Source organism: Neolamprologus brichardi, chromosome 18 (genome assembly GCF_056152115.1).
Source record: "Neolamprologus brichardi isolate AB-2024 chromosome 18, ASM5615211v1, whole genome shotgun sequence".
Lineage (NCBI taxonomy): Eukaryota > Metazoa > Chordata > Actinopteri > Cichliformes > Cichlidae > Neolamprologus > Neolamprologus brichardi.
Genome location: NC_142121.1, coordinates 6685557 through 6757645, shown reverse-complemented (window position 1 = coordinate 6757645; position 72089 = coordinate 6685557). Strand labels below are relative to the sequence as shown.

General features: G+C 40.5%; 4 protein-coding genes and 1 pseudogene across 6 annotated transcripts; all 5 read left to right on the top strand.

Moving 5' to 3' along the window:
* Positions 1 to 19899: 19899 nt before the first annotated feature.
* On the top strand, positions 19900 to 21960 carry LOC148097524 (tripartite motif-containing protein 16-like). Its single transcript, XM_087832005.1, has one exon. It carries the CDS (start codon positions 20009 to 20011, stop codon positions 21668 to 21670), a length of 1662 nt encoding a protein of 553 aa, XP_087688131.1. The 5' UTR covers positions 19900 to 20008; the 3' UTR covers positions 21671 to 21960.
* Positions 21961 to 37066: 15106 nt separating this feature from the next.
* LOC148097523 (zinc finger BED domain-containing protein 4-like) lies at positions 37067 to 39140 on the top strand. Its single transcript, XM_087832417.1, has 3 exons — positions 37067 to 37649; positions 37711 to 37929; positions 39136 to 39140. The coding sequence occupies exons 1-3, from the start codon at positions 37088 to 37090 to the stop codon at positions 39138 to 39140; spliced, it is 786 nt and encodes a 261-aa protein (XP_087688543.1). The 5' UTR covers positions 37067 to 37087.
* A 672-nt stretch (positions 39141 to 39812) lies between these two features.
* LOC148097522 (tripartite motif-containing protein 16-like) lies at positions 39813 to 41885 on the top strand. Of its 2 annotated transcripts, XM_087832004.1 has the most exons (2): positions 39865 to 39892; positions 40382 to 41885. In XM_087832004.1, the coding sequence occupies exons 1-2, from the start codon at positions 39865 to 39867 to the stop codon at positions 41527 to 41529; spliced, it is 1176 nt and encodes a 391-aa protein (XP_087688130.1). In that variant the 3' UTR covers positions 41530 to 41885. The 2 variants fall into 2 exon arrangements, with proteins under 2 accessions (XP_087688129.1, XP_087688130.1); XM_087832003.1 differs by having other exon boundaries at positions 39813 to 41885.
* Positions 41886 to 49841: 7956 nt separating this feature from the next.
* LOC148097521 (tripartite motif-containing protein 16-like) lies at positions 49842 to 51561 on the top strand (annotated as a pseudogene).
* Positions 51562 to 58921: 7360 nt separating this feature from the next.
* On the top strand, positions 58922 to 61424 carry LOC148097520 (tripartite motif-containing protein 16-like). 2 transcript variants are annotated; one of them, XM_087832008.1, is made up of 2 exons: positions 58925 to 59209; positions 59426 to 61424. In XM_087832008.1, exons 1-2 carry the CDS (start codon positions 58925 to 58927, stop codon positions 60584 to 60586), a joined length of 1446 nt encoding a protein of 481 aa, XP_087688134.1. In that variant the 3' UTR covers positions 60587 to 61424. The 2 variants fall into 2 exon arrangements, with proteins under 2 accessions (XP_087688135.1, XP_087688134.1); XM_087832009.1 differs by having other exon boundaries at positions 58922 to 61424.
* The last annotated feature ends 10665 nt before the right edge of the window (positions 61425 to 72089 follow it).

Genomic DNA, 72089 nt, shown 5'->3' with positions numbered 1-72089 from the left:
ACCCATCGGGACTCTACATGCAGACGGAAACAGCGACAAGACAACGCACGGAAAGTTTCCGAAGAGTCGGGTAGCAAAGACTACGCATTCCGGGTGAGCAGCAAGGATGCAGTGTTCCAGTCAGAGCATGGCATCAACAAAAAGGGTCTGATGGTGGACACGGGCAACTTCGCACATTGTTACAGATATAACGAAGTTCAGGAGATTCGACGACAGTTTCCAGCCCAAGTCACACTACGTAGAGTTGTCTGACGGCACTAAGTGCACTGGAGTTGCAGAGCAAAGAGGGGAGGCAGAGTTTTGTTTGATGGACAGCAGGGGACAGTGCCACAAAACAACCTTGAAACAGGCACTGTACATCCCATCGTATCCACAAGACATCTTCTCTGTGAAAGCAGCTACCTCAAATGGAGCAACTATGATCTTCAAGCAAGGAAAAGACACTCTGCGGCACAAAGACGGTACAAGGTTCCCAATATATGAGTACAACAGACTGTACTACCTGCAAACAGTAAACACTGAAGGTAAAGACCAGTGTAAGGGTTGCTATGACATGCAAACATGGCATGAAATTCTTGGTCACTGTAATTATGATGACATTCAGAGATTACAAGGTGTTGTTGATGGTATGGCAATCAAAGGAAAAACAGATAAATCTGTCCTGCATTGTGAAGTGTGTACACAGGGAAAGTTTGTTCAAACTAGAAACAGGGAGCCTGATGCACGGGCCAAAACCGCCTTAGAGTTGGTACACACAGATGTAGCTGGTCCAGTAGACCCAGAGTTCAGAGATGGATATAGATTTGCACTATCATTCACTGATGACTATTCTAGTGCAGTGTTTGTGTATTTTCTGAAAAATAAGAGTGACACAGCAAAAGCGACACAGAAGTTTTTGGCTGATACAGCCAAAAAAGGGCAAGTTAAATGTATCAGGTCTGACAATGGAACAGAGTTTATGGGAAATGAGTATCAGGCACTCCTTAGCAAAAATGGAATCAGGCATGAGACCTCAGCACCATACTCACCACACCAAAATGGTACTGCAGAACGCAATTGGCGCACTCTTTTTGATATGGCCAGGTGTATGTTAATAGAGAAACAGTTACCTAAAGAGTTGTGGACTTACGCAGTGCAAACAGCAGCTGTAGTGAGGAATAGATGTTTTAACAGACGCACAGAACAGACACCATATGCTGACAGGAAGAAGGCCAAACCTTTCCAGGATGCAGACATTTGGGTCAGTGTGTTATGCCTACAGGCAGAACAAGAGAAAACTAGACTCAAGGTGTGAGAAAGGAATTTTTGTTGGATATGACAAGAACAGTCCAGCTTATATGGTCTACTACCCAGACAGTGGGAAAGTACAGAAGCATAGACTGGTGAAGTTTGAGACTAAAACAAGAGTAGAGAGACAAACACAGACTGACAAGGTGCCAGATGATGAGGGTGACTTTGAGACACCGAACAGGTTCACCAAGACCAGAGAACAGACTGATGTGAGTACAGAACACACAGATACTCAGGAACAGATCCCAGTAAGCATGTCTGAGATGAGCAGCCAGTCACAGGAGAACGAACTCGACTGCGAGGCTGCAAGGTATCCTTCCAGAGTGAGAAAGAGGCCTGGGTACTTAAGTAAATATGTTACTGATAAGGAGGATTGTGATCAAGTACAAGTATTGTGATCTACCTGTGAAGCTGAGTACATGGCTTTAGCTGCAACCCTACAAGAAGTTTTGTACCTAATGCAACTGTTACAAGGTATCGATGGACAAAAATATCCACCGCCAAAAGTTCATGAAGATAATCAGGGTGCAATTGCGTTGGCGAAGAATCCTGTGACGAGACAGAGATGTAAACATGTTGACATAAAGTACCACTTTGTGAGGTCAACTGTGAGTGCAGGAAAAATAACTCTGGATTATTGTTCAACAGAAGAGATGGTTGCAGATGTAATGACAAAACCTGCAACAAAAGTTAAGCTGTTCAAGTTTGAGAAGTTTATGTTTGGGCATTAACATGGTATACAGACATGTATACAGTACTGAGGAAGAAACCCTTTGTTTGTTTTTTGTTTACTTAAGAACATCATAATATGAGAGCAAGTGGGGATGTTGACATAAGAAGAGAAAATGCTCTCAATTATGGAGACAGTCAAATGGTTCATTTATGTTTGATGTGTGGTTTACATTTGTGTGGCTGTTAATAAAGTTAGCGCGCTCTAGGGGGCGTATGCGTTCATCAAAATGGCCAAAGGCTGATGTGTGTTTATTCCTCCCTAAATATCGTCGACGAAGTTTGCCATGCACGTCAGATTTTCCTGCGCATTTTCATACCTCTGCCAACATTGTGTCACCAACATTTTAACGTTAGACATATAATTTTAACAGCCTCTGTAAACTAATATCCTGGCTCGCTCGAGGCTCCATTTTCTCTGACAGTTTCAATCAAAATTAGAAATGCTGCTCTGAGACTGAGAGAACTGATAGTGCTGCCTGCTGTGCAGTTAGTTTACAAAACACGTTATTCATGGTTACATACAATTTTAGACTGATGTGGGCCAAAGCCTAGCATAGCCTGTAACGCTATTGTGTCGAAGCTCCGAATCGTGCGTCGGGTAATCTCGGGGGCGTTTTTCTGAAGCGCGTATCGAGGCTTGCTTTGATTACGTATGCAGTGACGTTCGAGGCCTCGCGGGCAGTCCATACCACGTGACTGGTTCGGGAACTGGTTCACCGGTTCGCGCCAAATTCGAAATAAAATGGGCAGCAAAACACAGCTGATTCCCCCATCACATTGTGTTGTGGAATTGGATTACGTACGTGTTACATAGTTACTTGAGCATTTCTTCCCTCGATGGAACCAGCAAGGAAAAGAAAAATTTCCCCTGTCTGGCAGCATTTTGATGTCATCTCTCCTAATAAGGTATACACACTGTAATAAAGAAATGATAAGTACCATAATATAAATAAACCACACCACAGATCCTATAATCAGATTTCTGTCTTTTTGTTTATTAAAAGGTGAAGTGTTTGCTGTGCTCTAAAGAACTTGGATACAGCAACAACACCTCATCTATGCTGAGGCATTACAGAGCCCTGCATGAGAACAAGGAGACTAACCAAGGTGGACCAAGCTCAGGTGAGTTTTTGTAGGTTTTAAGGATACAGTCATTTGATACATTTATATTCCCCATGTAATTCATTAATATTTGGGTTCTATTTACTGAAATATGTAATTTCTTAATGTTTTTTTGTTGTATCAGGGGAGAGGAATGATGTGGATGAGGCCTGTCCTCTGAACAGTATGACCTTATGGCAGAATGTCTTAAAATACTCTCCCCATTTAATGATGCCACCACTGAGCTGTCAGAGGAAAAGCGCGTGTCTGGATCCAAAGTAATTCCACTTCTAACAATGTTGCACCATGCACTAAATGAAGAGGAAATGGGAGTTGTCCTAACTCCAGAGAGCTCCACCATGGTTGAGTGTCTAAGGAGACAATTAAAGGAGAAGCTCTACACATTGCAGTCAATGAGCATCATGTCACTGGCAACATTGCTGGATCCAAGGTTCAAAAAAATAGGCTTCTTTAGCCCAAATAAAGCAATGGATGCTGAGAAGAGACTTATTTTTGAATGTGCTGCTATTTTGCGGCACGTGGCCTTCTCATCAGCAGCCTCATCATCAAAAGCTTCTCAGCCTGTGACTCAAGGTATATGAGCACATTTCGATTATTATATTGTATTTAGTTACTTACATTCTGTTTGTTTTAGGTAGCAAACTGTGGCATCGTTTGGACACCACTGTTCTGGAGACAAAGACCCCAAATGCTACTGCTGATGCAACAGCTGAAGTACAGAAATACCTCCATGAACCAAATATGGGCAGACTGGAGAATCCGCTGGAGTACTGGGCTGGACACAAATTTCTTTATCCAAACTTGTATAAACTTGCTGTGGTTTTTCTTGCAACCCCTGCTTCATCTGTGCCCTGTGAGAGGATATTTTCAAAAGCAGGAGAAATCCTCTCAAAAAAGAGGAACCGTCTTAAGCCCAGCACTGTGGAAAAGCTGCTATTTTTGAATAAAAACAAATGAAAACTTTTCCCTAGTGTCATGAGCACTGTTATAAAGTCGCAAGCACATTCACATCACAACTCCCTCCCTTTTTGTTTCCATGTACATTCCTGTGTTAAGCTGCCAATTTATTATACACAAACATTAATTAAATTAATATAATATAAAATTAGTATAATATTAAATATAACTAATATTTAGAGTTTAGTTATTGGTGTCATGAACAAAAGTAATTTCTTTATTCATTCAACTTGAAGCGCCACACACTAGTTTGTGTCATTATTGAGATGTACATAAGCATGATTACACAGTTACACAATCATCCCAAAAACTCTGTACTGATAGTTTCCACTTTCTCTTTTGTATCAGACATACTGAGACAATATTCGGGATAAATAACCATAAAAACAATTTATTTATTCAGTTTAGAGGTTTACACATCACATCATTATAATCATTGAGCCTGTTTCATTTGAATCGTCCACTTGATGGCGCAGTAGAGCAAATGAATCATCACAATGCTTCGAACCATGAGTCGACCAGTTGGATGGAAAGCTTCATTTCATCACGAGGCTTCATCTCACCATCACTACATTTTATGAGTGAGCTTGACTTTAAGTGACTTACAGGTTTCTTTGAAAAATACTTTCTTATATCCAGGTTCTTCCTTGTTGCTGCCGTCCTCCTCTCCTCCTCGCAGCGCAGGCTTGCTGCTGCTGAAACTAAACAGAGCTCCAATCACATTGGCCATATTTGTCACGTGACGTAGGACTCCAGTAGAGAACGTAATTTAACTCTTTCTGCACCGCTGGGTGAATGAGACGCTGACAGATCGTTTTTTTTTCTATCGGTTTTGTTTTTCTTTCTAATTATTGGTGGGTCCCTTCCGTCCATGCCAAATCTACGCCCTTGGACTGAACAGTCGTTTAGCTTCTAGTTTAATCGGCTTTGCTGTGTAATCTTTGCTGCCAACAGTGTAGTGAAACATTTAAGCTGCACATGAAAGTTAATGGGTGTTACGCCCCTAGTCTAGGCGTGTAGAGACGCACATAAGGTTGGAGGAGAGAGAGACAAATACCCGCCCTGGTTCCCAAGCCAAACATCCGAAACCTGTCTGAATGTTTGGCGAGTAAAAAAAGGTGATTTTATTGAAGGTAATGAAGCACAGCTACAGGGTGAACCCAGGCCAAAATAATAAACAAAACCAACTAAGTCCCACCAGAGAAAACTAACTAAACCCTACGAAAGAAAACAGAACAAACAAATGACAATACTAGCCCTCGCTCCCTAACCCGGAAAACAGGAGAAAACTGTTCCCAAAGAAAAAGGCGGCTCACCCCTTCCGCTTCAGCCTAAGGGTGCCTAAGCACTAAGTTAACACAGCCGGAGCGGCTCTCACAGATCACGCTCACACAAATATACAGCAAAAGTATAGGTTGGTAACCAGGGTCAGGACCGCGTCGGCTGTCAAGCTACTCGCTCGCTCCACTCTTTCTCTCTCTCCGGCGGGAGCTGTCAGAGCGGCATTTTGAACACTGTCACGTGTTCCACGGTCCAATCAGCTGCTCACTACTCTTCATTAGGGGAGGGACCTGCAAAGAGTCTGAAGCACAGTAAAGAGACACAGAACAGGACAGCCCACACAGTGTTCCTATGGCCACAGCCGTAACAATGGGTAATTATGATGATCTTTACCACAAAGATTTTAAATGAAAGAATAAACAAAGGGCATGAAAACTGATTCTTATGTCTACTGTGTATCTTCAGTGTGAATGTTGAGTTATATTTGAGTGTCTGCATTTAAAGCACATATTAATGTATTGTTTGGAAATCCATGGTGGTACACAGGAAAAATTACTAAAGAATGTAGAATTAGAACACTATCTGTATTTGTTTTTTAAATAGTTTTACATATATTTTACTATTTAAAAAAATAATCAAGAAATCAAGCTTGCTGCCTGTCTTGTACAGTAATTTCATTTGAACATAGGTTTGATTTAGTGGAGTCAGTTGTTCCCATGCATCATTCTGTAAGTGTGAGAATGAACTAAGATTAGAAAATGTCAAAATATAAAGTTTGATTTATTTTTATTCATCACAGCATCCTAAACTTTGCTGAACTTTCTAAAATATAAAATAAACTCACTGAGTGTTGACTGTCACATTTCAAAGCACCAAGTAAAGATAAACTATTAAACTTTAACTGGGTCAGACTTGTTACTGCATGTTGTAACCAAACATAACACACCCTGCATCATGTGATTGGCTCTTGGTTGCTCTGTAACAATATTTCTTTAGTGCCTCCCTTCACAGATGTGTCTGTATCAGGATGGGTCTAAACAACATGGTGTAAATGCAGTTGCTGGTGAGCCTCATTTCCTGTAGGAGGTGAAAAAGAGCAGAGATCTGTTTCCCTTCAGAGCACAGAGGTTGTTTCTGTTCAGAGGAAGTGAAACTGTCTGACAGTCACTGAGAGACGGTGAAACGGCACAGCACACGAATCAAATGGATCAAACAAAAATCTGCTGTTCAGTCTGTTTGGATCTACTGAAGGATCCGGTGACTATTCCCTGTGGACACAGCTACTGCATGAACTGTATTAAAAGCTTCTGGGATGAAGAGGAAAAGAAGAAAATCTACAGCTGCCCTCAGTGCAGACAGACTTTCACAGCGAGGCCTGTCCTGGTGAAAAACACCATGTTCGCAGATTTAGTGGAGGAGCTGAAGAAGACTGGACTCCAAGCTGCTCCTGCTGATCACTGCTATGCTGGACCTGAAGATGTGGCCTGTGATGTCTGCACTGGGAGAAAAATGAAAGCCTTCAAGTCCTGTTTAGTTTTCTGGCATCTTACTGTGAGAAACACCTTCAGCCTCATCATGATTCACCTACATTCATGAAACACAAGCTGGTGGAGCCCTCCAAGAAGCTCCAGGAGAACATCTGCTCTCGTCATGATGAGGTGATGAAGATGTTCTGCCGTACTGATCAGCAGAGTATCTGTTATCTCTGCTCTATGGATGAACATAAAGGCCACGACACAGTCTCAGCTGCAGCAGAAAGGACTGAGAGGCAGAGAGAGCTGGAGGTGAGTCGACAAAACATCCAGCAGAGAATCCAGGACAGAGAGAAAGATGTGAAGCTGCTTCAACAGGAGGTGGAGGCCATCAATCAGTCTGCTGATCAAACAGTGGAGCACAGTGAGAAGATCTTCACTGAGCTGATCCATCTCATCCAGAAAAGAAGATCTGATGTGAAGCAGCAGATCAGATCCCAGCAGGAAACTGAAGTGAGTCGAGTCAAAGAGCTTCAGGAGAAGCTGGAGCAGGAGATCACTGAGCTGAAGAGGAAAGATGCTGAGCTGAAGCAGCTCTCACACACAGAGGATCACATCCAGTTTCTACACAACTACCCCTCACTGTCAGCACTCAGTGAGTCTACAGACTCATCCAGCATCAATATCCGTCCTCTGAGCTACTTTGAGGATGTGACAGCAGCTGTGTCAGAGGTCAGAGATAAACTACAGGACATTCTGAGAGAGGAATGGACAAACATCTCACTGACAGTCACTGAAGTGGATGTTTTACTGTCAGATCCACCAGAGCCAAAGACCAGAGCTGGATTCTTAAAATATTCACGTGAAATCACACTGGATCCAAACACAGCAAACAAACATCTGTTATTATCAGAGGGGAACAGAAAAGTAACATTAATGGAACAACAACAGTCTTATTCTGATCATCCAGACAGATTCACTGGATGGTGGCAGGTCCTGAGTAGAGAGAGTCTGACTGGACGTTGTTACTGGGAGGTGGAGTCGACAGGGAGAGTTTATGTAGCAGTCGCATACAAGAATATCAGCAGAAAAGGAGGTTATGAATGTGGATTTGGATGTAATGACAAATCTTGGTCATTAGATTGTGACAACAACAGTTATACATTTTGGTACAACGACATCCAAACTTCTGTCTCAGGTCCTCGTTCCTCCAGAGTAGGAGTGTACCTGGATCACAGAGCAGGTATTTTGTCCTTCTACAGCGTCTCTGAAACCATGACTCTCCTCCACAGAGTCCAGACCACATTCACTCAGCCGCTCTATGCTGGACTGATGTTTTATAATTATGGAGACACAGCTGAGTTGATTAAAGTGAAATAGACTGAAGTCTTTCATATTGTGGGTTTAAATCTGTATTTTAGTTTCATTTTATTTTCTCTCCATCATTTCTGCACAGAGATCAGCTGTCAGTCAAACATTATGGGTGGTACCTCCACATCTTCTAGTTGTTCTCTTGATGTTTCTGAGTTTTTAAAGGAGATCTTTCCTGTGACTGTTTATGGAGGCTATCACTGCTCATCATCATTTTGATTTACTAAAATATTTCTCCACATGAAAATGTAAACTTCTCTATCCTCTAAATGTTTCTGGAATATTTGTATTGAAAAATGTCGACATTTCTCTTTATGAGTATGGCAGACCATGTGTGTGTGTTTGTGTTTGTTTTTGTCAAAATCATCAAACAAATGAGGAAAAACTGTGATTTTAATGAATGAATTCATATATTGTGTTGATGTTTTATTGTGTGAATAAACTGGAAGGTTTGACTATAAATCAAACTTTGAACAAAGTCTTTTCTTCTGTCTTCATTCCAGGATCTCACTCAAATCTGATGCAGAAAATATGAAACTAATCTGAGAGAATAACTGAAGCAGTTTTCCTCCTGAAGCATCACAAAGTTCAGAGTTCATGTTTAGAGCAGAAGATTCAGCAGTCGCTCTGTGACCTTTCAACTTTCTTCACTAAAACAGCTTCATTACAGAGAAACAAGTCACATTTTCTTCATGTTCTTAAGTCCTTTCAGATGTTTGTAATGGTCCTTGAATGCAGCATCAGTGTCACAGGTTGTGACTCCTGTGAACAAACTGACACAGTGTGATATTACACATATTTAAATCTGTCTTTACTGATGATGTTGAAGCTGCTGAAGGCTCAGTGAAGTTTTGTCTTCCTGCAGGTTAACAAGTGAAATCTGAAAGTGATGCACAACACAAGAGGGCGCCTTCATCCTGCTAACAGGGATGTAGAGGAGGTTAAAGCACCTCAGCTCAGTTTGTCCACATGTTTTACATTCTGCCATGTTTTTAGGCTGAATAAAGCCTTTATCATAAAGTGCATTGTGTCATAGATCATTTTGTGTTATAAAAATGATAAGAATTAAGAATTATTACAATATTAATATAGCACCAGGTTCAGTTACCTTTACATAAAAATTGATGGCAGAATTTTCCTTTAAGGAGCAACTTTTTACTTTTTTACTTTAAGTACATTTCAATAAGGAGAGATCGTCAGAAAGAATGAAGATGATTTATTGATGAACAGAATGTACAAAGGTGTTTGGTGGTCTGTCTCTCTGCAGAACGGAGCTCCAGCTGTGAAGCAGATTAGAGCAGGACCCCCCAGAGCCTAGATGCTGGTGATGGAGATGAAGGTGACTTGAATGAAGCTCGAGTGATGAGAGGTGGAACTGGGCAGGAGGTGCTTTGCACAAAGGCGTCTATGAAGGAGAATGACAGATGCACAGTAAGGTTTAAAGTACGCAGCATGAATGGTGATTGGCCTGGAGAAGGCCGGGAGAATGTGATTGGACCAGACCAGTGATGACACAAACAGCTTGACAGTGGAAGTGATAAAGCTTAGATTCAGCCGGCAGCACCTGGGAGCGGACAGATGTGAGACCATAGATCTTTCTTATTGAACTCACACAGAAGCTTTATTTCAGAGCCTGAACTTTTTTACTCTTAGTTGAGTAACACGAGTATCTGTACTTCTACTTAAATACAGAACGTCTGCACTTTTGCCACCTCTGCTTTTTGGTAGCTCCAGGAATGAGAACAGAAAAACAAACATTGACAAAAAGTGTAGTGGATTTATGAACTTTACATTTAACAGATCTCACAAAGAAGCTCAACACAACAGTCAGCTGTTACTGTCGGGTATGGAGGATTGAAGACAGCAGGTGACGTTGTAGCAGAAGAGAAGATTCACACTGATGGGCTTCATCCATCAGTGTGAATCTTCTGTTGCCTCGACTGTTGTTAACAGAAAATGCAAATCAAAGTTACTATTCTGTTAAATATGGGAAATGTTACCAACTCTGTAGAGAATAATGGTGAGATGCAGTTGCACATCGTCATCATGAGAACTGATTCCTGAACCGCTCGTCCTGCATCATCTTCAATTATCAAGCTCTGTCAGCATGATCTCCATGATTCCTGGGATGTATTCCTCATAGACCACCCTCAGGTGTTTCTGCAGTGTGTTTAGCTTCTGACTCAATATACACCACAGACCTGAATCAGACCCTTTAGGTTACACACAACAGAGCAGGTCAGTCAGGAATCTTTCTGATTACTTTTTAAATGGCAGCACTGCCACAGAGAAGCTTTTAAAAACCTGAAGAATGCTGCTGAAACTAGAGGGTTTATATATCAATAAGATTAAGATTAATAAAGATTATGGCTCCTTACAGCCATCACATCAAAAGACTTATTTTTGGAGACAATGCCAACCATACCTTAAATTATCTTTAATGATTCTTAATGATAACACACTTACCTAAAACAAAGGTAATGTAAAGCATATCATCAAAGAGTAACTGCCACAGGAAAACATGACTGTCAGTGAAGACATCCATCTGTCTGCTGCTTCTACCATGGCACCATATTCAGCAGAGAAGACCACTTTGGTTTAGTCTCTCTAATTATGCGAGCTGGGACCACATCCTCACTTTAGGTTTGACAGCATTTCTAGTAGATAATGGCAGATGGCTTCAGCATGAACTGAGGCGGCGGTTTGAGGAAGGCCTCACATTATTAAACAACCCACAAACATAAAGCCCTGCTGCTGTCAAACTTTGTCATATAAACAAGTGCAGAGAACTGTGCTGAAATCTGGAGTGACAAAGCAAGGCAGGTACAATTACAAATACAGATATCAGTGTGACAGTAAAAAGCTTCATTTGAACATGAATTTAGTTGTGATGACGAGCTGAGACAAAAAGGTAATCACTTATTCCACTTCCTCACCCAAAGTGGAACCTGCTCCCATCTGGTTCCCCCTCTCCACCTGCTCTAAAACAGAATAAATGTAAAGCACCTGAATCAGCACATGAAACCTAGAGTTGACTTAATGATGCTCACAGAAAAATATGTTTACCTCACAGATGTCTGTGCAGGTTCTCAGTCATCCAGCTCATGGTAGTCTAAGGAGCTGCTTAGGTTTACCTCACATGTGAGATCATGTGCCTTGGAGAGCATTATGGACAGGAAAGTTTCAGGTCCATGAGCTATTTTTGCATCTGTAGATAAGAATTTATGTGTACGTAAAAAAAGATTTGTGTGTGTAAAAATATTTACACAAGTTACAAATTCTGTTTGTTAAGGTCTGGTTACAGATACAAAGAAAAAAACACATGTGAAACTCTGCACTCAAGTTTCAACTTACAAGTACGAATTTTGACCAGATTTTTCTTCCTTTCAGCTGATTGGTCAATGTCATGTCAATCACAAACTTAACTATCCAATCAGATAACAGATGGGTGTGGCTGTCGGAGGGACGTTTTACTGAGCTGCAGGTTCTTTCTCCCCTTTCTTTCTCCCAGTCAAGTCTGTCCCGTATTCAGCAAGTGAAAATAAAATAAACAGTAAAAGGTGAATCAAATGGACCATTGCAAGGCTGGGATGGTCCATTTGGTAAAGTAAATCCGTTGGACATCTTTCTTCGCCTTTAGACAATAATTCTGATGGCAAAAGAGCCAAACGGGACAGGCAAAAAAAAAAAAAAAAAAAAGAGAGAAAATAAAACAGGCGGGAATTTCAGCTCTGACTCGATCTTTTTTCTACTTTCTACAGAAAATGTTATTTTCAGTATTAAGTGACGTCATCCTCACTATAATCTGTTACTCACTGTGTCACCGTGAAGAATATATTTATACTGTAAAAAAGAAAAGCTAGAAAAACACTTTCATTAATTACACGTGATCTGTTTCTTCTTTTCACGACAGAGTTTTTTCCTGTTTTTTTCTCACTGATGCTTCTTTGTGAATAACTCAAAAACAACTGAAGTAATGCAGGTTCATTGTAACCAAAACTCCAGACTGACAGCAAAACATGTTAGAAAATGGAAAATCCACAGCAGTGGAAAGTTCAGGAAGGTTTCTTCATGCTTCACAGGCTGCTCAGCAGAGGATGATTTAAAGATGTGTGTGAAATGGAGTGTTACGATTGGTCAGAAAATGTGATGAATGTTAACTTTTTATAAAGAAAGACAACACATTTAGTCTTTTCATTTAAATATATAAATATTAAGTTGATTAAAAATCAAAGCTAACACTATGCCAACTTCTAGCTTTGCTTGACAGGTGTAGAAAAAACCTGATGACAGACACGAACTCCCAGAAAACTGAAAAGTCAACCTAACACATCCAAACTTTGAGCCCAAAAACAGCCGTAAACCTGTGTGGTTATTATAGTAAACACTGCAGTCTTTTCTCTGTATGTGTTACTTTATAAATCGATTTATTGTGAGCAACACGAATGTTAACAGATGGAGATCTTTGCTGAAGCACACTGATCACTACATTCACAGATTGCTGTCTTTAACAGTCTCATCATTTTTCTTTCCTTCGTTCTGTGAGAATTTCTCCAAAATAATGTGTTGATCGCAGTTATTGACTGTCTGATATAATAAGTAGCTTTGTTTTAATTGTGCACGGCTCGTCTGTGTCACTGTTTCACAGAACAGCATCATCAAGATGTGGCGATAACCAAATTGTCCAGCAGGTGTCGCTGTGGAGATGGTGTCAGATTGTTTTGAAGCCTCGCTTTGCCCATCACTACTCTTTAGCCTTTGGGCATATTTAACATAAAGAGCAGAGTCCATCTTCATCTACATACAGCGCCCCACCATCATGGTGAGAGCCCATAACAAACATAGTAATGATGTCACAACAAGTTGTACCGTAAAGTCTCAACCAAAGTTCTCCCTGTGACATTAAGAGTAAGGGCTTCAACACGTATAATAATTTCACTTAACAAAAACTGAAGCTTTCAAGTCCTGTTATGATGAGGTGATGAAGATGTTCTGCTGTACTGATCAGCAGAGTATCAGTTATCTCTGCTCTGTGGATGAACATAAAGGCCACGACTGACGTTTACATGAAACTGTAAACTTCTGTGAGCTCGAAATGTTTGTTAAAGATTTGTTTTGATGTATTTGTGTGTTGTTGTTTCTCTTACACTTCACAGACCTTCCTTTATCACACAGACTTTATTTATCATTTTGCTAAGAAAATGTCTGCACTTATATTTCCATTTATATGTCAAAAAGGATTTTTTAGAAGATTTCTTACACACTTACAAAAACGTTAGTAATTTAAATGGACTGTTTGTTTGGTTTTGATGATGTTATCTTTTAAATTCTTAAATTGGAGTCTTCATTATGAATAAGTTACTTGGTAATTAGTCTGATTTATTGGAGACAGTTGTTCCCATGTCTTATTCCAAAAGTGTCAGAAGGAAGTAAGATTACAAAATATTGTGACATTAAGTACAAAGTTATTCATTATAACTCCATATATTTTGATAGTAAGCGTGAAAACATGGAGTAGCCAGCAGTCTAAAACTTTAGAGCAGTAGTGTGTGTATTTTATACAGTCAGATTTTCTTTTTAAGACAGCAGATTGAACTCCTGCCAGTAATTAGAGAGAACGTACTGGCCTCACATTTCAACCTGCTATCTTGCTGCTTTTTGAACAATAACATCTGCCCATAGATGTTTCTGATTGAGAAAGACTATTTAAGATGGACTTTAAGAATTTGAACCTTCTCTTTAATGAATGCTCTGTCCCAGTTTAATGTCATACTTTTTTTTACTTTCAGAGAAAGTGTGTACCATGAAAATAGACTGAATTAATGGTGTTAAGAAAAAGGCTAACCAAAAACACAGCTAGAACAAAAGCAAAACTATGCATGCTCATTCTGTTTACATCTACACATTCCTGTCTAACCTGTCAGACAAAATAAAAACACCTGTGTAATTGCTCCACAGCTAAAGTATGCTCTTGCAGTGACTTCAGTCTCTGTCTAACAGAAACTCGAGACAAAGAAAGCGACTGAGACACCTGATAAGCAGGATTATTGGCATGTGCTTTTCTATTGCTACATAACAAGGAACTAAACAGTCAGTTTAAAACTGTACAGACAAATCAAACAGACATATAAATGAAAGGCAACTTAAGATCATTTATTCATTTAGGAATATGATCAAAAGTATGGCAATCTTTAGGATTACCCGTTCGTTTAAAACTGAAATGGCAGCTGGGTGTTTGTAATCAATGGGATGACAGTCAAGTGTTTCATAAATCTCTGTTTATAGTGGAGAGATATATAAACACATATCACAGGAATGGAACCATAGCATGAATGCTTAAAAAAATAAGGTATTGATCATCATTATTTTGAGAAAGTAAAAAAAAACTTCTCTGTAAGAGAAACTCTACCGAGAGAAGGAAACTGAGACACACGATAATCAGGGTCATCTGCATGTGCATCGCTGCATAACAAGGAACTAAACAGTCAGATTCCTTTAGTCCTAAAACTATACAGATGGGTCAAATAGACATATAAATGAAAGACAACTCTAGGTAAGTCGTTCAGAGTGATTAACACCACAGAAAATATAATTATACACTTCAAGTGTTTCCATTTTGACTAGTAACATACGGTAGCGCCTGGGTGGAGCGCGATTTTTAAACTCATGCACAGGTTTATGATGAGAAAACACTGAATTTACATCTTTATGATACTATATCTAAAACAACTACAAACGGTAACGGTCAGAAAACTGTTGATCCACGTCCTGCTTGCTTGCTCACCCTTTCATCAACACATTGTTGTGGAAGTTTGCCATTTAAATAAAGCCTGCAGACGAGCGGTGAGCGGTAGCTAACATTCTTTAATCCAAACACACAAAGAACAGACAACCAAGCTTGATGGAGAGCCTACATGACCACGGGGCAGGGTCAGCAGAGTCTCACTGAGCCTAGCATGGCTCTCAGTTAAATAGCTTCTCCAGGAACAAAAGGCAGTACACAGCTGGTTCACACCTTAAGGTTCACACTCCCTTGCTACTTCCCAGAGTCCTAGAAGAGACAAAAGGCTCTTCCTGTGGAGTTCCTGTTTCCCCCAACATCCTTACTACACCCCCTCTTAACGTATGAGTGTCAGACATGTTAAAATCCAGTGGCACCAAGGCATCATACAATAATGTGATTAATACATAAGTGAAAGAAATTCCTATACAATCCCACCCTTTGATTCTTAAATCAAGAATCACATTAAAACCAGAATTTCTTTCCTGACATTCTGTATATCACATCAACATTATTGTACACTTAGCATAACATTAGCACAGTGAAGCTGGAGGATGAACGCCAACTTTTTTTCCACTCGATAAAAGTTAACGTGACGGATTTTGGTGGTTTGGGACAAATGCAATCGCATAGCAGGATGCTATACACGGGCCAAACTTCAGTCAGGAGAACAACTGAGATCATTCATCCACAATACGAGGTTAGTTATTAATATACTGCAACAACATGGGAATAGAGCAGCTGCGAGAGAATTCAGCATTAATGAATCAATGTTACAGAAGTGGAGGAAGCAGTTTTTGGCTTTCCCCATATTTCAAAAGTGCTTCATCTCTTTGCTGTGACTGTCGGCATAATTTGCAGATGATAATGGTTTATAATGGTTTATCAGCGGCTACCGCTGCGACGCTTTCGACCAAAACAGGCGCAGCTTGATGACATCATCAACATGCGCTATCGCGATAGAGCGGTATAGTCAAAATCTCTATCGTTGGCCAAATTTATATCGTTTCTATGGTATATCGTTTCTATCGCCCACCCCTACGGTGGAGGCCAGCAGGTGGATGGGGGAAAGGGGAGGCGGAGGTGGAGAGACCGAAGACGGCCGCCGGTCCGACTGTCAGGTGAAATGAGCTTCAGGTAAGAAGTTATGACCTGCAGTCTATCTGGGTCAGATATAAACCAAGTTTAGGTGGAGTTTATTTTCATTGTGCTAACTTTTTACAGTCAGTTACAATAACTCGTACTGTGTACTAGCTAGCATGACGGAGTTTCTATACAGTTGGGTGGGTGCTATGATGTTACTGGTGAACTTTATTTTATTCATATGGTTAGTTAATAGAGTTGCATACCGTCCCGTAAAAAACAGAATCCTCTGGTATTCAGAGTTAATATTACGCATTTCGTATTGAGCTGAAAATAAACGCGATTTGTCCCGTACTTCAGCTACAATAAAAAAAAGACAAAAAGCTGGAGTTATTCTGTCTTTACGCTGTCAGCTGCCTCTTCTTCTCTCATTCTCCCCCCTCCCTCTCCTGCTGCTACTTCAATCATGAAACTGATCAATGATCAGCTGATCGGCGTTTCTGCCGCAAGTCCCGTCTCTCTTGCTTGTTTATCTCCCGCTTTGCGTCAGAAAGAGGAAACTAGCGGAGGTCGCGTTAAACAGCAGAAGCGCCTTTAAACTTGATCAGCTGTTGTTAGAATTTTTTTAATATTACTTTCTAGTATCAGCTGATGCTTGCTGGAGCCACGGCCGTAAAAGCTGCTGGTCATGATATCTGTTTGTATATCTGGTGAGAGGGAAACATGAAGATGAAACCAGGAGACGTCCTTACTGAATCATCAGAGCTGAACAGGTGATGGAGAAACAGGTTTATCTTTTAGGTGACATGAATGGGTTGAAGGAAAGCTATGAACTGTTTCTGAGAGACGACTTACACCAGGATCCTTTTCTATGTAGCTGACAGCTGGTAACTGTGCAGGGGCGGGTCTAGCAAAGTGTTGCCAGGGGTCCATGTACGGCATTAACAGGGAAAGGGGGGCACAAAGAAATACTTTTCTTTCTTATTCTCATTTAAAATTTCTATCTTTTAACAAATAATTATCCAAATCTTACAATCAAAGTTTTCATCTGATGTCAAATTTATAGAAATCCGTTATTGTACATAGTAAGGTTTTTTTTCAGGGTCCCAACATAATTCCTTCAGAAGAAAGGACTGTACATGATGCCAGTATTTTCCCACATTTTCTAGATACTGTACTAGTACTTTGTGTAAAATGCCATCAAAAAGTCAGTTCAGTTTTATTCTTTCTCACCTGTCTTTCTGTCTCCTTTCACTTTTAAAAGGTTGCCATGTTAGAAAAAATATTTTGCCCTGCCATGCTGTTTATTGATGTGGCAAAGAAATAGTTTATGAAAATATCACTAAATCTGTCATTTATTATTTTTAATATTCAGTAATGGTCATGTCTCACCTCTAGTCTTCTCTGTCTTAATTTCAGGTTTCCACCATATGTTGTAGATAGTTCAGGAAGTTAACTCAACCAAGCAGTCTTTGGGTTTCGGCTAAGTACTGTTTAGAATACCAGAATAGGGAGGATGGTGTAGGTTTAAGTTTATTCGATTGATACATATGTACCAACAAGACAGTGTACATCACTGTCACAACGACGTTTGTTTTCATTCAAAGGCTTTATGGTTTTTCCTATAATACCTGGTGGGCCGGTCTCTAGTCAAAATGCCCGGGCTGATTTTTTGTCCCAGTCCAGCCCTGGTCATACCGAGTGTAAAGCTGCTACCACAGCGAGATTTGATCGGTTAAGAGAGAGAGCGATATCAAAACAGCCACGAAAAGTCCGCATATATGTGCCCAAGTGTTGTATTGAAGCAAGCAAGTGATGAATAACTGTTTTCCAGTATGTTTTTTTTTTTTTCACTGTTGATTTGTTTTTCACCGAAGCAGCTAATAAAGATGATGGAACACAATTTTGCCTCTTTCTTGTAAGATTCTATCATAGAATGAAACAATAATGCCATTTATAAATAAAGAAAAATTGAATGAATTACAAAACACTCTTTTTTTTCTATTAGATCTGATAATGTTGTGTAATGCTACAACCTGAAACAACAAATAGATTGCGTTGGCCTGTACAGGAGATAAAGAACAAAAATGTAACAACAGCGGTGAAATGGAATAGTCCAAATCACCAAAGTAAACTGGACCTGGGCTTGTTGCAGGGATCTAAAGTTACTAAACATTTTGTGAGTGTATGCACTCACACTTCACTCAGGATCATATAATAATAAATATGTGCGTGACGAAAGTTGGGCAGCACGCTAACGTGCTTACTCCACTCTGTATGCTCGTATGGGTCTGACCCTTTCACTCCTTTGATTTTTTCCTCGTACTTTGTTTTTTGGCCTTTTCGTCAAGTCTGTCTTCGTACGGACCTGCCGAGTTCTTCTTCATTTTGTACATAACTGTTTTGGGGGTAAATAAAATACAAGTAGGGATTAAAACCGCAGAATTAATGATTACCGGTGCTGGAAATGCAAGTGTTTGATGCAGTGTCTTGATGTTGTTGCCACTCGTACCCAGCATGCAATGCGCGAAAGTCACGTGGTCTGTCAATCTCTATTTCAAACAGTAACAGTTCAAAACTGGAAAAATAAAATTCCAATGAAACCTGTTTACACTTGTAGCGATCTCTGAAGATAGCAGCTACTCCTCCACCTCGACCAGATCTGTGTGGGACATTAAAATAGCAGCAGTCTGAAGGCAAAAGTTCTGCAAAGGCGCTGGAATCACCAGCAGTTATCCACGTCTCAGTTAGGCAGAGAAAGTCCAAGTACTGTGACAAAAAATATTCCTTAAGGATAAAAGTCTTATTCGATACCGGCGTTTACCAGGCCAAATTTGGCCGGAGTTGAATAGTCACCAGACTTAGAAGCTCGCGCAACATAACGCAGGTTTTGCAGATTCACTCCGCGCTGCCGTGGACAGGGAGGCAGGGAGCGGCCGGGCGGGAACAGCTCAGAGCCAGCGAGCGGCACCAGATACGTATAGGATGGCTTACGAAGATGCCAGGGAAAAGGGGGCGACAGGCAATGCCAGGGACAGCAAAACCAAACTCCAGACAGGCCTTCAATTTCAGTAATCTCCCACTACGTTTGCCGTGACGGCGACCTCGCTTCCGCAGAGACGGTACAGGTACATGGAGCAGGTGAGTAGGAACCAACGACAGGAGTGGAGGCGGTATTTTGTGTGCATTTCCCAGTCGACACACCGGCGTATTGGGAGATAGTCGAAGATCAAGTAAAACTTGGCGATCATAGACCAGCAGGGAGTCTACATCATAGCAGAATAAAAACATTAAAACAGAAATTTGGAGGAACAGACGGCAAGACATACACATCGCCGCCATCTTTGATCCAGCAATCTGCGATTTTCTGTTTGATTTAGTGGAGTCAGTTGTTCCCATGCATCATTCTGTAAGTGTGAGAATGAACTAAGATTAGAAAATGTCAAAATATAAAGTGTGATTTATTTTTATTCATCACAGCATCCTAAACTTTGCTGAACTTTCTGAAATATAAAATGAACTCACTGAGTGTTGACTGTCATAACTCAAGAAAAGTTAAACTGGGCTGACCCAGTTGAAACTAATTTTAACAGTTTAAACCAGTTAAACCAGTTTACCTGGGTCAGACTTGTTACTGCATGCTGTAACCAAACATACCACACCCTGCATCATGTGATTGGCTCTTGGTCGCTCTGTAAGAATATTTCTTTAGTGCCTCCCTTCACAGATGTGTCTGTATCAGGATGGGTCTAAACAACATGGTGTAAATGCAGTTGCTGGTGAGCCTCATTTCCTGTAGGAGGTGAAAAAGAGCAGAGATCTGTTTCCCTTCAGAGCACAGAGGTTGTTTCTGTTCAGAGGAAGTGAAACTGTCTGACAGTCACTGAGAGACGGTGAAACGGCACAGCACACGAATCAAATGGATCAAACAAAAATCTGCTGTTCAGTCTGTTTGGATCTACTGAAGGATCCGGTGACTATTCCCTGTGGACACAGCTACTGCATGAACTGTATTAAAAGCTTCTGGGATGAAGAGGAAAAGAAGAAAATCTACAGCTGCCCTCAGTGCAGACAGACTTTCACAGCGAGGCCTGTCCTGGTGAAAAGCACCATGTTAGCAGATTTAGTGGAGGAGCTGAAGAAGACTGGACTCCAAGCTGCTCCTGCTGATCACTGCTATGCTGGACCTGAAGATGTGGCCTGTGATGTCTGCACTGGGAGAAAAATGAAAGCATTCAAGTCCTGTTTAGTCTGTCTGGCATCTTACTGTGAGAAACACCTTCAGACTCATAATATTGTTGCAGCTTCATTCAAGAAACACAAGCTGGTGGAGCCCTCCAAGAAGCTCCAGGAGAACATCTGCTCTCGTCATGATGAGGTGATGAAGATGTTCTGCCGTACTGATCAGCAGAGTATCTGTTATCTCTGCTCTGTGGATGAACATAAAGGCCACGACACAGTCTCAGCTGCAGCAGAAAGGACTGAGAGGCAGAGAGAGCTGGAGGTGAGTCGACAAAACATCCAGCAGGGAATCCAGGACAGAGAGAAAGATGTGAAGCTGCTTCAACAGGAGGTGGAGGCCATCAATCAGTCTGCTGATCAAACAGTGGAGCACAGTGAGAAGATCTTCACTGAGCTGATCCATCTCATCCAGAAAAGAAGCTCTGATGTGAAGCAGCAGATCAGATCCCAGCAGGAAACTGAAGTGAGTCGAGTCAAAGAGCTTCAGGAGAAGCTGGAGCAGGAGATCACTGAGCTGAAGAGCAAAGATGCTGAGCTGAAGCAGCTCTCACACACAGAGGATCACATCCAGTTTCTACACAACTACCCCTCACTGTCAGCACTCAGTGAGTCTACAGACTCATCCAGCATCAATATCCGTCCTCTGAGCTACTTTGAGGATGTGACAGCAGCTGTGTCAGAGGTCAGAGATAAACTACAGGACATTCTGAGAGAGGAATGGACAAACATCTCACTGACAGTCACTGAAGTGGATGTTTTACTGTCAGATCCACCAGAGCCAAAGACCAGAGCTGAATTCTTAAAATATTCATGTGAAATCACACTGGATCCAAACACAGCAAACAAACAGCTGTTATTATCAGAGGGGAACAGAAAAGTAACATTAATGAAACAACAACAGTCTTATTCTGATCATCCAGACAGATTCACTGACAGGTGGCAGGTCCTGAGTAGAGAGAGTCTGACTGGACGTTGTTACTGGGAGGTGGAGTGGAGAGGGAGAGGAGGTTATGTAGCAGTCGCATACAAGAATATCAGCAGAAAAGGACGGGGTGATGAATGTTTGTTTGGACGTAATGACAAATCTTGGTCATTATATTGTGACAACAACAGTTATACATTTTGGTACAACAACATCCAAACTCCTGTCTCAGGTCCTCGTTCCTCCAGAGTAGGAGTGTACCTGGATCACAGAGCAGGTATTTTGTCCTTCTACAGCGTCTCTGAAACCATGACTCTCCTCCACAGAGTCCAGACCACATTCACTCAGCCGCTCTATGCTGGACTGATGGTTTGGTTAAATTATGGAGACACTGCTGAGTTGATGAAAGTGAAATAGACTGAAGTCTTTCATATTGTGGGTTTAAATCTGTATTTTAGTTTCATTTTATTTTCTCTCCATCATTTCTGCACAGAGATCAGCTGTCAGTCAAACATTATGGGTGGTACCTCCACATCTTCTAGTTGTTCTCTTGATGTTTCTGAGTTTTTAAAGGAGATCTTTCCTGTGACTGTTTATGGAGGCTATCACTGCTCATCATCATTTTGATTTACTAAAATATTTCTCCACATGAAAATGTAAACTTCTCTATCCTCTAAATGTTTCTGGAATATTTGTATTGAAAAATGTCGACATTTCTCTTTATGAGTATGGCAGACCATGTGTGTGTGTTTGTGTTTGTTTTTGTCAAAATCATCAAACAAATGAGGAAAAACTGTGATTTTAATGAATGAATTCATATATTGTGTTGATGTTTTATTGTGTGAATAAACTGGAAGGTTTGACTATAAATCAAACTTTGAACAAAGTCTTTTCTTCTGTCTTCATTCCAGGATCTCACTCAAATCTGATGCAGAAAATATGAAACTAATCTGAGAGAATAACTGAAGCAGTTTTCCTCCTGAAGCATCACAAAGTTCAGAGTTCATGTTTAGAGCAGAAGATTCAGCAGTCGCTCTGTGACCTTTCAACTTTCTTCACTAAAACAGCTTCATTACAGAGAAACAAGTCACATTTTCTTCATGTTCTTAAGTCCTTTCAGATGTTTGTAATGGTCCTTGAATGCAGCATCAGTGTCGCAGGTTTAAAAGGTCACTTTCTGTTGTGTTCAAAGATTTCCTTCAGATATGGTCTTTAATCAGTAAAGCCAGTGATACAGCAGTGTCATTAGCTGTGTTATTGGCACCAGGCTTTGTTTATGTATGTATTTAATTCTGTCTGAGGATGTCTTCAGCATGAAATGATCATTTGCTCAGCTGCTGTGTCTCATCTCTTATCAGACATTGGTTGGAACAGAGTTTTGTTGCTGACCATCTGACAAGAGGGTGAAGAAAAGCTTCAGGCTTCATTTGGACACTACGTTGGACAGAAGTCTCCACAAAAATGACTCAGAAACACAAATATTATTAATGAAAATCCAAATGTCAAAAAGGGGTCATACATGATCCTGAGAAATGTCCTTGAACATTTGAACATGAGTCAGAGGGTTGTCAGGTTTCTACACTGCATCGTGGCATCAAGCCTGAGATGTCTGTGTAAACAAGTATGGAGGACACAAATGCACAGACGCAGTCGAGCTGTTTACTGCTGATGAGGAAGGAAAATAGTCTGTTGGATATTAAAGCAGCATTTATTAGAGTAAGAACAGATACTTGTGTCCTTCATTTGATCCCCGTCAATTTACAGAAGACTTAAGGACCCTTTGACTTCTAACATACAGCTGCATGTTTACAATTTTATTATTGATTTATTTCTAGCAAAGCGAGACTTTACTGATTAAAGACATATAATCAGACATATTACTGTTACTTACTGAAAAAGACTCACATAAAGCAGATTTATCACAAGCAAACATCAAGACACATCCTTCATGGCTTAAAGTTGCAGTGGGACTCTTTCGCCATCTGGTGGTTGTAACAGTTATGACAACTGTTCCTGCATATATGTCCCTCCTCAGTGTGAAGAAGACTGGACTCCAAGCTGCTCCTGCTGATCACTGCGTGTTCCTCCTGTGTCTAAAATCTATTTCCATTATGAATCAGGAAACTGTTTGCACCAATCATAAAGGCAATAAAATACGTCACACACTAAGAAATAACAAAAAGGAATTGTGGATTTCAAGGAGATTTTTCTCTCGTTTTTTGAAATCATAAGAATACAAACTAATGCAAGACTGTCATGTTTTCATAAGTTTGTAGAGACACTGTTCTGTTGTATTCTAGGACATCAGTCACTTTTTAAATGCATGCTACTCCTCCTCTTCATCATCATCATCATCAGCACCCATGACCTCCTTTTAGTCTTTGTTTTGTTATTTTTCAGAGTTCAGGAGACGTTCTTATGGGATTTCCACAGTGTACAAGTACTGTTTAGACCCTTTACCTAAAAGAAAAGAGTAAAGTACAAAGTAGATTTACTCACTGCAGGAAAATAATGCCTCAATCTGATATATTGTCTTATATGACAAACTGAAAGTGATGCATCAAAGTGTAAGCAGCATTTTCCTGTTACAGCTGGTCTAGATGGAACTGATCTGATCTCCTTTATGTACAGGTAGATATCCAGTGGGTTTGCTAAGGGTCACAGATGAGGGGCTGTGTGAGATGTTTAATGGGAAAGGAAATAAAACCATTGTTCCAGACCTGCAGCTAAGATACTCGAGTATCTTCAAATATGAAGCTGAGTATTACTTCCATACTTTCCTCCACTGCTGATGACCTTGTTACCTGCTGCTCCCTGTTAATGATCAGCCTCAGTTCTGATAGTAAACTGTTGGCTCTCGTTCTGTCAGGTTGTTGCTCAGTGACGTCTTGTTTTCATTTTCCTTCTTCTTCAAATGTGTCTTCCTTTAACTCTTTGCTTTTGTTTCTGCTTCAAACACCAAATGATACACGTGCTGCACCTCTGATGGTTTGTCAGAGAGCAGAACAATTTACATTACAGAGAATATTTTACAGTTGAACATAAACTTTAAATGCATCATGTGTTTCCCATTACTGGCTGACTTGTCCGTGTCTTTTGAAAGGTGATAGTTGTGTATCTTTAATCAGTTAATGCAATATGCTCGACTGAAAGAGCCATCCAGCGGGTCAGATGGAGAACTTTTCATGCCGAATCTGACCCACGAGCCTTATGTTTGACACCCCTCATTTATACCTTTTCTCTTAAAGAACAGATTCAATTACAGTGTGGATTTGCTCACCACAGGAAAAATCATGAATGTGATCAATTGTGTCATATCTGACCTCTAAGCATCATTTTAACTGTCACAACTGGTGAAGATGGAGCTGAACTGACCAGCAGCATGTATAGTTAGATTTTTACTGGTTAGCAAATGTTCACAGATGAATATCAGCGGCTGTGAGATTTTTAATGGGAGTGAAAAAAATGTTACAGTTTCTGGAAACTTGACTTTGTTTGAGTTTCTAAAAATTCATTTACATCTGAAGTGGCGCTGAGCAACAGCTGCTTTTTGTGAGAGGGGAAAACAAGTTGTTGTTGTTTTTATTTAAAACTTAACCTGAAGGTTGTGCCACAATTTCAGCTGCAAGAAGTGCAAAACAGCACATAAGTAGAAAAAATTATTATTGATTAAAGTCCCTGAAAGTATAAAGGACAGTTTTACATGTACTTGGACACTTTCAGCTACTCTGCGTGACTTTTGTACCCTGCTGCTCCCTGTTAATGATCAAACTCTGACTGACAGTAAACTGTTGGCCATCGTTCTTGTCACGGCTGCGGGGGCAGACGTGTGGTGAGTGTGAGACTGGATCCAGACGCAGGCAGCGGCTTGGAAGTGAGCGAGCTTTTATTAAAACAGGTGGCACAAACAGAAATACGGCGAGCAAAGCAAAACCTAAAGCTGACCTAAACGGGGAATGACTAACAAAACGAACCTGAATGGACGACTCCGGGAGAAAACGCAGGGAAGAAACACAGACGGACTCACAACTAACATGAGTGAACACACACTATAAATACACAGACGGGAACGAGGAAACTACACACAGGAGGGAGGCACAGCTGATTGTGATCAACAAGACGAGACAGGGGAAACGCAAACTGAACACACTGGCATAAGACACAGACTTTCACAATAAAACAGGAAACTCAAAACACACGTGAAGACACAGACTCAGAGACGCGGGCTTTACACAGAGACCTGACTACACTAGAGGGGATACACAGGCAGGGAAGACACAGAACAGAGGGAGCACAGAAGTAACACTGGGAGGTCAAATAACAAAAGCTAAAAATCAGAACTCAGGAAGTACCACGAAACTAGGGAGCTAGAAACACTAGGACAGAAACCCAAAACACAAACAGTCACAAACCATGATGAAATCAAAAGTAAAAGTACAAAAACCAAAAACACTGGGTCACTGACCCAGGATCATAACAGTTCTGTCACATTGTTGCTCAGTGACGTCTTGTTTTCAGATGTCTGCCTTTAACTTTTTGGTTTTGTTTACTGAGTAATATACCAGGTGTTGAAGCTCTGATGGTTTTTCAGAGAGTAACAACTTTTATTACAGAGAACATTTTTTAAACTCAACATAAACTTGAATAAACTTGATAAACATAAAATGAATTATATGTAACACATTATTGGCTACTTTAACTGTGTATTTAGGATCTTACTTTCTGTATTAAATACAGTGGCGGTCCTAGCCTTGTTGTCTTAAGGCCAAGAAAGATGCCAAGCAGATTTATTTTACCAAGTGGATCATCATGGCCTTGCCATATTGGCCCATTTGATTGACCTTTATTATATTTATGTATTTATTTTATTTTCGGTTGCTACAAACGGGACAGACATGACTGGGGGATAGGACAGGGAGAAAGAATGAAAGAAAGAGAGGGAGAGAAAGAAAACCAGAGAGGAGAAGAGACGGTGAGAAAGGGGGAAGAAAGAAAAACAAACAAAACACCTGGATCACCTGTATGGAGAAAAAAAAACAGAAGAGAAAGCAAACAAAAAAGAGCAACATAATAAAAACAGCACCATCACAATAAACTAGCTAGCAGTAGATAACAGTAGATACTAAATATTAAACGCTATTGTGCAGCACGCAAGATAGACAGCGCACAATGTGCTTGGAGGCAGCAGCCAAGAAAGGTGTAGTCCGCGTCTGTGAACACCCGTGCACTGTAAACCCGAATTAGTTGACTGAACTCAAAGCTTTAAGTACACAAACTCATCTCTTCTAAGTATGGGGGTACTCAAAATTTGTATTTATTGTTAACCTAAAAATTTAAAATTATATTTTATATTTTATTAATTGAGCTTTACTCAAAGACTTTATACTTTAATTTCAATATTTTTGTGTTTCTTATAGTTTATTATTTTGATGCAACACAATGCAATTATATTACAACCTAAACTCAAATTATATGATTATTAATTAAAAGATATTTATGTTTCAATGTTTGAGTGTAGACTACTAACAAAAAAAAAGTACAGAAATTCAGTTACTTTACATCTTGTTTATTTAACATTTTTTCATGAAAATTTAAAAACATCACAAATGTTTTTATAAAACCACTAACATGGACATGGGCACCATAAAGTGAGCATTATAAATTCAGTGTAGAACATTTATCTTTTTATAAAATCAGAAAGGATGACATCAGTCCTAATTGCAACTTTCTCAAAATACACAAAAATGCAAAACAAAAAAGTCAAATACTAATCTTTTTTTTTTTAAATAGAAATGAAAAACATTTTTTTAAAATGGGTACAAAGACGATCAGCTTCCAAATAACCAGATAAGGCAGCCAAGTATAGGAAAATTAGGTAAACTGATGGTTAAATCCACCCAAAGCCTGTAGTAAACTTAAAGTGCTTTAAATAAAGTGCTTCAAACAAAGTGCTCAGTAACAGAGTGCATGTCCTAACCAACATTGCCTTATATTCTTTAAGAGCATGTAGGCAGGGGTTTGCCGTCATCAAGCCCCATGAAGATATTTTGGACAAAGGCAAATGTGTGAACCAGCTTCCTGGGGTCGTCTAAATGCAGAGCACAGATCAAGCCAAACAATAAAGCAAATGCATCTGCAATCTGGGAATATCACGCATCACCTAGTCGCCTTTCACCACAACAGCCATGCTTGAGGAAGTAAAATGGACTGGACTGGCCGTCGGTAACCACTGTGAGACTGTGAAACTGGAGTGTCAATTAGGGTCGACTCATCCAATGCGTCCGCCTGGAATAGACACAGTATCAATGGTAAATGGCCTGTATTTGTTCAATTCAATTCAATTCAATTTTATTTATATAGCGCCAAATCACAACAAATGTCGCCTCAAGGCGCTTCATAGATACAGAGAAAAGCCCAACAATCATATGACCCCCTATGAGCAGCACTTTGGCGACAGTGGGAAGGATAAACTCCCTTTTAACAGGAAGAAACCTCCGGCAGAACCAGGCTCAGGGAGGGGCGGCCATCTGCTGCGACCGGTTGGGGTGAGAGAAGGAAGACAGGATAAAAGACATGCTGTGGAAGAGAGACAGAGATTAATAACAGATATGATTCAATACAGAGAGGTCTATTAACACATAGTGAGTGAGAAAGGTGACTGGAAAGGAAAAACTCAATGCATCATGGGAATCCCCCGGCAGCCTACATCTATTGCAGCATAACTAAGGGAGGATTCAGGGTCACCTGGTCCAGCCCTAACTATATGCTTTAGCAAAAAGGAAAGTTTTAAGCCTAATCTTAAAAGTAGAGATAGTGTCTGTCTCCCGAATCCAAACTGGAAGCTGGTTCCACAGAAGAGAGGCCTGAAAACTGAAGGCTCTCCCTCCCATTCTACTTTTAAATACTCTAGGAACAACAAGTAGGCCTGCAGAGCGAGAGCGAAGTGCTCTAATAGGGTAATATGGTACTACAAGGTCATTAAGATAAGATGGGGCCTGATTATTTAAGACCTTGTATGTGAGGAGCAGGATTTTGAATTCAATTCTGGATTTAACAGGAAGCCAATGAAGGGAAGCCAAAACAGGAGAAATATGCTCTCTCTTTCTAGTCCCTGTCAGTACTCTTGCTGCAGCATTTTGGATTAACTGAAGGCTTTTCAGTGAGTTTTTTGGACATCCTGATAATAATGAATTGCAGTAGTCCAGCCTGGAAGTAATAAATGCATGAACTAGTTTTTCAGCGTCACTCTGAGACAGGATATTTCTAATTTTAGAGATGTTGCGCAAATGGAAGAACGCAGTCTTACATATTTGTTTAATATGTGCGTTGAAGGACATATCCTGGTCAAAAATGACTCCAAGGTTCCTCACAGTGTTACTGGAGGCCAAGGTAATGCCATCCAGAGTAAGAATCTGGTTAGATACCATATTTCTAAGCTTTTCAGCGCCGAGTACAATGACCTCAGTTTTATCTGAGTTAAGAAGCAGAAAGTTAGTGGCCATCCAAGTCTTTATGTCTTTAAGACATTCCTGCAGTTTAACTAGTTGGTGTGTGTTATCTGGCTTTATGGACAGATAGAGCTGGGTGTCATCTGCATAGCAGTGAAAATGTATGCTATGTCTTCTAATGATGCTGCCTAGGGGAAGCATGTATAATGTAAACAGAATTGGTCCTAGCACTGAATCCTGTGGAACTCCATAATTAACCTCAGTGTGTGAAGAGGACTCTCCATTTACATGCACAAATTGGAGTCTATTAGATAGATATGATACAAACCACTGCAGTGCAATACCTGTAATACCTACAGCATGTTCTAATCGCTCTAACAGGATATTATGGTCAACAGTATCGAATGCTGCACTAAGGTCAAGAAGGACAAGCACAGAGATGAGTCCACTGTCAGAGGCCATAAGAAGATCATTTGTAACCTTCACTAAAGCTGTTTCTGTGCTGTGATGAACTCTGAAACCTGACTGAAACTCTTCAAATAAACCATTCCTCTGCAGATGATCTGTTAGCTGTTTGACAACTACTCTTTCAAGGATTTTTGATATGAAAGAAAGGTTGGAGATTGGCCTATAATTAGCTAAGACTGCTGGGTCTAGAGATGGCTTTTTGAGTAAAGGTTTAACTGCAGCCACCTTGAAGGCCTGTGGTACATAGCCGATTATTAGAGATAGGTTGATCATATATAAGATCGAAGAATTAATCAATGGCAGGACTTCTTTGAGCAGTTTTGTAGGAATGGGGTCTAAAAGACACGTTGATAGTTTGGAGGAAGTAATTATTGAAGTTAACTCAGAAAGATCGATTGGAGAAAAAGAGTCTAACTTAACATCAATGGAACTAAGTATAGCGCTTTACACATTCAGTCATCCACCCATTCACACACACTGGTGGTGACAAGCTACATTGTAGCCACTAGGGCTGCCACAAACGATTATTTTGATAGTCGACTAGTCACCCATTATTTTTGCGATTAGTCGACTAATCAGATCCATTGGATGTAAAACGTACAGTTTATTGCACCAGCAGCATCTGCTCTTATATAACTATCATTAGCTTACAGCTTTAAGTGTTTAAGGTATGTGCTAACTAAAAATAAAGACAAGATGATAGTTTATTAAATTTTAATGAAATTTGCAGATTGTTTCGGTGAAGTTTAATAAACTCCTTGCTATCTAAAATATAACAGGACACTGGAGTATATTCTCGAGCATCTCACACTTCTAATAATCAGCTGTCTGCTTGATGTTTATTCAGCTGTGTAAAAACTATAACTTTATTTCTCAGCCGAACTGATTTACTCAGGAACAAATAAAATACTAAAAAAAGCCAAACAATAACATTTTGAAGTTATCTAAGTGACTTATATATGTTTAACCTGAGTAGCGAAAGACAGCGGTGTGTTTGAAAACGATTTGCCGGAGTCCGGTGTTCTCACGGGCTCTAGAGAGCCTAGCCCCCGGCTAGCTATCGAGCTAGTGGGTAACAGACGTCTCCGAAAACGTCGGAGCGCTTTTGAAAATATGTGGCGTCTTGATAAACTGAGCAGATATTTGAGGTTTACACAGTTACATTCTCGCCTGAAAACATGTTAAACGTTTATTTTGTGACCAGAAAGAATAATAAGAGTAATATTAAAACTAACTAGCTGCCGCCATTGTTGGAAACTGAGCTGGGCTGCGCTATGAATTCTGGGACAGAGCTACTTCTTCTTCTTCGGGGTTTAACGGCAGCTGGCATCCTTGTACATGCAGTGCTGCCATCTTCTGTTTCAGTCCATTATTACACTCTTAAATCCTACTACTTATTCCTGTGTCTTTTGGGATCTTACAAAGCTTTAAATTAGTCATTGACAATTTTAATTGTCGACGTAATCATGACTAGTCGACTAATCGTGGCAGCCCTAGTAGCCACAGCCGCCCTGAGGCCCACTGACACAGACAAGGCTGCCGGACACTGGTGCCGCCGGGCCCTCTGACCACCACCAGTATGCAACGGGTGAAGTTTCTTGCCCTAGGACACAAAGACCGAAACTGTCGGAGCCAGGGCTCGAACCGGCAACCTTCCGATTACAAGACAAACTGCCAACTCTTGAGCCACGATCGCCCCAATTAAATAAGTAAGGTTGGTTTGAGAGAATGAGACAAGCATGACCTGTAATCTAGCAAAACATTCAGCAGTGTAGTGGGTTACTTTGTAACGAGTTAGGGTACTCTACTTTTTTGAAAAATGTACATTAACTAAAACTAAAGTGTTAGCTTCTTGCACTACATAATTTGTATGTTTGTTATTTTTCTAAAAAAAAAAAGTAATTTTTTATTTCATGACTTTATCTCAAAAAGAAACTAAATCTTGACTTCAGCCTGGTTTTTGGGCCACCTGCAGCGTAGCCGAAGTGCTGTGATACGCCTGTGCCCTGCTCCTGACCCTGTGTGTGTGTTTGTGTGTGTGTGAGGGTTTTCTAAAGAGAGGGTATTTTGCTTGTACAATTTGGTAGCTGCTAGGGTATTAAAATTGTATTTTAAAAAATCCATGGCATTTTATCTCACTGGCAGAATTTAAGTGATGCAAAAATACATTTACATTACATGTCTTAAAGAATTCTGGGTCCTCCTCCCGCAGGTATACAGGAAGGGCACGAAGCACGTTTCACGTTGACATCAGGCGCCTCCTAAAAAGGGAAAAGAAAAGTTCATTTAACGCAAAGTTTTCAGGTGTCATTCTTTGGGGAGAATACATGTTTATGAAACTGCATGGCATCGGACTCTACATAATTTTGGAGACATTTCTTTTAAGATACAACCTTTCTGTCTCTTGTGACAAAGAGTCTGTTTCTTAATCATTTGACAAAAACCCTACACAGTATTTTAAAATAGTGTTCTCCAGATCAGAGCTGTAATCTATATAGAACAAAAGCAAGGAAAAATTGTGTGTTTATCAGTGAAACTTTTAATTTGTGTTAATTTTATCATTATCAATATATGAAATCTGCATTTTAAGGGACTTAATGAATGGTTTCTTCTAAAAATTAGAAATGATTGAGTCTTTCACATCATATGAAAATATTAATTTTTTATACAAAAATGGAAACTCAGTAACAAAGATTATGGAGATTCTCTAAACACGAGCGAATATCACAGTAAAATTGTTGACTGGGATTTACACATCGGATGTATCCTCAGTGATTTGGTACAATTATACAACATTATTTTATAAGAACTGAACAACTGATGAAACAACTTACTTATGTGACCACATATGAAGTGTTATAACTTACCACAAAAGGTGAACTGTGCCACTGACCCTTGGTAGATCTGCACATGATAAAAAAAAAAAAGCATTATAAATACTAACACAGCTATTAATAATTAAACTGGCGGGGTACATTTAAGATGTTAATGTCACAAAATAAAATAAACTGGTAGAAAGAAGTACAAGGTAATGGTAATGGGGGATGCCATGAAAATATATCTTTTCAACATGATTCAGTGTGACAAAGCAGGGGCATGATTTAAAAAAACAAACAAACAAAAAAACAGGTCTTTTAACCTAAAAATGTTTTAATGGCCATGAAGAAAGGACTCTTCAATAGATCTTTCAACTCACCTGTGTTTACTGTCTCCACCTGAAATTAATTGCAGTCTGAATTTTTAATTTTTAAAATTTCTAAATATACAACACCTTGCTATATTTCAATTGTTTTAGATAGAAGTTGCCACTGCTAGCTAGGTCACTTTTGAACGATGCTAATGAGAAGAAAAAAAAAAAAACCTGCTGAACAATGAGGCTGCTGTTGTAAAAACGCCAACTTTCTTGCGTTGGCAAGGGGTCGTTAAAATATCACTGAGACCCTTTCTTTATATGTGATTCTTATTAAAACTGTAAAACTAACGACATCATTGGTTTGAAAAAGAGCGCGAACAACAGCGAACAACTATTCACTACCTGGGTCTGTGCTTTTTAACACAACAGCGCATTCGAAAACAAGTTATTGGCTGCAACATATTAATATACTTGCTTTTTTACAGAAAAAATAAAGATAACGAAGGTTCCGTTTTACTTACAAGTTTCTCCAAATGTGCTCTCCAGTCGCTCGAGAAGGGCGGCCATATTGAACAGAATTTTCTGTCAACGTCGTTCAGGTTAGAGAGAAAACGTCATGACGTAGTTGACGTACACATGCGGAGCTCGGAAAAAAAACATTTACTCAAAAATCATAATTAAGAAAGCAGTATTTACTCTTAACTTCTAAGCCACGTACAATTATAACTGTTTGAATCGTTAACAGAACAGAAAAGTTTTAAGTTGTTTCAACTTTGTGAGGAATTTCAATTGTTATATCCACAAACTTTATAAGTCAGGTAGACTGTTGGGGTTTACAGTGTGTGTACACCTGTGTGCACACCTGTGTGGATCAGCATGCTTGTATTCCAAAGGTTTCTCCATGTAACGATCTGCTAGGGAGTGTGGGGAGCCATAGCCCCGTCCCCCAGGGCATGAAGCAGGTATGGAGGAGATCCAGGCCCCAAACATCCAGAGGCCCCAGAGTACGAGGACCCGAGGAGGACCACCAAAGGGGGGGAACCGTGCCACCCAGGCCCCTCCAATCGGCCACCAGGAGTGAGCCGGTACATACATGAGCGCCCAGCCCCAGTCGACAAGAACCACCAACACACCAACGTCTGAGGGCATCAGCCACCAGCAGGGAGTGTGGTGAGGGGAGATAGGCCTCCGTGCTTTGGAGGGCCTGAGATGTTCCCAGTTTTCTATTGAAATATATAAAATAGGTGAATTTGCAAAATAACAGAAAAATGTTCAAGTTCAATGTGAAAACAAAAATGTCAAAGTGAAAAAAACGCAGTTCTCTGTCCTTGCAGTGAGTTTCCATCTTTAGCAAACTGTTATTAATCTGTATTTAAGTTCATTTTGTCTGAGGATCTCCTCACCATGAAATAATCATCCGATCAGGAGCTGTGTCTCAGGTCGGACTAGAGGTTTGTTTTGATGCCGTTTTATTACTTACAAACTAATATCGCCATCTGGTGGTTATACAGTTTATGACAAAAGTTAATGCTTGTCCCCATTTAAAGACTGCTTCCAAAAGAGGACTGAACCAAGGGCGTAGATTTGGTTTTGGCATTGGTGGAGACGGATGATTCAACCATCGAACCCTGCCTTGTTTCTTTTTTTTTTCCTTATTGTCTTTGCTTCTTGATAAAAGAAAAAAAAGGAGAAATATACTTGCCTACATATCCTATTCTACATGCTTTTAAACCACTTAAAATTACAATTCATAGTTTTATATGTGAATTACATAATGTTAAATTACTATTAAACAAATGACTGACTAAGTATTTTAGACGTTAGTTTACTTCAGTCATGATCCATATAAATCAGGTATCATACAAAAATAAAAATAGCTTCAAATACAGTCATGACAACAAAAGAATATGACTTTAAGAAATTAACAACATTAGTTCAGTTATAGTACACCAACATCTCTGACACATTAGCACTAAGGGAACACTGAATAACCTGGTGGGTTTTGTCCATAAAACTACTCGTCTAAGACGACCACAAAGTAAAAGATCTCTCAGCAACATTATGCAACATTTTAGGCACTATTGCCCCGATCAAATCAGTGAGCTGGGATGTTTTATTCTAAACATGAACTACTGTTACAGCAACAGACATGGACTACTGGTGACCCACACAACAACTCAATGTCCACTATGTGAAGGAGCCAAACACATGCCTGCTCCTCTCGTTAACTGAGATAAACTGCTGGCATATTTGTTTTACATCTATACTGTCCAGTCTCTCCTGGTGGACACACAGCAGCATTGTTTAATCTCATTTGAGTCATTGTTGACCTTAGCCATCTTTTTAGTCTTCTGAGAGCACTGAAGCTTCTTTCAGCCTCAGTACATGAGTTTTATCCTCAGATTAAAATTATTATTCTGTGCTTGATGTGCCTCACCTTTGGCTCTTCCCCTCTGTCTGCACTAGGACATATTGCCACCTGATAAAATAACACATGGATTCGTGCCATATAAAAAGTGAGACGTGTCAATTCAGATTCTTTGTCAAATATACACTAATGAATCAATTTACATCAGCAGCCTAACAACTGTCATGATAATAAATACTAGTTAATCTATAGCACCAAATCATCAGTCAGTCACCTGTGACCTCACCTCTTCACCTCTGTCTGAGCTACAACATGGCAGAGCTGCCTCTGTCACCTGATAACAGTGAGACATTCAACATACATGCAGTCACACATGTGCTTCAAATACAGTCATGAACCATCAGGTCATCATCCAATTTCACCTGTGATCTTGTGTCACCATTACTTTCTATCACCTGACAAATAGGACATACATGACAATAAGAATAAAATGTGGAGCTGCTTCAGTGTTTCTGTCAATTTGTGCAGATCTTGACTCGTCAGTAATGTTTGTAGTGTGAGTGCATTTTTACAACAATTTGTGCAAACTGCACTACAAGGTGGATATTTGCGAAATCCTGACTACCTCATGATATTTTGTCTCAAAAATTAACGCTATGAATATGTCAGTACCATTAGGATAAAATTATTGTGTCACCAACATTTTAACGTTAGACATATAATTTTAACAGCCTCTGTAAACTAATATCCTGGCTCGCTCGAGGCTGCCGTTTTCTCTGACAGTTTCAATCAAAATGAGAAATGCTGCTCTGAGACTGAGAGAACTGATAGTGCTGCCTGCTGTGCAGTTAGTTTACAAAACACGTTATTCATGGTTACATACAATTTTAGACTGATGTGGGCCAAAGCCTAGCATAGCCTGTAACGTTATTGTGTGTCGAAGCTCCGAATCGTGCGTCGGGTAATCTCGGGGGCGTTTTTCTGAAGCGCGTATCGAGGCTTGCTTTGATTACGTATGCAGTGACGCTCGAGGCCTCGCGGGCAGTCCGTACCACGTGACTGATTCGGGAACTGGTTCACCGGTTCGCGCCAAATTCGAAATAAAATGGGCAGCAAAACACAGCTGATTCCCCCATCACATTGTGTTGTGGAATTGGATTACGTACGTGTTACATAGTTACTTGAGCATTTCTTCCCTCGATGGAACCAGCAAGGAAAAGAAAATTTTCCCCTGTCTGGCAACATTTTGATGTCATCTCTCCTAATAAGGTATACACACTGTAATAAAGAAATGATAAGTACCATAATATAAATAAACCACACCACAGATCCTATAATCAGATTTCTGTCTTTTTGTTTATTAAAAGGTGAAGTGTTTGCTGTGCTCTAAAGAACTTGGATACAGCAACAACACCTCATCTATGCTGAGGCATTACAGAGCCCTGCATGAGAACAAGGAGACTGAACAAGGAGACTAACCAAGGTGGACCAAGCTCAGGTGAGTTTTTGTAGGTTTTAAGGATACAGTCATTTGATACATTTATATTCCCCATGTAATTCATTAATATTTGGGTTCTATTTACTGAAATATGTAATTTCTTAATGTTTTTTTGTTGTATCAGGGGAGAGGAATGATGTGGATGAGGCCTTGGTCAACATGGTGATAGAGGATTCCCAGCCCTTCACTATTGTGGAGGACAGTGGGTTTAGGAAGCTTGTTAAAGTTTTGAACCCTAACTATGTTCTCCCCACAAGGCAGGTGTGTATCTTAAAATATGAAGCATGTTTCCATTTTGCCTTTATTTACATATTAAGTACTGTACCTTCTTTTGTTTAGGCTTTGAAAGCTATGGTGGACCAAAGATACAAAGAGTCCAAACAAAAAGAAAAACTGACTGTGGCCAAGGTTTCTGCAGTTAGTTTGACATCTGATATGTGGACCTCCATTAACACAGAGGCTTACCTAGCCGTCACCTGCCATTTCATTGACTCTAACACTGCATTGCATTCTGTAGTGTTAGGTGTTCAGCACTTCCCTCAAGCACATACTGCTGTCAATTTGTCACAAGTAACAGCAGCGCTCATGTCAGAGTGGGGCATTACAGACAAAGTTACATGTGACTGATGGAGCAGCAAACATGGGTGCTTGTGCTAAGGAGCTTCGTTTGCGTCACAGTAATTGTGTGGCACATACAATAAACCTAATGGTCAAAAAAGCTCTTGATCAACACACGACGCTGTCTGACATCCGGACTACCTGTAGGAGGATAGTGGGATATTTCAAGAGCAGTACAACTGCTAAGGTTTGTTCCATTATTTCATTACTGCTTTGAGGTGCTGCTGCAGTAACACAGCTTGAATTAATCAGTTTGTGTTGGCTGTTTTTCTAGGAGAGGCTGACAGAGGTGCAGGAGCAAATGGGCCGGCCTGCACTGAAGTTAATTCAAGAGGTGGATACACGTTGGAACAGCACATTCCAAATGCTTCAACGTGTTCATGAACTCAGGGAACCTATTGGAGCATCGTTAGCTGGCCTGCACACTGATATTTGCCCACTATCCTCTGAACAGTATGACCTTATGGCAGAATGTCTTAAAATACTCTCCCCATTTAATGATGCCACCACTGAGCTGTCAGAGGAAAAGCGAGTGGCTGGATCCAAAGTAATTCCACTTCTAACAATGTTGCACCATGCACTAAATGAAGAGGAAATGGGAGTTGTCCTAACTCCAGAGAGCTCCACCATGGTTGAGCGTCTAAGGAGACAATTAAAGGAGAAGCTCTACACATTGCAGTCAATGAGCATCATGTCACTGGCAACATTGCTGGATCCAAGGTTCAAAAAAATAGGCTTCTTTAGCCCAAATAAAGCAATGGATGCTGAGAAGAGACTTATTTTTGAATGTGCTGCTATTTTGCGGCACGTGGCCTTCTCATCAGCAGCCTCATCATCAAAAGCTTCTCAGCCTGTGACTCAAGGTATATGAGCACATTTCGATTATTATATTGTATTTAGTTACTTACATTCTGTTTGTTTTAGGTAGCAAACTGTGGCATCGTTTGGACACCACTGTTCTGGAGACAAAGACCCCAAATGCTACTGCTGATGCAACAGCTGAAGTACAGAAATACCTCCATGAACCAAATATCGGCAGACTGAAGAATCCGCTGGAGTACTGGGCTGGACACAAATTTCTTTATCCAAACTTGTATAAACTTGCTGTGGTTTTTCTTGCAACCCCTGCTTCATCTGTGCCCTGTGAGAGGATATTTTCAAAAGCAGGAGAAATCCTCTCAAAAAAGAGGAACCGTCTTAAGCCCAGCACTGTGGAAAAGCTGCTATTTTTGAATAAAAACAAATGAAAACTTTTCCCTAGTGTCATGAGCACTGTTATAAAGTCACAAGCACATTCACATCACAACTCCCTCCCTTTTTGTTTCCATGTACATTCCTGTGTTAAGCTGCCAATTTATTATACACAAACATTAATTAAATTAAATTAATATAATATAAAATTAATATAATATTAAATATAACTAATATTTAGAGTTTAGTTATTGGTGTCATGAACAAAAGTAATTTCTTTATTCATTCAACTTGAAGCGCCACACACTAGTTTGTGTCATTATTGAGATGTACATAAGCATGATTACACAGTTACACAATCATCCCAAAAACTCTGTACTGATAGTTTCCACTTTCTCTTTTGTATCAGACATACTGAGACAATATTCGGGATAAATAAGCATAAAAACAATTTTACACATCACATCATTATAATCATTGAGCCCGTTTCACTTGAATCGTCCACTTGATGGCGCAGTAGAGCAAATGAATCATCACAATGCTTCGAACCATGAGTCGACCAGTTGGATGGAAAGCTTCATTTCATCACGAGGCTTCATCTCACCATCACTACATTTTATGAGTGAGCTTGACTTTAAGTGACTTACAGGTTTCTTTGAAAAATACTTTCTTATATCCAGGTTCTTCCTAGTTGCTGCCGTCCTCCTCTCCTCCTCGCAGCGCAGGCTTGCCGCTGCTAAAACTAAACAGAGCTCCAATCACATTGGCCATATTTGTCACGTGACGTAGGACTCCAGTAGAGAACGTAATTTAACTCTTTCTGCACCGCTGGGTGAATGAGACGCTGACAGATCGTTTTTTTCTTTCTATCGGGTTTGTTTTTCTTTCTAATTATTGGTGGGGACAATTCAATAATCGCTGGATATTGGTGGGTCCCTTCCGTCCCTGCCAAATCTACGCCCTTGGACTGAACAGTCGTTTAGCTTCTAGTTTAATCGGCTTTGCTGTGTAATCTTTGCTGCCAACAGTGAAGTGAAACATTTAAGCTGTACATGAAAGTTAATGTGTAATTATGATGATCTTTACCACAAAGATTTTAAATGAAAGAATAAACAAAGGGCATGAAAACTGATTCTTATGTCTACTGTGTATCTTCAGTGTGAATGTTGAGTTATATTTGAGTGTCTGCATTTAAAGCACATATTAATGTATTGTTTCAAAATCCATGGTGGTACACAGGAAAAATTACTAAAGAATGTAGAATTAGAACACTATCTGTATTTGTTTTTTAAATAGTTTTACATATATTTTACTATTTAAAAAAATAATCAAGAAATCAAGCTTGCTGCCTGTCTTGTACAGTAATTTCATTTGAACATAGGTTTGATTTAGTGGAGTCAGTTGTTCCCATGCATCATTCTGTAAGTGTGAGAATGAACTAAGATTAGAAAATGTCAAAATATAAAGTGTGATTTATTTTTATTCATCACAGCATCCTAAACTTTGCTGAACTTTTTGAAATATAAAATGAACTCTCTGAGTGTTGACTGTCACATTTCAAACATCCAAGTAAAGTTAAACTATTAAACTTTAACTGGGTCAGACTTGTTACTGCATGTTGTAACCAAACATACCACACCCTGCATCATGTGATTGGCTCTTGGTCGCTCTGTAAGAATATTTCTTTAGCGCCTCCCTTCACAGATGTGTCTGTATCAGGATGGGTCTAAACAACATGGTGTAAATGCAGTTGCTGGTGAGCCTCATTTCCTGTAGGAGGTGAAAAAGAGCAGAGATCTGTTTCCCTTCAGAGCACAGAGGTTGTTTCTGTTCAGAGGAAGTGAAACTGTCTGACAGTCACTGAGAGACGGTGAAACGGCACAGCACATGAATCAAATGGATCAAACAAAATTCTGCTGTTCAGTCTGTTTGGATCTACTGAAGGATCCGGTGACTATTCCCTGTGGACACAGCTACTGCATGAACTGTATTAAAAGCTTCTGGGATGAAGAGGAAAAGAAGAAAATCTACAGCTGCCCTCAGTGCAGACAGACTTTCACAGCGAGGCCTGTCCTGGTGAAAAACATATTAGTGGCAGATTTAGTGGAGGAGCTGAAGAAGACTGGACTCCAAGCTGCTCCTGCTGATCACTGCTATGCTGGACCTGAAGATGTGGCCTGTGATGTCTGCACTGGAAGAAAAATGAAAGCCTTCAAATCCTGTCTGGTGTGTTTGGTCTCTTACTGTGAGAAACACCTTCAGCCTCATTATGATGTGGTTCAATTAAAGAAACACAAGCTGGTGGAGCCCTCCAAGAAGCTCCAGGAGAACATCTGCTCTCGTCATGATGAGGTGATGAAGATGTTCTGCCGTACTGATCAGCAGAGTATCTGTTATCTCTGCCCTGTGGATGAACATAAAGGCCACGACACAGTCTCAGCTGCAGCAGAAAGGACTGAGAGGCAGAGAGAGCTGGAGGTGAGTCGACAAAACATCCAGCAGAGAATCCAGGACAGAGAGAAAGATGTGAAGCTGCTTCAACAGGAGGTGGAGGCCATCAATCAGTCTGCTGATCAAACAGTGGAGCACAGTGAGAAGATCTTCACTCAGCTGATCCATCTCATCCAGAAAAGAAGCTCTGATGTGAAGCAGCAGATCAGATCCCAGCAGGAAACTGAAGTGAGTCGAGTCAAAGAGCTTCAGGAGAAGCTGGAGCAGGAGATCACTGAGCTGAAGAGGAAAGATGCTGAGCTGAAGCAGCTCTCACACACAGAGGATCACATCCAGTTTCTACACAACTACCCCTCACTGTCAGCACTCAGTGAGCCTACAGACTCATCCAGCATCAATATCCGTCCTCTGAGCTACTTTGAGGATGTGACAGCAGCTGTGTCAGAGGTCAGAGATAAACTACAGGACATTCTGAGAGAGCAATGGACAAACATCTCACTGACAGTCACTGAAGTGGATGTTTTACTGTCAGATCCACCAGAGCCAATGACCAGAGCTGGATTCTTAAAATATTCATGTGAAATCACACTGGATCCAAACACAGCAAACAAAAAGCTGTTATTATCAGAGGGGAACAGAAAAGTAACATTTATGAATCAACAGTTTTATTCTGATCATCAAGACAGATTCACTGACTTGCTTCAGGTCCTGAGTAGAGAGAGTCGGACTGGACGTTGTTACTGGGAGGTGGAGTGGAGAGGGGAAGGAGTTTGTGTAGCAGTCGCATACAAGAATATCAGCAGAAAAGGAGGTTATGAATGTGTTTTTGGACGTAATGACAAATCTTGGTCATTAGATTGTAACAACTACAGTTATACATTTCGGTACAACAACATCCAAACTCGTGTCTCAGGTCCTCGTTCCTCCAGAGTAGGAGTGTACCTGGATCACAGAGCAGGTATTTTGTCCTTCTACAGCGTCTCTGAAACCATGACTCTCCTCCACAGAGTCCAGACCACATTCACTCAGCCGCTCTATGCAGGACTGAGGCTTTACTACAATAATGTTGGAGACTCTGCTGAGTTGATTAAAGTGAAATAGACTGAAGTCTTTCATATTGTGGGTTTAAATCTGTATTTTAGTTTCATTTTATTTTCTCTCCATCATTTCTGCACAGAGATCAGCTGTCAGTCAAACATTATGGGTGGTACCTCCACATCTTCTAGTTGTTCTCTTGATGTTTCTGAGTTTTTAAAGGAGATCTTTCCTGTGACTGTTTATGGAGGCTATCACTGCTCATCATCATTTTGATTTACTAAAATATTTCTCCACATGAAAATGTAAACTTCTCTATCCTCTAAATGTTTCTGGAATATTTGTATTGAAAAATGTCCACATTTCTCTTTATGAGTATGGCAGACCATGTGTGTGTGTTTGTGTTTGTTTTTGTCAAAATCATCAAACAAATGAGGAAAAACTGTGATTTTAATGAATGAATTCATATATTGTGTTGATGTTTTATTGTGTGAATAAACTGGAAGGTTTGACTATAAATCAAACTTTGAACAAAGTCTTTTCTTCTGTCTTCATTCCAGGATCTCACTCAAATCTGATGCAGAAAATATGAAACTAATCTGAGAGAATAACTGAAGCAGTTTTCCTCCTGAAGCATCACAAAGTTCAGAGTTCATGTTTAGAGCAGAAGATTCAGCAGTCGCTCTGTGACCTTTCAACTTTCTTCACTAAAACAGCTTCATTACAGAGAAACAAGTCACATTTTCTTCATGTTCTTAAGTCCTTTCAGATGTTTTTAATGGTCCTTGAATGCAGCATCAGTGTCGCAGGTTTAAAAGGTCACTTTCTGTTGTGTTCAAAGATTTCCTTCAGATATGGTCTTTAATCAGTAAAGCCAGTGATACAGCAGTGTCATTAGCTGTGTTATTGGCACCAGGCTGTGTTTATGTATGTATTTAATTCTGTCTGAGGATGTCTTCAGCATGAAATGATCATTTGCTCAGCTGCTGTGTCTCATCTCTTATCAGACATTGGTTGGAACAGAGTTTTGTTGCTGACCATCTGACAAGAGGGTGAAGAAAAGCTTCAGGCTTCATTTGGACACTACGTTGGACAGAAGTCTCCACAAAAATGACTCAGAAACACAAATATTATTAATGAAAGTCCAAATGTCAAAAAGGGGTCATACATGATCCTGAGAAATGTCCTTGAACATTTGAACATGAGTCAGAGGGTTGTCAGGTTTCTACACTGCATCGTGGCATCAAGCCTGAGATGTCTGTGTGAACAAGTATGGAGGACACAAATGCACAGACGCAGTCGAGCTGTTTACTGCTGATGAGGAAGGAAAATAGTCTGTTGGATATTAAAGCAGCATTTATTAGAGTAAGAACAGATACTAGTGTCCTTCATTTGATCCCCGTCAATTTACAGAAGACTTAAGGACCCTTTGACTTCTAACATACAGCTGCATGTTTACAATTTTATTATTGATTTATTTCTAGCAAAGCGAGACTTTACTGATTAAAGACATATAATCAGACATATTACTGTTACTTTCTGAAAAAGACTCACATAAAGCAGATTTATCACAAGCAAACATCAAGACACATCCTTCATGGCTTAAAGTTGCAGTTGGACTCTTTCGCCATCTGGTGGTTGTAACAGTTATGACAACTGTTCCTGCATATATGTCCCTCCTCAGTGTGAAGAAGACTGGACTCCAAGCTGCTCCAGATGATGTTATTTTCACACACACACACACATATATATATATACATGTATATGTATATATATATATATACATATACATATATATGTATATGTGTGTATATATACATATATATATATATATATATATATATATATACGTGTGTATATGTATATGTGTATATATATATATATGTGTATATATAAATGTGTGTATATATGTATAAAAAAACACCCAGCACGCCCCTGCGGGCGGTTTATCCTTCAAGCTCGGGTCCTCTACCAGAGGCCTGGGAGCTTGAGGGTCCTTCGCAGTATCTTAGCTGTTCCCAGGACTGCGCTCTTCTGGACAGAGATCTCCGATGTTAGTCCCGGGATCTGCTGGAGCCACTCGCCTAGCTTGGGAGTCACCGCACCTAGTGCTCCGATTACCACGGGGACCACCGTTACCTTCACCTTCCACATCCTCTCGAGCTCTTCTCTGAGCCCTTGGTATTTCTCGAGCTTCTCGTGTTCCTTCTTCCTGATATTGCTGTCATTCGGAACCGCTACATCGATCACTACGGCCGTCTTCTTCTGTTTGTCTACCACCACTATGTCCGGTTGGTTAGCCACCACCATCTTGTCCGTCTGTATCTGGAAGTCCCACAGGATCTTAGCTCGGTCATTCTCCACCACCCTTGGGGGCATTTCCCATTTTGACCTCGGGACTTCCAGGTTATACTCAGCACAGATGTTCCTGTACACTATGCCGGCCACTTGGTTATGGCGTTCCATGTATGCCTTGCCTGCTAGCATCTTGCACCCTGCTGTTATGTACTGGATTGTCTCTGGGGCATCTTTACACAGCCTGCACCTGGGGTCTTGCCTGGTGTGATTGACCCCAGCCTCTATGGATCTTGTACTCAGAGCTTGTTCTTGTGCTGCCATGATTAGTGCCTCTGTGCTATCTTTCAGTCCAGCTTTGTCCAGCCACTGGTAGGATTTCTGGATATCAGCCACCTCCTCTATCTGCCGGTGGTACATACCGTGCAGGGGCCTGTCCTTCCATGATGGTTCCTCGTCTCCCTCCTCTTTCTTGGGTTTCTGCTGCTGTTTTTCCGCTGTCAGTTGGGGCCATCTTCGTGATGTATTCTTGGATGTTCGTTGTCTCATCCTGGACTGTGGTGCTGACACTCACCAGTCCCCGACCCCCTTCCTTCCGCTTAGCGTACAGCCTCAGGGTGCTGGACTTGGGGTGAAACCCTCCATGCATGGTAAGGAGCTTTCTTGTCTTTATGTCAGTGGCTTCTATCTCCTCCTTTGGCCAGCCTATTACCCCAGCAGGGTACCTGATCACGGGCAGGGCGTACGTGTTGATGGCCCGGATCTTGTTCTTACCGTTCAACTGACTCCTCAGGACTTGCCTGACCCTCTGCAGGTACTTGGTGGTTGCAGCTTTCCTAGCGGCCTCTTCATGGTTCCCATTCGCCTGTGGGATCCCCAGGTACTTGTAACTGTCCTCTATGTCTGCAATGTTGCCTTCTGGTAGTTCAATCCCCTCAGTTCTGACTACCTTCCCTCTCTTTGTTACCATCCGACTACACTTCTCCTGCCCGAACGACATTCCAATGTCATTGCTGTATAGCCTGGTAGTGTGGATCAGTGAATCGATGTCTCGTTCACTCTTGGCATACAGCTTGATGTCATCCATGTACAGGAGGTGGCTGACAACTGCTCCGTTCCGTAGTCGGTATCCGTAGCCAGTCTTGTTAATGATCTCACTGAGGGGGTTCAGGCCTATGCAGAACAGCAGTGGGGACAGAGCATCTCCTTGGTAGATCCCGCACTTGATGGTGACTTGTGGTATGGGCTTGGAGTTGGCCTCTAGTGTTGTACACCACATCCCCATTGAGTTCCTGATGAAGGCTCTTAGGGTCCCATTGATCTTGTACAATTCTAGGCATTCCAGTATCCAGCTGTGGGGCATTGAGCCATAGGCCTTCTTGTAATCAATCCAGGCAGTGCACAGGTTGGTCAGTCTGGTCTTGCAGTCTCGGCTGACTGTTCTGTCTACCAGTAGCTGGTGTTTTGCACCTCTGGTATTCTTGCGAATTCCTTTCTGTGTCCCGCTCATGTATTGACCCATGTGCCTGTTCATCTTAGCCGATATGATGCCTGACAGGAGCTTCCATGTAGTACTGAGGCAGGTTATTGGTCGGTAGTTGGAGGGGACTGGTCCCTTCTTGGGGTACTTGGGGATCAGGACCGTCCGACCTTCGGTTAGCCAATCCGGGTGTCCCTCGTTAGCTGGTTCATTTGTGCTGCCAGACGCTCGTGGAGTGCAGTCAGCTTCTTTAGCCAGTAGGCGTGAACCATGTCGGGCCCTGGTGCTGTCCAACTCTTCATACTGGAGACCCTTTCTTGGATATCTGACACTGTGATGGTTACTGGACCCTGTTCAGGGAGGTTGCTATGGTCTGCCCTCAGATCCACTAGCCACTGAGCATTGCCGTTATGGGTTGCGTCCTTCTCCCATATCTTCCAGTATTGCTCCGTCTCCAGCCTTGGTGGTGCTGTTCTCTTATTATTGTTCCCTTGCCACTGAGAGTACACCTTTGCTGGTTCTGTGGAGAACAGCTGGTTTATTCTCCCGCCTTCTATCTCTCTGGTGTACCTCCTCAAGCGGCTGGCCAAGGCTGTGAGTCTTTGCTTGGCAGCTTCCAAGGCCTCAGGTATGGACAGCTTGCTGTATTTCTTATGCACCTTCTTTGTCGCACCTTTCTGCAACTCCGATAGTTGGCTAACCTCCCTCCGTGCTACTTTGATCTTGCCCTCTAGCCTCCTTCTCCCCTCTCTGCCACTTGTGGCTGTTCAACTTGTAGCCAAGCATCTCACTGATCACTGCTGCCGTATTGTAGATCAGCTCAGTTAGTGTCGGTAATCGTGGTTGTAGGTATTGTCCGTAGTGCTGCATTAACATACTCTAGCAGAGGGTTCTGAGGGTACTTCACGTAATCTTGGTAACCGGCTTCGGGGGATCCAGGTTTCAAGCTTGACCATGATCCTATATTTCAGGTCAGTTCCTCTCACACTCAACGATCCTTCTCCTGTCGCACTTGGGGCTATGTACCCAATCTCGGGTGGGGGTGATGATATCTCCCCCCTGACCTGAAGTCCTGACTCCTCTTTGCCGTAGCATTTATGTTGTACCTCGTCAATCTCTAGCTGTGAAAGCAGTCCCTTCTTTCAAATGTTGGAACACTGAGCTACTAGTTGTAGCTATGTAGATATATATATATATATATATATATATATATATATATATATATATATATATATATATATATATATATATTAAGCCTACATTTGAATGCTGTTTTTAATAATTTTTTAATTAATTTTTTAGTTGATCTCAAATCAGAGCTGCAGCTGGAGGAATAAAAACTAAAACCATCTGTCAAACATTAATATAATACTCAGTTATATTCCATCAGTTTATCTTTGTCCTGATGATAGAGTTTTGATATTGCCAAGTTTATTAAATTACACGATCTGCATTTTTTAGTGCATTAGTGCTGACCTCGCTTAAAGCATAATGTTAAGTCAAATTGTCAAATGTTGTCATTGTGTTTCTTAAATTTGTAAAGTCTTAGTTCAAACTATAGGATTGAAGACATTCCTTTGTCCCCCTCCCCAGCCTCTCGAGGTTCTGGGAGGAGGCTGTAGTGTTTTATCACAAACGCATCCCTGTGAAGGGTCTGTTTAATGTTGCTTCCTGCTTTTATGATCCTTTTGGTGAGCAGGAGGTCACATAAACGCACCCCCATGACACACAAACACACACACACACACACACACACACACACAGTGCCTCGTCTTAGAACCATTGGGGGGTTTTATGGAGGGAGGTGCTGTGATGTGTATTGTAACAGTTTGTCAATAAAAAGGCTACGAGGAGAGCTGCTCTTTGAAGGATTTGGGCTAGAGACAGGTGATGAGCAGTATGCTCCACCGCCTGGTTCTGACCAAGGCTTCCCTCGTTAGCGAGTTAAAGACCGGTTGAAGATCTTCTGTTTTGTCTTGTGTTCTTCATGAGGAATAAGTCTCTCAACTAGCGGGGCCTTTGGAAACACAGACTCAACACATACAGTGTTTTTAATATTAAATGCAGCGATATCCCTCCTGCTGCCAGTACTAATCTAATCATGTCCATTTTGGTCATTTCCAATGAAAACCTTTGTGTCTTCATCTGCGGCCTCCAGCTCAGCCTCCTGTGTTTTTGTCAGCACCACCATCTCCAAACCACACCTCAGGCAGGTGTCACTACTATCTCTTGGTCTTATTCTTCAGTCATAAATCACCCCAACGCTCATCTCGAACCACTACACCCTGTGTGCTCTCGCTTCTTCACCTCCCTTGTGCACTGTCTGTTTCTTTTGATGATTAAACCCTAATATGCGCACTTTACAAACCCTCCCGCTACTACTTTTTATGTCTGTTCTCTCCAGAGCATACCTACACCTCTCCAGACTCGCTTCCACATCGTCCCTACAATCACAAAAGATCACAACGTCATCAGCAAACATCACATGGCACAGAGACTCCGTGTGAGGGTTGGTCGAGTTCTGCAGGCAGAAATAAATTGTTCGGAGGGTTGACAGTCCAGCCTTTTTATTATTTCCTTTACAGCTGTGATCTAATGTGTCATATATACAGAGCAGCAAACTAAAGAAAAATCAAACTAGAAAAGCTCCACAAAGAAAGATAACATGTGCAATTTAAAGATAATCCTAACTATAAAGAAACCACTCGGTACCAGAGAGTAACACGTTACTGTAATCCGATTACTTTTTTCAAGTAACGAGTAAAGTAAGGGATTACTATTGCAAAAACGGTAATTAGATTACCGTTACTTTCCCGTAGGAACGCTGCGTTACTAAAACCGTGATTTTTTTTGCAGAATGTCTCATGACAGTGACGTAAGCAAGTGCGACGTTCGTGACAACAGCTGTGTGCAGATCAACAATGGATCATATATCGAGTGCGGGAGAGAGTATGAGCGTGCAGCGTTTAAAGCGTGGAAGTACTGACCTTACTTTGAGTTTGATTCCATAAAAAGTGACAAAAACATTAGTGTCCGTTGTGCGTGGGAAGAAAACTTCTTTTTACAGCGAAAAAAAACCCTAAACCTCCAAGCAAGCACCGAGTAGCTACGACGTAATGGGATTCTTCCACTGACCGCTGCAGCACACCTGCACCAGGGTAAACCTCCGCCTCCCCCACTCCTGCTTTACAGGTGAAAATAGAGCAACAGGACCGCTAGTCTTTGACTTTATTTATTTTCTGCTGTGTTTTACTTGCATCTATTTGAAAGAGTGAGTGTAAACACAAAAAAATATTTTATGTGCTGGAATGTGCAGAAAATAAGTTTAAATATTAAACAAATTTCTTCCAGTCAGAGAATGTTGCATATAATTAAATTTTTGCTTGATGCATAAAGTTAAAAGATTAAAACTAATAAAACAAGTTTTAAAAAGAGACTTTTCCATTTAATTACATTTTGTATGGATTATGCAGAAAAAGTAGAATTGGGCTGAAAGATCTATCACTTTATCACCTATTCAGGTTGTAAATCGTGTTTTTAAAAAGTAACTAAGTAACTAAGTAATTAATTACCTTTGAAAATAAGTAATCAGTAAAGTAACGGGATTAATTTTTTGGGAAGTAATCAGTAATTAGTTACTGATTACTTTTTTCAAGTAACTTGACCAACACTGCTCGGCACTGGGCAAAACCCTTTTAACAAGGACCCCCGACTCTCCATCACAATCTGGCACACACCGATCCTCGAGAGGAGTTGCAGCCCCTGACGTAATAGCCAGTGGCTTTTTCCACTCCTTGAAATAGCAGTTAAATACAATTATGGATTAAATGAACAATTCTCAATCTGCCATTCGAGTATAATGATAATAAGTTAACAGTGAGAACATTGAGACAAATATATTGAGAAAATTCCCCGATCCTGCAAGCGTTTAAAACCAACAGATACTACACGTGGCACATTCCCTTCCACCAACCTCACCATTAAAAGGACGTCATAAAGACTCAGACTGGTGTTGCTGTTCCTGGGCCTTTGCCAGCTAGAGACCAGGTGTAGTCTGGAGGAGAGGTGAGCAAACAAGCAAACAACAGCATGCGACAGCAGAAAACAAGAAGGGCCAGATGCAAAGTCAGATGGTAGATTTCTGTTGTGTTCTTGGTCTTTTTTTATTTGTTTTTTTGTTTTATAAAAAATCTTTTTTTATTTCCCAAATATTGACGCTACAGCAATTATTTTGTTAACATTCCTGATTATATGAGGCAGAGACTTACAAAAGGTGTGCCCTTTACTAAAGCACAGTGTTAACGTGGGAATAAAACAAACGTAACTTATCACATTGACATTTACATCATTAAAGCATGTAATTATAGCACACCTCTGTTTGTTGTGAATGAATACATCTCCAGCATCTCGAACAACTGTTGCATCTAAAAAAACCCAAAACAAAACACCCAACCCTGATGATACGTCAGGGTTGGGTGTTTCACCCACGCGGTACATATTTGCTCATTCTTCACGTTCATGGTTCTTTAAATTTGTGAGTGGGTGTAACCAGCTTGTCTGTCTGTAAGCTCAGACAAACTTTTCTAACATTGCAGACAGAGACACATGTTGGCTGTGCATGAAACTGAGAGCTGAAATGGCAGAGCTAGAATTTCAGAACGACCATATAAAACTCTGCTGTTCAATCTGTCTGGATCTACTGAAGGATCCCACAACTATTCCCTGTGGACACAACTACTGCATGAGATGTCTCAAAGCCCACTGGGATGCAGAAGATACAAAGCAAGCTCACAGCTGCCCTCAGTGCCGACAGACTTTCACACCGAGGCCTTTCTTGATGAAAAACACCATGTTAGCTGAGTTGGTGGAGGAGCTGAAGAGGATTAGGCTTCAAGATGCCCCTGATGATGATCACTGCTATGCTGGACCTGAAGATGTGGCCTGTGATCTGTGCTCTGGCATCAAGCTAAAAGCTGTGAAATCCTGTCTGTTGTGTTTGGTCTCTTACTGTGAGAAACACCTTCAGCCTCATTATGATGTGGCTCCATTAAAGAAACACAAGCTGGTGGAGCCCTCCAAGAAGCTCCAGGAGAACATCTGCTCTCGTCATGATGAGGTGATGAAGATGTTCTGCCGTACTGATCAGCAGAGTATCTGTTATCTCTGCTCTGTGGATGAACATAAAGGCCACGACACAGTCTCAGCTGCAGCAGAAAGGACTGAGAGGCAGAGAGAGCTGGAGGTGAGTCGACAAAACATCCAGCAGAGAATCCAGGACAGAGAGAAAGATGTGAAGCTGCTTCAACAGGAGGTGGAGGCCATCAATCAGTCTGCTGATCAAACAGTGGAGCACAGTGAGAAGATCTTCACTGAGCTGATCCATCTCATCCAGAAAAGAAGCTCTGATGTGAAGCAGCAGATCAGATCCCAGCAGGAAACTGAAGTGAGTCGAGTCAAAGAGCTTCAGGAGAAGCTGGAGCAGGAGATCACTGAGCTGAAGAGGAAAGATGCTGAGCTGAAGCAGCTCTCACACACAGAGGATCACATCCAGTTTCTACACAACTACCCCTCACTGTCAGCACTCAGTGAGTCTACAGACTCATCCAGCATCAATATCCGTCCTCTGAGCTACTTTGAGGATGTGACAGCAGCTGTGTCAGAGGTCAGAGATAAACTACAGGACATTCTGAGAGAGGAATGGACAAACATCTCATTGACAGTCACTGAAGTGGATGTTTTACTGTCAGATCCACCAGAGCCAAAGACCAGAGCTGAATTCTTAAAATATTCATGTGAAATCACACTGGATCCAAACACAGCAAACACATGGCTGTTATTATCAGAGGGGAACAGAAAAGTAACATTAATGAAACAACAACAGTCTTATTCTGATCATCCAGACAGATTCACTGACTGGTGTCAGGTCCTGAGTAGAGAGAGTCTGACTGGACGTTGTTACTGGGAGGTGGAGTGGAGAGGGAGAGTTTATGTAGCAATCGCATACAAGAATATCAGCAGAGCAGGGAGTGGGAATGAATGTAGATTTGGACGTAATGAAAAATCCTGGGCACTAGACTGCTTCAAAAACAGTTATACATTTTGGTACAACAACATCCAAACTCCTGTCTCAGGTCCTCGTTCCTCCAGAGTAGGAGTGTACCTGGATCACAGAGCAGGTATTTTGTCCTTCTACAGCGTCTCTGAAACCATGACTCTCCTCCACAGAGTCCAGACCACATTCACTCAGCCGCTCTATGCTGGACTTTGGTTTCAGTATTATGGAAACACTGAAGTTCACTAAACTGAAACAGACGTGTTTTTGATACAGCAGCTGGCTCACATCTGTACGTTATTATTATTATTTTATCTGTAAATTATCACAATCACTGTTGTAGCATTGCTGCACTGTACTAGATGACTTTTATTCATAAAGTATTTTTCCACAAAAAAATATAAATGTTTGTGTTTGTATTTGTATGTATTTAAGTGGAATATATTTATTAGATTTTATTTAGTTATTGTTTTTTTGGTTTTTGTTTTCCAATTCATGGGCTGAGACAGAGACAATACAAGACCTTCCTCTATATATATTTGTAAAGAAATGAATTATTTATATGAATATATACTCATTTTGAATTTTATGCCAGCAACAGGTTTAAATTTTCTTTTAAACATAATATTTAAGAGTTTGCTCTTTAAAAGTGAGGACAGTATTTGTGTCCGAAGAATATTTTCTCAGGTGGCTTCATCAAGTCAGTTATGTAACATCTCAGCACTTTGTGTTTGCTTGTTTTTGTTTTTCCCAACAGTGTCAGATGTTTTTGATTGGGTGCCAGGTCTACAGTGCAGACAGACCAGCTTTGCAGTGATGATGTTTTCTGTGACGTTATACTGTAGATGTACTGGAAGGATGTGGTGTGGCATTGTTTTTGAACGATTATAGCCTTCCTAAAAAAACATGAACATTTCCTTCAGAAATATTTTACATTGACCGTTAAACTATTTGCACCTGCGGTCTTTAAAGAGGAGGTGAACTTCGTTATTGTTACTTTTGAAAAAGTAACAACAAACACAAAATCTGTTTGTTACGTTTACCAAGTCAAAATAATCTCATCTCTGCCAATTGTTGCTGTTTTGTTTTTAAATTATACTAAAACAAATGAAACTTAAATAAAAGAAATAATCAGTTTTCTTGAGAGCTTGTAATCCCTTACACACACACACACACACACACACACACACACCTGTGTATTCAAACCTTTGCTCTCACTCTCACACTTTCTCCACTTTTCAATATCAAAACATAATTACCCTCCAAACCTAATAACAGGTTGTGTCTCCCGTACTAACAAAAAAGGAATCAAGAATTTATTGTTACTAACGATGAGTCTTTTGCATTGTCATGGAGGAATTTTGGCTGACTCCTTATTGCAGAATCTCTTGAATCAGAATCAAAATCATCTTTATTTGACCAAGTTTGTGCACAAAAAAGGAATTTGACTCTGGTTTACTTTACTATTCTGCATGTAAAAAATGAACCACAGCAAAGCATCTCAATCTGATTTAAATCCAGACTTTGATTACGCAATTCCACAACCTTTTTATTTCTTTTAGAAACACTGGAGGGTTTTCAAACATGAACAGGATGTTTAAGATCATGCCAAAGCATCTCAGTCTCATTTAAGTCCAAACTTTCATTAGGACACTCCAAAGCTTTTATTTTGTAGTGGTTTGTTTTGTAGACTTGTTGATGTGTTTCGGATCATTGTCCTGCTGCATCGCCCAGCCTCAGGGCACAAACTGATGGCCGGACATTCTGATTGGCCCTGAAGCAGTGCGGTGACTCGGACATCTTTGCACTTCAGTCTGCACCGGCGGGCCTCATGCTGGAGCACAGACCTTTCCTCCTCTGGTCTGCAACGTTTCGACCGGTCGCTCATGGCCCGTGGTTCCCGTTTCATGGCGTCTTTGCGTTTTTGACTCCTTCGCATCCGGTGGTCCGGGCCTCTGTCAAACTGGTCAGCTCCACATTTGTTTGGCCAGGCCTTTGCAAGTCAGTTAGGGAATGGGCTGCATGCGTTCCATGCGCACAAAGGTCCATAAGCACACTGTGCGAGAGGTTTCACAGGTCGCTTAAGGTTGCACTCTGTGCTTCTTTGACTATTAGCGGCTGGGTTGGCCACCCCAGGTTTTGCTGGGGCTGCTCTGTGCAGTGGTTCTTGGCATCTCTCCAGCTGAACTGGCTCTCGGTCAGCCTCTCCATGTCCCCGGGGAATTCTTGCCTGAGAGCCCCTCCCCATGCTCCCATTCCCTAGTGTTGTCCCCTCGCTAGCAAGTGGACTCATTTGGTGTTCCAGGTCCCGTGCACCATCGCCTGCCTGACACTTTTGTTCCGAAGACTTCAGACAGTTCAAAGTTTGTTTTTGTCCGGCATGATGCACATAGGACACCGCTGCGTCCACTCTATGACGGCCCATATGGGGTCCTCAAATCAGGCCAGAAGCACTTTGTTTTGGGTTTCGGCAGGCATAGGGACACTGTATGTGTGGACAGACTTAAACTGGCCAATGTTCTGGTGGACAACCAAGTGACACTAGCCCAGGTCCCCCGCCGTGTCCAACCACCTCACAGGATTACTGGACTCTGGTTTTTCCTCTAGCGGCGCCTCTTGACCACCGGAGCTCGAGTTCCTTCAGCCTTTCCTGGCTGCCCACACCGGCCTCATACTCAGGCTAGGACTCCCTCTACCATTTCCCCGCCTCCCAGGTTCAGCCGTTCTGGCAGTTTGCTTATGCCCAACGTCCTGGACTAGTGGGGGACCCTGCTGGGTGTTTGGGAGGGGGGTGGTATTTGTGGCGGACCACCAGGGGACTCCACTCACACCCAGCGATAGAATAAGTGCTGAGCTGAGAATAAGTGAGTGAAATGTGACAAGCTCTCATGTCGTCCTCTCTCGTCATGTTCTTTCTCTTTCAAGGGTTGGATGATGGGGGTTGGGCGTCAAATTGCATTTTCACATTGGATCATTTTTATCCACAGTGCTAAATGTGTTTCATTGGGCAGTGTTGGAGAGTAATGGAATACATGTACCGGCGTTACGTATTTAAAATGCAAAATATGAGTAACTGTATTCCGTTACAGTTCCCATTTAAATAGGTGATATTCAGAATACAGTTACTTTGTTAAAATAAATGGAACACACAGTGGTCATTTCCTGTTTCATATGTTAGGCTATGTCCTCTCTATCCCTTCTCTGATTTTGGTGATTAAATGCAGTCGGTTGTAGCTTTAGCTCGGATGGATGACCGTGCAATCATATGATGTATGGCTGAGAGCGGCTGTCGTGGGTTCATGTCCAACCAGTGGCCCTTTTTTAAAAAATCTCAATTTCCCTCTGGAATTAATACAGTTTCTTCGATTCTTCGATTACCAGAAACTGAAACAAAACACACAATAACAGCTCTAATGTAAGTGTCCTGTTAATGTTGGTGGCGTCAATTACACAATGGACCCGGAGCCAGCACAACAGAGCCAGCAGTGCACAGGCAGGAATGTATTTCCGACACCACGTCATAAGAAGAATGGGATGGGCGAAACTTCAGTATCTTCGATGTGTCTGTGATTTTTGTTACTATTTATGAAGGCTACTTGCCACCAAGCTAACATTGTTAGCTGATGTTAGCTGAGATTTCTTCATAAACTGCAGACTGTTAGGCCGTTTCTAAATGCTCAAGTACGTGAGTCCGTACTCGCGTTCTCGCTAGTGCGGATTTCATAAGTTCACACGGGAATCCGGACTTCCCGAGATCAGGTCTGTTTCTGTTAGTTTTTGCAGTTTAGATCACCTTATGTTCGGCACCTGCTGGTTCAATGCATGGAACCAGTTTCACACAAACTGTTTTCGTTGAGCCTGCTCCTCTGCCTGTCAGTGTTCCAGCTTGGTCTGTAGTGTTGCCCCTAGCTGCGTCACCTGTTCAGTTTCCTATCCCGGTTTTTTCATCTAAATGATTTATTATTGAAATAAACATGACATTATTTTTTCAGGTCTGCAGAGTGGGCAATAATAATGAAGCAGTTCATTATAAGCTGCAGATTTAAGCTGCTCTTCATAGTTTTGTCCACCAGATGTCACCAAACAGGACTGTGTTGAAAAGCTTTGAGTAATGAACCATTTTTTCAATGCAAGCTTCAGAAAGCTTCATTTGGACATCAGAGGCCGTCTTATGTTAAACACGTGCCATGGGTTGTTGTCCTGCGGCTTCTTGATGTTTTTTGCTAATAAAACAAAAATCTTGTAATCTTATAATCAATCTCATAGGTTGTGAGTATGCTTGTGCTGTGAGGTCCCTGCTTCCACCTGATTAAGTAATTAGCCAGCAGACATTTACATCCTCCTGAGAACCAGCCTATTCATTTATGTCCTCAGTAATAAACATTTATTTTTGGTCTCTTTCTTTTGACTTATTTGAGCTATCATAATAAGTCCTGATGTACTACATAGAGGACATCCTGTCTTTCCATTGATAGCTCGTGTGTTTGGGTGGTGTCTTTTAGCTCCAAAGAGGACGGAAATCACCAAAATCATTCAATGGGAAGGTTCATTTTTCCTCGATCATCAGGAAGATATATTATATACTATAACTTCTATATTTGTAAGTATGTGTATCATATTTTAGACCTGGGAGCAGAATTGCTGATGAACTGGTTTTTATTCAGGAACAGGCAGAGCGTCCTCTCTTCCTGGCTCCATGTCTATAATTATGTCACACACTGATTCGCTCTCACAAAATCACCAAAACACAGCACAAATCCCACCAATGATTCAATTCCTTATAAATCATTGAATCAGGTACTGAAGCAGTGACGTGCTGAATGAAGCTTCAGACGTCATTGATCACGTGACTCTGTTCAGTCAAACCAAACCTCAGCAGCGTTTCTGAAGCAGTGTGTTGATTTTTTGACTCATGTGCCGGAGCTTCAGCTTCAAACGGGCCGTCACCATCAGAGTTGCTGGAACCATGTCCCACTACTGGCTACTCTGTTTTATTCTGTGTTAAGTTTTTGAATGTGAATTTTCTGTGTTAAGAATAAGAAAGAAAATGTAATGAAGTGATTTTGAAGTTTAAACTTTGTGTTAAATCTTGTAAATCAGAGAGAGAGAGAGAGAGAGAGAGAGAGAGAGATGAGGTGTGGGTGGACATCAGATGATCAAATGTCAACAACCTGATTGGCCCAAGTGTGAAGATGTGACGTCCACTGAGGGAAGGGGGGAGAAAGGGTGAGCAGGTATAAAAGTGAGGTGAAGAAGAGATTCGGGGTTCTTCCCTTTTGTCCTCTGTGAGATGAGCAGTTCAGAAGTTTGGATCTAAGAGGTTCACAGTTAAAATTCCAGCAGAGACGCTAAAAGGAGAACCACAGTCCAACCTGTGAATGTTTTTAACCCTTTGTGAAACAACAAAGGCATAAATATGATCATATAAATATTATCTACTGGGTCAGACTCATAGGATCAGGGATTAGAACTCCTTTTATCAGAGAGATGAAATCTACTTCCTGTACAGGGTTTTTTTGTGGGCCTACCGATCGACAAAAACTAGAGTCAATAAAAAAACTGGACATTGGCTCAATGTGTGTGTGGCACAGGGAAACAAGGACTGAGCGCTGTGTAGTCCCACATAAAGTCAGACACCTGGTCACCCTAGGTGGACCATGGCATGGTCTATATGGAGGATACAGACACTGCTGAAAACATGACTCTGTCTGGTTTAGATGATCAAATGTCTTTACTTTAGGAGGCTGTGGCTCAGAGTACATTCACATAATGCCTTTGAATAAATGTAAAAAGCTTGTTTTGCTCCTGCTTTGATTTCTTTGTCCAGGTAGAAATTCTGCTTTTTGCCTCTAAAATCTGAAACAGTTTGAAACAAAGTTTGGCGCTCTAATCCTCTCTGTGTTTCTCCTTTGGTCAGATGGTGATATTGAATGACATATTCCAGTATTCAGTAGCTCAGCAGCTTTGTAACATGTGGTTTTGCACACTGTTCAAACCTCAGATGTTTGTGTAAACAAGTGTGGAGGACACAAACTCACGGGGGGAGGAACGACATTTACTGTTGATGTGTCTGACATTTAGTCTCCATGAGTTCTCATAAGACTGAAGAACTCTGTGATCTCTAACATGCAGCTGTATGTTTTGAAATTATGTGTCTCATTCTCTGGACTTTACTAGACGACGAGTGAAGAACATATAACGAATATCATCTTTAAAGTGATGAATAATAACTCTGCCTCTGTGTCTTAAAAAATAAAGTGATATAACTTCTTTTACATTACTGTGAACTTCTTGTACAGTTTGACAGCTGATTGTTGTCGTGTTTGTCGTCATTTGAAGATCGTTTCCTAAAGAGGACTGAACAGTCATTTAGCCTCTGGCTCCATCCATGAATCTGATGTTTGCTGTATAATCTGTGCTGTTAATAGTGTAATGGAACATATAATTTGTACATATAATTTCATATGTAATTATGATGATCTTTACCCATTAAGATTTTAAATGAAACGATAAACAAAGGCCAAGAAAACTGAGTTAAACTCCTGAGTCTACTATATATTTGCACCATGAAGAAATGAATTGTTTGCACCAGTAATAAATAATCAAATATATCAAATTATCATCAATTATTTAAATAAATGAACCATTGCAACAAACAAAACAACAATTCAACAGACAGTTCTATAAAACTGTGGATGATTCAAAGTGCTGCTATAACTGCACAACAAAACTGCAGTGAGAAAAGCTTTGGATGTTCAGTTTAGTTATAATGACAGTTAAACAACTAAAATACTCGATTAAGTAGGTGAGAAAAAGTTACATTTACTGGATCAGTTTAAGACCAAAATACATTTGAATGAATTACTGACATGGACACTTTGTGAAAAATTACTAAACAGTTCAGGCAAAATTTTACTAAAACCTTGAATTAAACTTGAAAGTTTTCATTTCAAGCACATCTTGATGTTTTCATTGAAACTCCACTGTGACTGTGTACACAGGAAAAACTACAAAATAATGTTTGTTTGTTTGTTTGTTTTTGTAAACACTGTGGACCGATCTGCATTTGTTGTTGCTAAATTTAAATATTTGTTACTATTTAATGATCATAATCTCAGTTGAACTTAGGTTTGATTTAGTGGAGTCAGTTGTTCCCATGCATCATTCTGTAAGTGTGAGAATGAACTAAGATTAGAAAATGTCAAAATATAAAGTTTGATTTATTTTTATTCATCACAGCATCCTAAACTTTGCTGAACTTTTTGAAATATAAAATGAACTCGCTGAGTGTTGACTGTCACATTTCAAAGCACCAAGTAAAGATAAACTATTAAACTTTAACTGGGTCAGACTTGTTACTGCATGTTGTAACCAAACATACCACACCCTGCATCATGTGATTGGCTCTTGGTCGCTCTGTAAGAATATTTCTTTAGCGCCTCCCTTCACAGATGTGTCTGTATCAGGATGGGTCTAAACAACATGGTGTAAATGCAGTTGCTGGTGAGCCTCATTTCCTGTAGGAGGTGAAAAAGAGCAGAGATCTGTTTCCCTTCAGAGCACAGAGGTTGTTTCTGTTCAGAGGAAGTGAAACTGTCTGACAGTCACTGAGAGACGGTGAAACGGCACAGCACATGAATCAAATGGATCAAACAAAATTCTGCTGTTCAGTCTGTTTGGATCTACTGAAGGATCCGGTGGCTATTCCCTGTGGACACAGCTACTGCAGGAACTGTATTAAAAGCTTCTGGGATGAAGAGGAAAAGAAGAAAATCTACAGCTGCCCTCAGTGCAGACAGACTTTCACAGCGAGGCCTGTCCTGGTGAAAAACACCATGTTAGCAGATTTAGTGGAGGAGCTGAAGAAGACTGGACTCCAAGCTGCTCCTGCTGATCACTGCTATGCTGGACCTGAAGATGTGGCCTGTGATGTCTGCACTGGAAGAAAAATGAAAGCCTTCAAGTCCTGTTTAGTCTGTCTGGCATCTTACTGTGAGAAACACCTTCAGACTCATAATATTGTTGCAGCTTCATTAAAGAAACACAAGCTGGTGGAGCCCTCCAAGAAGCTCCAGGAGAACATCTGCTCTCGTCATGATGAGGTGATGAAGATGTTCTGCCGTACTGATCAGCAGAGTATCTGTTATCTCTGCTCTGTGGATGAACATAAAGGCCACGACACAGTCTCAGCTGCAGCAGAAAGGACTGAGAGGCAGAGAGAGCTGGAGGTGAGTCGACAAAACATCCAGCAGAGAATCCAGGACAAAGAGAAAGATGTGAAGCTGCTTCAACAGGAGGTGGAGGCCATCAATCAGTCTGCTGATCAAACAGTGGAGCACAGTGAGAAGATCTTCACTGAGCTGATCCATCTCATCCAGAAAAGAAGCTCTGATGTGAAGCAGCAGATCAGATCCCAGCAGGAAACTGAAGTGAGTCGAGTCAAAGAGCTTCAGGAGAAGCTGGAGCAGGAGATCACTGAGCTGAAGAGGAAAGATGCTGAGCTGAAGCAGCTCTCACACACAGAGGATCACATCCAGTTTCTACACAACTACCCCTCACTGTCAGCACTCAGTGAGCCTACAGACTCATCCAGCATCAATATCCGTCCTCTGAGCTACTTTGAGGATGTGACAGCAGCTGTGTCAGAGGTCAGAGATAAACTACAGGACATTCTGAGAGAGGAATGGACAAACATCTCACTGACAGTCACTGAAGTGGATGTTTTACTGTCAGATCCACCAGAGCCAAAGACCAGAGCTGAATTCTTAAAATATTCATGTGAAATCACACTGGATCCAAACACAGCAAACAAACAGCTGTTATTATCAGAGGGGAACAGAAAAGTAACAGTAATGGAAGAACAACAGTTTTATTCTGATCATCCAGACAGATTCACTGACAGGTGGCAAGTTCTGAGTAGAGAGAGTCTGACTGGACGTTGTTACTGGGAGGTGGAGTGGAGAGGGGAAGGAGTTGATGTAGCAGTCGCATACAAGAATATCAGCAGAGCAGGGAGTGAGTGTATATTTGGACGTAATGACAAATCTTGGTCATTAAATTTTTACAACAACAGTTATACATTTTGGTACAACAACATCCAAACTCCTGTCTCAGGTCCTCGTTCCTCCAGAGTAGGAGTGTACCTGGATCACAGAGCAGGTATTTTGTCCTTCTACAGCGTCTCTGAAACCATGACTCTCCTCCACAGAGTCCAGACCACATTCACTCAGCCGCTCTATGCTGGACCCTTGCCTTATTATTATGGAGCCACCGCTGAGTTGATTAAAGTGAAATAGACTGAAGTCTTTCATATTGTGGGTTTAAATCTGTATTTTACTTTCATTTTATTTTCTCTCCATCATTTCTGCACAGAGATCAGCTGTCAGTCAAACATTATGGGTGGTACCAGGCGCGATTTTAGCCCATTTTTGGGGGTGCTTCAGCACCCCCAAAATGAATCAAAGCACCCCCAAAGATTTTTTACTTTTTTTTGACAATATTTGTTGTTTGTGTGACACACTATTAAAAATATAAAAAATATACAGTACTTAATTGAGATGGAACATTTAACAGCAAAAGTTTAGATAACCACCCCCCCTCCCAAAATGGTTTGTTCCAGCTCGGCTCTCCCCTGCTCTGCAGCGCCGTTGCTGCCAGAGCGATAGTGGCTGTTACGCAGCGGAGCGGAGGGGGAAGTGCCTGGCTTAAAATAGGACATATTAGCTGCATTTAACCTTCATTTACTCTTTATATAGTTAGATAGGAGTCAGACCATGTTTCTTTTTAGCTGAAAAACATTACACCAGGTAACCTGCAGTGTTGAAAATGTCTTTTCCGATGATGTTTTCTACCCTACAATCCGTCCTGCTCTGTAGTAAAATCAGTGATATTTGACCGTCCCGTTGCGCCCATTGAAATTTATATAGCCTATTTAAAATCTAAAACTTAACATTGTCCGTAGCCTGCTGTTGTTACCACTGTCCTGTTTGAAATGTAATGAGAGAAACTGGTTATTTTGTCATATGTGCATGTGCCGATATTGAACCCAAGTTACTAACTAGCTAACTGGCTGGATGCAGTACAAAGAGGCAGCAAAGTTCATAATGGATATGAGGAAGTTTTTTCAAAAGAAGGAGCCACATTCAGGTAAAAGTGTAAAATCAAATGATCCATCAATAAAGGATAATGTTGGATCAGTGTTTCAATATTTGTATCCTTTATTAGATGTGCATGTGGTTTGGTTATTTGCGTTTTGGTTGAAAGTACACTGAGAGAGGACTTTTTTTATTAGTGATCTTAATAGTTTTTTTAATCTAATTGAATACAATCTATTTGTGTACGATTGTCAGTCCAAAGAGGGAGAGAGGAAAGAGGAGAACATGAAGAGAAAGTACAAGATCAGGAAGAACCAGGTAAGGAAACAGACAGGGAGTACTAACAGGCAAAACAGGAACTGTTAAACTGGCAAAGAAAAAAAACAACAACTAATTTTACTCATACAAGCTGGAAGTTGTGTTCTCCCTATATTAAAGCTGCTATACAGAATCTGCTAAACAAACTGGGTTGTCAGCCTTGGACTGCATTACCATATTGAGCTTCAGTCAGAGGAAGTCGGGTTGCCAAAAACTTTTTGAAGCTCAAGAGTGAAGCTGGTGCCATTCCAGATATGTTAACATTGTACAATCTTCTGGATAATCAGATCTTTCCCAAACTGAAAACTGTTATTCAGGTTGCCCTAACAAACCCAGTTAGCAGCTGTAGCTGTGAAAGGTCTTTTAGTGTCTTGAGTCAGCTCCATACCTGGCTGAGAAGGACCATGGGTCAAAGCAGACTCCAGCACCTGGCTGTGATGTCAGTTGAGAAAGAGATGCTTGAGAGACTTGACCACCAAAAAGTGATAGACAGATTTACCAACCTCAAGGTGAGGCGACATAGGTTAAAAGAAAAGAAAAAATCTGCAGAGCCATAGTAGTATCTGCAGTAAAGATCTTTTCATATATTGTATACATTGTACCATAGGCCAAGGTCTCTCAATTTTCTAATTTTTTAATAATATTTTGTACATTTCAAGGACTCTTCTATTTTTGGAGTGTATTTTTTATGTATCTATTTTATATTATACATACACATTAAAAGTGAATCTCTGTCCAAAAAATGCACTGAGTTTACTTTTTACTCACTATGAGCATCATTCATTATTCTCCCAGTAATTAAGGTTAGGATATGTTTTTTTTTTATTCCAATCCATTCTTCTTTTGCAGCATTTAAATAACCTTTATCAGATTTGATGGTTTTGTTACAGACTTTTCAAAAAAGTGATTTGCTTTTCTTTCACAAATGTGGGGATTAAATTGTGTTCAAACGTACAAAACAGTGATGTCATGTTTTGTGACGAGGACCCAGGCACAGACAGACTTGATGAATTTAAGAATCTTATGATTTAATAAAGAAATTTGCAGACTTGCACAGAGAGGGTAAAATTATGATGACTGATAATGGAGATGAAGTCAGCAGACGATGAGGACAGGGAGGAACAGGGGTTTAAATGCACCAAGGAGGCAGTCAGAGAGAACTCGTGACAACTGGAGACATTTAAGGAGGGACTGACAGAGACAGGGAAGGCGTCTCATTATGACGAGTAAAGTTTACCTTGCCTGGATGGGCAGCTCTCTGGGTGCTCAGCACCCCCAAAGCTCTGATCCTAGAATCGCCCCTGGGTGGTACCTCCACATCTTCTAGTTGTTCTCTTGATGTTTCTGAGTTTTTAAAGGAGATCTTTCCTGTGACTGTTTATGGAGGCTATCACTGCTCATCATCATTTTGATTTACTAAAATATTTCTCCACATGAAAATGTAAACTTCTCTATCCTCTAAATGTTTCTGGAATATTTGTATTGAAAAATGTCCACATTTCTCTTTATGAGTATGGCAGACCATGTGTGTGTGTTTGTGTTTGTTTTTGTCAAAATCATCAAACAAATGAGGAAAAACTGTGATTTTAATGAATGAATTCATATATTGTGTTGATGTTTTATTGTGTGAATAAACTGGAAGGTTTGACTATAAATCAAACTTTGAACAAAGTCTTTTCTTCTGTCTTCATTCCAGGATCTCACTCAAATCTGATGCAGAAAATATGAAACTAATCTGAGAGAATAACTGAAGCAGTTTTCCTCCTGAAGCATCACAAAGTTCAGAGTTCATGTTTAGAGCAGAAGATTCAGCAGTCGCTCTGTGACCTTTCAACTTTCTTCACTAAAACAGCTTCATTACAGAGAAACAAGTCACATTTTCTTCATGTTCTTAAGTCCTTTCAGATGTTTGTAATGGTCCTTGAATGCAGCATCAGTGTCGCAGGTTTAAAAGGTCACTTTCTGTTGTGTTCAAAGATTTCCTTCAGATATGGTCTTTAATCAGTAAAGCCAGTGATACAGCAGTGTCATTAGCTGTGTTATTGGCACCAGGCTGTGTTTATGTATGTATTTAATTCTGTCTGAGGATGTCTTCAGCATGAAATGATCATTTGCTCAGCTGCTGTGTCTCATCTCTTATCAGACATTGGTTGGAACAGAGTTTTGTTGCTGACCATCTGACAAGAGGGTGAAGAAAAGCTTCAGGCTTCATTTGGACACTACGTTGGACAGAAGTCTCCACAAAAATGACTCAGAAACACAAATATTATTAATGAAAGTCCAAATGTCAAAAAGGGGTCATACATGATCCTGAGAAATGTCCTTGAACATTTGAACATGAGTCAGAGGGTTGTCAGGTTTCTACACTGCATCGTGGCATCAAGCCTGAGATGTCTGTGTAAACAAGTATGGAGGACACAAATGCACAGACGCAGTCGAGCTGTTTACTGCTGATGAGGAAGGAAAATAGTCTGTTGGATATTAAAGCAGCATTTATTAGAGTAAGAACAGATACTTGTGTCCTTCATTTGATCCCCGTCAATTTACACAAGACTTAAGGACCCTTTGACTTCTAACATACAGCTGCATGTTTACAATTTTATTATTGATTTATTTCTAGCAAAGCGAGACTTTACTGATTAAAGACATATAATCAGACATATTACTGTTACTTTCTGAAAAAGACTCACATAAAGTAGATTTATCACAAGCAAACATCAAGACACATCCTTCATGGCTTAAAGTTGCAGTGGGACTCTTTCGCCATCTGGTGGTTGTAACAGTTATGACAACTGTTCCTGCATATATGTCCCTCCTCAGTGTGAAGAAGACTGGACTCCAAGCTGCTCCTGCTGATCACTGCGTGTTCCTCCTGTGTCTAAAATCTATTTCCATTATGAATCAGGAAACTGTTTGCACCAATCATAAAGGCAATAAAATACGTCACACACTAAGAAATAACAAAAAGGAATTGTGGATTTCAAGGAGATTTTTCCCTCGTTTTTTGAAATCATAAGAATACAAACTAATGCAAGACTGTCATGTTTTCATAAGTTTGTAGAGACACTGTTCTGTTGTATTCTAGGACATCAGTCACTTTTTAAATGCATGCTACTCCTCCTCATCATCATCATCATCAGCACCCACGACCTCCTTTTAGTCTTTGTTTTGTTATTTTTCAGAGTTCAGGAGACGTTCTTATGGGATTTCCACAGTGTACAAGTACTGTTTAGACCCTTTACCTAAAAGAAAAGAGTAAAGTACAAAGTAGATTTACTCACTGCAGGAAAATAATGCCTCAATCTGATATATTGTCTTATATGACAAACTGAAAGTGATGCATCAAAGTGTAAGCAGCATTTTCCTGTTACAGCTGGTCTAGATGGAACTGATCTGATCTCCTTTATGTACAGGTAGATATCCAGTGGGTTTGCTAAGGGTCACAGATGAGGGGCTGTGTGAGATGTTTAATGGGAAAGGAAATAAAACCATTGTTCCAGACCTGCAGCTAAGATACTCGAGTATCTTCAAATATGAAGCTGAGTATTACTTCCATACTTTCCTCCACTGCTGATGACCTTGTTACCTGCTGCTCCCTGTTAATGATCAGCCTCAGTTCTGATAGTAAACTGTTGGCTCTCGTTCTGTCAGGTTGTTGCTCAGTGACGTCTTGTTTTCATTTTCCTTCTTCTTCAAATGTGTCTTCCTTTAACTCTTTGCTTTTGTTTCTGCTTCAAACACCAAATGATACACGTGCTGCACCTCTGATGGTTTGTCAGAGAGCAGAACAATTTACATTACAGAGAATATTTTACAGTTGAACATAAACTTTCACTTTTTTCCTCTAAAGTGTGCTCACTGGTTTTTCCAGCTGCTGTGAGATGTTTATGCCTGACTGTAAAGATGGAAATAAACACAGATGGAAATGTAGCCCTGTCTGAAATTATTCGGGCTTGCAGGTTAAAGAAAAAAAGTCTACTGTTATAAAAATGGTTAAAATATAAATAGTTGATAAAAGGTTTAAAAATCATATGCTTTGGTACAAATATATTTCATTTACAGTTAAGAGTCCAATAAAAAAAGGGTTTCATGATTTAGAGTTCATTTTCTGTGCAGAATAAATATGTTGGGGTGTAACCTAGTTTATTTACCCATTTAATGTCAGTTACCTCAATCTTGTTTTGTCATTGGTTGTTTGTGCTGACGAGCCAGTCAATGTCATTCTTCTCTGTTATGGGGGCGGGACGAGTTGTAATGTTTGTGTGAATCTGTGGGAGCGGACACAGAAGCTAAGTCCGAAGAGAGAGATGTCGTAAGGCAAACGTGGTGTGGATTTTACATCTAAGAGTATCATAGAGGTCGACTACCCGTGGTCCTGATATTACTTATTTGTGATCTGCAAGAGGTAAATGAGTCTGTGTGCCTTGACATTTGTACTGTAACTATTCGTTATAGTGGTAAAATGGCGCGATGTGTGATGCTAACTAGCGGCTTGCTAATTAGCGCAGCTTACCGCGTTATGTGCTGTGATGCCATGCTGTATGTTTAGCTCTGTGATTTTTAGTCAAAGCATGCTAATGCTAAATCGTTATGTGATAGCATTTGGTATTGTAGCTCAAGTGTTTTAATATGTTTAGAAGCCGAGGGACGCTCTGAAAGGAGAGGGAGAGAGAGGTTTCTGCCCGGATGGACCCTGCTGTTTTCTCACCCCTGACTGTCTTCACTACTGGTGAACTAACTGCTAACTGCCCGTTTCTGATTGCCCTACTAACAAACTCTTTGGACTCGTGAGTACTAACTGGAACTAAAGTGCACGTATTTTGTTTATGGCTCAGTTTGAGTGAAGCGGCCATCAGTTTTAGGCCTCACCGCACCCGAACTTCGAATCAGGCCTGCAACAAGCACTGTGCTACAGGTGTAGTGTGGACAGGTTATAGTGTGTGTGTGTGGGCCCACTGTTACAAACTTGGTTTAAATTGAGTAAGTGTGTAGTTGTAAGCAAAGTTATTATCAAAGGTTGAAATTCATCCCTGTTAAAGGTGTGAGCTGTTGTAACTGAAATAACAGTTGGCACCTAAGAACGAGGTATTTTGTGTTGATAATCTTTTATTGAAAACCCATGTAGTCACTTTTACAGTATTTTTGTTTGTTTATTTGACTTCAATTCATTTTATAAAAGTAACTGTTTATTTTATTCATTTCTTTGCTGTCTAAATAAATACCCGGTGAGGGATTTAATTTGTGTAAAATACAGTTGTGGTGGTCCTTATTAATTCAATTAGAGGGTATCAAGTATCATGATTAGTAGCACTACGAACCCAGGCCCAGTCTCATTGTGCTAAATAAATAATCATTTATTTTTTTATTCATTTGTCTAAATTCTGGGAAAAGAAAGAAGTTTGTATTTGTTTAAGATACAATGAAATCATATTTTGACATATTGGAAGATGACATCGAGCTGAAAAAATACTACAGGTATAAATGGAAACTACAGTTTATTTCTGTTATTTCCTGTGATAGTGTTTGTACACTCGCTCATGATAACTGTTCATTCAGCTGCTGTTTTTGTCTGCTGGACATCTTTAGCTTTCAGTAAGGATGCATTCATAGATCAGCACATCTTTTTGAACCACATTTCTTATGAGACTCAGAGTTTACATTTTGGAAATGTGGTGAGACCTGGGGTAGAAAGAGACTGAAGCCAGCTTCAACCTCGGCAGTTTTGTGTGTGTCTGAAGCAGAAAGATAAGAACTGTGTGGCCAACTCATCACACACATAATCCTGAATCAGAAAAACAGCATCAAGTGTTGTAATTGTTAAACACAGAAGTGTGATTTATATGTGGTTTTACTGATGGTTAACACAGTCGCACAAACACCTGAAACTGATCAAAATATAAAACAACATATTAAACATAAATATGTGCCAGTTACCAGAACTTATATGTGGTTTCACTGAGGTTTAATTATGCTCAGTTTATCAATACTCACTCATACAAAAGTTTGTTATGTTTTATTGATTATTTGGCTTTAGGTTTTCCAGTTTTCCAGCTGCTGCTTTTTAATGTTTGCCTGGAAAAATAAATTTCAGTTAGTGTGGGAAGTTTGGTTAAGCTGGTGGAAAACAATACTGTTACACTGACCTTTTGGATAAGATTGTCTTACCTGTGGTTTCTCTGATGTGCACGACAAAACAGTCTCCAATCAGCTTGAGGCCCATTTAAAGGTTCCTGGTGGTACCAAGTGATTGAAGAGAGGATTGAAAAGCCATATTAGTTTATTGTAGTTTGTAGTCAGTTGGCCAAGCTTGTAATGAAAAACGGTTCATTACTGGAAGCTTTCATCACAGTCCTCTTTGGTGACATCTGGTGGACAAATATATGAAGAGCAGCTTGAGTCTGCAGCTTATAATGAACTGCTTCATTATGATTGCCCACTCTGCAGAGCTGACAGCTTGTGTTTGATGTCATGTGACAGTTCTGTGTGATATCGGGCTGATATGTTGCTTTGAACGTGAATTTTTGGGGGGTGAAAAAATGATGTTATCATCAATCAATCATGTGGTCAGAAGAATCTGTGCTGACCTTGCAGGAATGTTTTAAATTTACAGATTGGGAAGTTTTTATTCAGTCTTGATGCTTTGGTGGATGTTAGCTCATATGCAGTTTTTTGTAAAGACATGATTATACCCCTTAAGCGTGCTAAAGTGTACCCTAAAAATAAGCCATGGGTCACCAAATGCATCAAATCCTGTTTAAGGAAAAAGAGACAGGCTTTTAAAGAGGGGGCTGTTACTGACTTTCAGGCAGTCACCAAAGACTTGAAAATCGAGCTCTTGAAAGCAAAACAGATCTACAAAAACCTTCTTGAAAGCAAATTTGCTGCAAGAAATTTTGGGTCTGCCTGGACTTGTATGAAAACCATATCAGGGTTTCAAAATCCCCAGAGCAGCAGTCAGATCATTGTAGACGGTTTTAAGTCAGACAGAGATTTGAATATGCTTTATGCTCGTTTTAGTTCTTCTGAACTGAAACAGAAACTGAAAGATACTCAACACTTCATCACTGAACTCAGCGATGTCCAAAAGGCCTTTCATACAGTTAATGTGAACAAGAGCCAGGGCCCTGATAACATTAGTGCCGCCTAATTCAATCTTGTGCTAAAGAGCTCAGTCCTAAATTTCAGCTTATTTTTAATAAATGCTTTCAAATACAAAATGTGCCCTCGCTTTGGAAGGAAGCTGTCGTCGTTCATGTCCCTAAATCTAGTCGTCCAAATGTCCTGAATGACTTCAGGCCTGTTGCCTCACCTGAGTTGTCATGAAAGTCTTTGAAAAAATCATCAGACATGTGATTATGGAAGAGATTGAATATCAGCTGGATCCAATGCAATTTGCGTCCAGGCCCAACAGAGGAGTGCAGGACGCGCTTTTGACTCGACTAAATCTGATTCTTAAACATGTAGAGAGTAAAGGGACTTTTGCAAGACTTCTTTTCATTGATTTTTCTTCTGCTTTTAATACAATACAGCCCCATATTTTAATGAAAAGACTTTTAGAAGAGTTTGAAATCAGGAAAAACCTGGTTTGCTGGATTTTAGATCTTTTAACTGACAGGTCACAAAGAGTGAGAATAAATGGGGTTCTGTCTGACCCAGTGTTCTCCTCCACAGCTTCTCCTCCAGGGTGTCTCTTATCGCCCTTATTATTCATTCTCTTTACAAACATGTTTCAGAGCAGATATGAAAACAGGGCCATCATTAAATTTACAGATGACTTTGTTATTGTCAGCTTACTGAAAGAGGGTGAAACTCACCACGGTCCAATCATTGATGACTTTGTTCAGTGGTGGGAGGAGTCTTATCTCCAATTGAACATATCTAAAACCAAAGATATGGTTATTGATTTTAGGAAACAACAAAATGGGCACAGAGTCGCTTTAATTAAAGGTCAGAAAATAGAGCAAGTGCAATCATATAAATATCTTGGGACCATAATCAATGAAACTGAACTTTTATTGCAAATCGGTCTGTAAAAAGGGTCACCAGTGCCTTTACTGCCTCAGGAAACTTGCTCATTTCCACATCGAGCGAAAGATTTTAACTTTGTTTTATTGTTCTTTTATTGAGTCTGTTTTATCTTTTTGTTTGGTGGCAGGGTTCAGTCAGACCTCTGTCACAGAGACAAATTCACTGAATTAGTGAGATGGTCCAGTCGTCTGATAGATGAGTCACAGGCCTGTTTAGACTCCCTGTACTCTAAACAGGTACCACAGATGGCTTAATCAATCCTTAAAAATGGTTCCCATCCTCTACGGGGTGGATTTAGCTTCTTTCTTCAGGACGGAGGTTTCTAGTTCCAAGATGCAGGACAAAGCATTATAAAAACAGCTTTGTCCCTGCTGCTGTCACTGAACTCAATAAGAATTGTTTTTGATTTTAATTACTAAATATGTGTTTTGTCAGGTTTCATTAGGTGTGTGTGTTTGTGAAGGGAGGCCAAATGCTATCATTGTTCTGTAAAGCAAATTTACCTGTGGGTATAAATAAAGTAACCTTAACTTAAAGCTTATAGGAGGTTGTGAGGTCACTGCCTCCACCTGATTATGTAATTAACCAGCAGACTGGTACGTTTATATATAATATACTATAAGTTATATCATTATAATTATGTGTATATCATATTTCTTATGTACATTTTAGACCTGGGAGCAGAAATGCTGATGAACTGGTTTTTATTCAGGAACAGGCAGAGCGTCCTCTCTTCCTGGCTCCATGTCTATAATTATGTCACACACTGATTCGCTCTCACAAAATCACCAAAACACAGCACAAATCCCACCAATGGTTCAATTCCTTATAAATCATTGAATCAGGTACTGAAGCAGTGACGTGCTGAATGAAGCTTCAGACGTCATTGATCACGTGACTCTGTTCAGTCAAACCAAGCCTCAGCAGCGTTTCTGAAGCAGTGTGTTGATTTTTTTGACTCATGTGCCGGAGCTTCAGCTTCAAACGGGCCGTCACCATCAGAGTTGCTGGAACCATGTCCCACTACTGGGCTGGACTGGGACACAAAAAAAATCTGCATTTTTGTTCCAAGCACCCCAGCCCCACAATATATTTACACATATATATGAATAACATAATTTCATGTGCTGTTGTCACGACACATGACTATGTGAAGCCAGACAGCCAGTGAACAAAATAAGTCCACACAAGGCTTGCTTTTCTTGATTTTACTGAAGATCTTTTTAAAACTTGTGTTTTATAAAGTGAAATTTATGAAAATAAAAAATAAATTAATAGCTAATACACACATCTTAATGCCAGACTTAATGATTAGCCTAGCTTAAACACATGCACACTACATTACATGGACTAAAATGTTGTGCCAAACACACATCCAAGTTCTTTCTGAACGCATTAATAGTCACAAAGATGAAAGTCTCCTAAGGCACAAGCGTGTAGGGTACATTTAGCATGTACATGAGTTGTTGTCTGCGTTATTTCTGCTTGTTCACAACATTACTGGTGACGATCCGGCAAAGATAGATTCAGAATTCCAGGCGTGGTACTGTGTGCGCGGGGCGGGGTGCAAGTTTAGACTTCCCCATTACAAACCCAGTATGGGATTGTCCTTCACTATCAACTGTATGCAGATGAGCAGTGGGGGGCCCATGACACGTTGGGATAAGTGAGCATCAATATTGTCTCCTTTAATGCCCGAGGATTATCTGTTGGGCACAGTGAATTTGACCAATCACGCTGTTTAACTGTGGATAAACGTTTGACGTCCTGTGATATATTGTGTGTTCAATAAACTTTTTTACCTAAGCAAGATCTGGAAGAACTGAACTGTTTGCACAACGACTTTCATGGAGTTGGTGAATCCACCACTAATCTGAGCTCTAGGGTGGTTTGTGGGATAATTTCTGGTGGTGTCACTATACTCTGGCACAAGAAGTATGATCAGCTGGTTAATGTTGTCAGACTGAATGTTGATTGGGCTATAGGAGTTGTTTTATGCTTTGTTATTTTTTTTTATTTTTAATGTTGGTGAATAAACACATGGTTGGTCTGCACCTCATCTCTGCCTAAATCCTCCTGTTTGAACCCAGCTGCTACAGGGCATCCTAACATGAAGCAACACACTGGAGCCACTAATCTCAGAGAATGTCTGACTTACAAAATGTAAGATTTAATAAAAGAAGCTGCACAAAATAAATAAAAATGAATAAATAGTAATTAACAAACACAGTTATAAAGTCAAAGAAAGTATTTCTCTGTATTTGAATTGGAAACAATTAATGTTCATGTGAAAATAAGAAGACAAATCTAACTGAAGTAGACTTACAGAAACTGGATGAAGTGAATTATATCCATATAG

Excerpts from the sequence above, each read along its gene's own strand:
- LOC148097524 (XM_087832005.1), top strand. The coding sequence starts at position 20,009 with ATGGATCAAACAAAAATCTGCTGTTCAGTCTGTTTGGATCTACTGAAG.
- LOC148097523 (XM_087832417.1), top strand. The coding sequence starts at position 37,088 with ATGGGCCGGCCTGCACTGAAGTTAATTCAAGAGGTGGATACACGTTGG. Across the intron at positions 37,650-37,710 it reads TTCTCAGCCTGTGACTCAAG|GTAGCAAACTGTGGCATCGT; the intron begins GTATATGAGCAC and ends TGTTTGTTTTAG.
- LOC148097522 (XM_087832003.1), top strand. The coding sequence starts at position 39,865 with ATGAATCAAATGGATCAAACAAAATTCTGCTGTTCAGTCTGTTTGGAT.
- LOC148097520 (XM_087832009.1), top strand. The coding sequence starts at position 58,925 with ATGAATCAAATGGATCAAACAAAATTCTGCTGTTCAGTCTGTTTGGAT.